Source organism: Haemaphysalis longicornis, unplaced genomic scaffold (assembly GCF_048455015.1).
Source record: "Haemaphysalis longicornis isolate Haplotype H1 unplaced genomic scaffold, Haemaphysalis longicornis Haplotype H1 scaffold_74, whole genome shotgun sequence".
Classification (NCBI taxonomy): Eukaryota; Metazoa; Arthropoda; class Arachnida; order Ixodida; family Ixodidae; genus Haemaphysalis; species Haemaphysalis longicornis.
The window spans coordinates 153,416-225,504 of record NW_027526431.1 but is presented as its reverse complement, the minus strand read 5'-3'; the positions used below and the strand labels follow the sequence as shown (position 1 = coordinate 225,504).

Genomic DNA, 72,089 nt, shown 5'->3' with positions numbered 1-72,089 from the left:
CAACACGCACAAGCCGAGATACAACGCCCCGACGCACCAGAAACTCGAGGAAAGCGGCGTCCGACGTCCAGTTGTCCATTGAATGCTTTGACGTAGTCGCCTTCATCGACACGGGAGCCGACTACTCGGTAATGAGGAGCTAATTCGTGTCGAAGCTGAAGAAAGTTACGACAACATGGCACGGTCCGCATATACGCACAGCAGGAGGCTATCTCGTAACGCCAAGTGGAACGTGCACATCACGCGTCACCGTAGGCGGCACCACGTACCCTGCGGAGTTCGTTATTTTGCCTAACTGCTCCCGTGACGTAATTCTCGGAATGGACTTTTTGACCGACAATCGCTCTATAATTGATCTGCAGAACAAGTCGATAACGTTTTCCTCCGATCACTCCAAGACGCCGCAGTCGAACCCCGATCACCGTGGTGCTGTCAGGATCGCCGACGATCACATCACCTTGCCACCCCGCGCAAGCTTGATGATCGCTGTCTACTGTGAGGATGCTGCTTCTGACATCGACGCTATCGTAGAGAGTGATCTAAGCTTGCTTCTCGACCGCGGTGTCTCCGTCGCAAGAGGCATTGCGCACTTTAAGCAACGCCAATCTCACCGTTTTGTTCACTATTTTCACCGAAGAGTACCCGCATTTAAACAAGGAACCTGCCATTGCGTTCCTCGAAGAAACGCAAGAAGCAAGTGACGTGATCGCGGTCACCGACTTTGAACGCACGCCCAATGACACCTTCAAGCTTCCGCAGCCCTTCGACGTGAATCCGGCGCTACCGCAAGAACAACGGAACAAATTATTGGCTTTGCTGCGTCGCTACAGCGAGTGTTTTTCGTCGACTTCAAAATTACGTCAGACACCCCTAGCGAAGCACCGTATTATAACTGAAGATGGAGCCCGACCTACCCGACAGTCACCATACCGCGTCTCTTCCCACGAACGTGAAGCCATCCGGACTCAAGTCGACGACATGCTCAGCGATGACATACAGCCATCAAAAAGGCCCTGGGCTGCGTCGGTCGTACTCGTAAAGAAAAAAGACGGCACATTAAGGTTCTGCGTTAACTACCGGCGACTAAACAAAATCACCAAAAAGGACGTGTATCCCCTGCCACGAATCGACGACGCCCTTGACCACCTCTGCCATGCCAAGTGCTTCTAATCGATGGGTTTGAACACCGGCTACTGGCAAATTGAAGTGGACGAGAGAGACCGATTGAAAACTGCGTTTATAACCCCGGACGGCCTATACGAGTTCAAGGTGATGCCTTCTGGGCTGTGCAGGGCGCCAGCAACGTTTCAAAGAGTCATGGACACTGTGCTAGCTGGCCTGAAGTGGCACACTTGCCTCGTATACCTCGACGACGTTGTGGTATTCGCCCGGAATTTCGACGAACACCTTGCAAGGTTGGAGTCTGTAGTCGAGGCCATTCGTGCATCGGGGTTAACGCTGAAGCCTGAAAAGAGTCGTTTCGCGTATAAGGAGCTGAAGTTCTTGGGCCACGTCGTCAACGCCGCGGGAACCTCGTGACCTGGCAAAAACTTCGGCCATTGCGAACTTCCCAAGGCCGAAAGACAAGAAGGGCGTGCGAAGATTTCTCGGACTGTGCGCATACTACCGGCGCTTCGTCGCAAACTTCGCCTGCATTACAGAGCCACTCACGCGGTTGACGAAAGATAGCACGCCTTTTAGCTGGAAAAAAGACCAAGAAAAGGCATTCTGCGCGCTGAAAAAACGCCTGCAAAGCCCTCCCGTAAGCGCTCATTTCGACGAAAACGCCGAAACAGAAATGCACACCGACGCCAGCGATAAAGGCTTGGGTGCAGTTCTCGTCCAAAAGCAAAGCGGTAGTGAAAAAGTAATCGCCTTTGCCAGCCGTGGTCTGTCGAAGGAGGAGAGAAATTAGTGAGCCTCTGAAAAAGAGTGCTTCGCAATTATATGGGCCATTTCAAAATTTCGCCCATACGTATATGGTAGACCATTCAAGGTTGTCACAGACCACCATACACTGTGTTGGCTCGTGAATTTGAAGGACCCCTCTGGCCGTCTTGGGTGGTGGAGCTTGCGCCTGCGAGGGTTTGACGTTACAATCGTCTACAAATTCGGCAGGAAACACTCCGATGCCGACTGTCTGTCCCGCGCCCCCGTCGACCCGCCACCACTAGACTCCGGTGAAGACAGCGCGTTCTTTGGAGTCGTTATGGAGAGTGACCTAGCCGCCAGCAGCGTGCCGACCCCGACTTGCGCGTCATGATCGACTATCTCGAAGGACGAAATGTCGCCGTGCGTAGGGCGTTCAAGCGGAACTTGCCAGCATTCAGCCTCAAAAACTCCGTCCTCGTGAAGAAGAATTTCAGCCCGGAACGAGAACGCATTACCTACTTGTCATCCCTGCAGAGCTCTATGACGAAATTTTGGAAGCGTGCGACAACGACCCGTCTTCCGGATATCTCGGCACAGCTTGTACTATTGCAAAAATCAAGGCGAAGTACTTCTGGCCCCGCCTTACATCCGACGTCACCCACTACGTCCGGCGCTGCCATGACAGCCAGTGACGAAAAACGCCACCTACGAGACCCGCCGGCTTTCTGCAACCAATCGCCGTCCCGTCGAGGCCCTTTCAACAGATTGGAATGGACCTTCTAGGCCCGTTCCTTACGTCACAATCACAGAACAAGTGGATTGTCGTGGCGACAGAATACATGACGCGCTACGCAGAGACCCCCGCCTTCCGAGGGGCACTGCACAGGAAGTCGCAAAGTTCTTCATAAGCCAAGTTGTGCTGCGACGTGGAGCCCCGGAAGTCCTAATCGCGGACCGCGGAACGGCCTTTACTGCGGAGCTGATGCAGGGAATATTACGCTACAGCAACACGGATCACAGAAGAACGACGCCGTACCACCCCCAAACGAACGGACTAACAGAACGTCTGAACAAGGCAATTGCAGATATGCTGTCAATGTACGTTGATGTTGAACATAAGAGTTGGGACGAAGTGCTCCCGTATGTCACGTTTGCATACAACACGGCTATCCAGGAGACGACGCAGCTGACGCCGTTCGAGCTTGTCTACGGAAGACGGCCAACTACGAAGCTCGACGCCGTGCTTCCGCACTTAAAAGACGACGACCTCAACACCGACGTCCAAGGATACCTTCAGGGTGCGGAGGAGGCCCGCCAGCTGGCTCGAGTTCGTACAACGCGCGAGCAGCTCGTGGATGCCGCGTGCTACAACCTCCGACGCCGAGACGCCGAGTACCACCCAGGGGACCGTGTTTGGGTTTGGACTCCCATCCGAGGACGCAGACTCAGTGAGAAGCTTCTGCGACAATATTTCGGACCCTACCAAATTCTACGACGTGTCGGCAAACGTACCTACGAGGTGATCCCCGATGGGGATTCCGGAACATCACGATGACGCACGCGGCCCGAAGTTGTCCACGTGGTTCGCTTGAAACCTTACTATGCAACGGGTAATGCCGCGAAACATGTATGGGCTTGCTTATTTATTGTTTGTTTTTACTGCCGGGCCACGCCCGGCTGTGTTATCTGCGTTCCAAGCAAAGCACATCTTTCATTCTTTATTTTTATGCCGCACGGGCTATCACATTCAGATAAGCAAAATGTTTCGCCCTAACTTCGCTAGCCCAGAATAATCGTCTGTGATCTACAATGTTCTGGATGTGAATCGAGGGTTCCAGATCCATTCGCGCCGAAAGATAAAAAGCCTACAGAGCAGACGCCTCGGCATTCGATTCTGCGACGCTCGCCGACGCAAGTCACTTTGTTGACCGCTGCTTTGCCGCCTCTGTATTATTTTGAGCTGTTAGGGGAGCACAAGTTCGCTCCAATAAACTTGTTTCTTTTTCAAGACAACTGCGTCGTCCTTGGCTTCGTGACAATATTTTTCAAGCTTTTCTCTGGTGGAAAGGAAATGAAGAGCAACCGCTGAAAAAACCGATACCGAAGCGAAATTCCGTCTGCGTGTCCACTGGCATCAATCGGTTCATGAGAAACTGTCGCCAAGCCGCGTCACATGCTTACGACAATACTGACAAACGCGTTGTACCAAATAAAAAGAAATTCACTGTAAAGCAACAGCAGAAGATTTTTCGGTTCGCCCTGCAGCTTTTTTGATAGGGACAGGGCTTGCTTCTTCATAACTTTGACTGAATAAAAAGTGTGCTGACCTACCGTCCGCTGGGAAGCGGAAATAATTCGCTGTGCTATTCCTTCTCGAGTTGTCGCACCGCACAGCATCGAAGCACGCGTTGTGTGTTTTTCTCCGTTCCTTTGACATTTTGAGCCCAGTCGCACTCGCACACACCAAACTTTTCACCTTCAAGGCACACTAAAAACTTTTACACGTGCACACAGTGAAAGCGGCAGGGGCAGAAGGACAGTATGGCAGCAGAAGACATAAGACCGAAAGCGCCGCCCGTCGGCTCAACGAATGAAGCGATTAAATAAATAAATTAGCTGCGAAATAAGGGAATAGCCAAGATCACATTTTTTTCTACGTATAATGGAATCCCTTACATATATTTCTGCTTATATGTTGCAAAGATAAAGCTACATATGCAAATGTTGCTGAATTTCTGCTTGGCTACCAGTGTCATGGCGGCACTTTATTTTGCGATACCGAAACTAGCCGAAGTTTCCGGCCCCGGCCTAAATATAAATGTCGTCTGCAACTTTTTTCATCAACAATAATAATCGTGAAAAAGCATCACGGCATCTAAGGTCAGTGGGCACACAAACAGGTCCTCAATATAGCCTTTCGCAAGTGTCACTCACATTCGGTTTTCTTACGAAGCCACTGGTAGGGCTGATAAGTTACCCGGCCAGTAATTCTTTACAAAGTTTAAAATTTGCGTACCTATCCTATGTATAGTAAATTGTAAAACCCACAAAATTATTCTTTGTATCAGGTTCTTGAACGCACGTTGCCGCCTCCCACCATGCTACTTGCAGCCTCACCCGCATAAGCCTTCCAGATCGGCGAGCCTCTTTAGTGTGGCCACCCTTCTCAGCTTCACACCAGCTGACTTCACAACACCACCAGGGGCGGAAAGGGGGGAGGGGGGTTGCTTAGAACGAGTTTAGTCAAATTGTCAATGGTCTTGCGAAAGTATTTAAAAACTATAGATAATTGCCCGACCCTTATCGCCGCGCATAGAATGTCGCAACATAATAGTGTATGTCAACCGCAGAACCTTTGCTACTTGTAAAGTTTGCAGCTGACCAAGACATGTTTTTATCATTGCAGGTGTCACACGGTGTGGCCTATTCGTCGGTGTGAACATCTTAGTTGCACAACACTTTGAAAAGCGGAGGACGACGGCCTGCAGTTTAATCTCAACAGTTGCTGGACTAAACATTGTTCTTGCGTCCATAGTCGAGTGGTTTCGTGCTAGCTTTGGTACCCGCGGATCGTTACTGCTTTACGGAGGAATTCTTATGAATGCCTTTCCATTCGCAATGGCTGTTAGGAGCCCACCGTGGATAACTAAATCGGTGATTGTAAACAGGAAAGCAGCAGGAATTCTTGACAAACAGACTGCAGATGAAGAACGCCCATTCTATATGCCTACTCAGCAAACAGAACTTTGCGGCTTGGGAAAGGATGACGTTGAACGCGCAGTCCATCAGCCTACTGAACAAACAATGGAGCTATGCGGCTTGGGGAAAGATGACGTTGATCGCTCAGTCCATCAGTTTACTCAACAAACAACGGAGATTCGCGGCTTGGGGAAGGATGACGTTAAATTAGAGCTATCTACATTAAAGAACACGAAGGAAAACCCAAACCCAGAGGTGCATGCTGATACCAAAGAGCAAAAAAGTTACGTTTCAGCGAAGTCATGTAATCCTGGAATGAAACCGCAGGAGAAAATGGCGGCATTTGAGGTTGCGAGACATCTTCTGGCATTAAATTTTTGGGTCGATGCCCTGTCTTTCGCGGTTGTCGTTCTTGGAATGGGTCTCTTTGTGCTGATGTCAACTGACTTAGCAAACGACCGAGGCTTATCTCCGTCGGAGGGCGTTTATCTTCTGTACGCCTTCTCTGTGACAGATATCATTTTTAGACCACTGGGAGGACTTCTCATAGATTCTAAGATTATATCACTGGAATCAGTCATGCTGTTGGGATTTTTAATCCAAGGCTTAGCATTTGAGCTTCTCGCGTGGTTTACGGCACAGTATGCCATGCTTCTTGCCTCAATTCTCATGGGTACAACCTGCGGTTCAAGAATGGCTCTCCAGACACCGGCTTTGGTGAAGGATTTCGGCATTCAGAAATTGCCGATCATATTAGGAAGCTTGTCGTTCTGCGTTGGAATCCTGTCAATGCTTCGACCAGCGCTAGTCGGTAAGACATATACCCACTTTTCTTAGTATATGATACTACTATTAGACAATTCTGAATAAACCGAATATCTCGTCACTATACTACAAACTTCTGTGGACGTAAAAGCAAATCAGCGCAAAACGCACCCACAAAACCTTAAGTGAAGCACCGGATTTCAACCTTGGAGAGCTTTGTTCGTTCGCTAATTCTTTGTTCTCTATTTGTGCATGCCCCACAGTGCAGAAAATAACTCAATCGCATGCATCGAGTTGACAGAGTGCGCTGGTGTGTAATTATTTGGCACTAAATAGAGTTAAGTGTTTTCGAGAAAGAGGCGAAAAAACACACCTTCTTGTCCACTTCAAGGTCAACACTGAACATAAAACAACTTACATATCTTGTTTCATAACGCTATAAGCTTTACGATGTGGCACATGGTTGTTAATTAATTTTATCAAACTCATTACACTAAATTATCCTAATTGAATATATTAATGCAACGTCTTTTTCATTTATCTGCGTTCGCAGGAATCTTCAGAGACAAGCTTGGATCGTACAATGGGCTCCTTCATACAATGGCAGCCGTGAATGCTTTGTTATCGGCTGTGTGGCTGCTAAAGGTTTTTCATGTCCAGAAGAAACAATCCCCTTTACATCGTATATCATAGAGGGAGCATAGCTTTACAATAACATAATTGAACATGTATATTCAAAGTACAGTAATACAATAGGATTTGGAAAATGTAGCGCACTTGACACTATTTCGCTGGCCTTCGTAATGGCGGGAGCAATTGTGCGTTTCACTGGCACTGGCCTTCTTACAACATGAGCCAGTTGACGCGGACGCCGGCACTGAGTCTTGATTGTGAATAAGGAAAGCTTAACTTAAACTTGGCTTAGCTAACCCGCCCTATATCTACTGCCTGCAATAATTGCGTGCTTTATATTTATAACAATAAAACTTGGGAAACGTCCATCACGAACACTCAGGGGGCACGCAGTTTTATGTGGTATTGAGTAGCTCGCTCAATCCGTTCTTGAGGCTATGGAACCTGTGATTACCCGTATTACCTGAAATCATATTAATATACCAATAAACTCTAACATTCTTGTACAATTCTTTTATTCGTACGTGTATTTTATTGATACGACGTTCGTGAAAGTTCTGTCCGTCGCACAACTACTGCTGATACGCCACCATTCGGGTACCACAATTTGCTTTCACCGAATGGACAAAGACCCTGTTTTAAAGCAAAGCTTTATACCTCTACCGGCCAACGGCTCCTTCGTGGCGTGCGCGACAAGAAACTCCCAACGCGGCTGGAGAGGTGAAGGCCGGTGAGCACAATGTAGGTGGCGCGGCGAACGGTTACCTAGCGTTTCCCGCGCTCAGGAGCCTGCTCACGGCGACGGAAGCATCGCCGGGACGGTTTTATAGCCAGCTTTAACGACGGTTGTTTTGGGCCTGTTGTGGCGCAGCTTCGCGTCCATTCCGCGCTTACTTCTCACGGCTTGATTAACTTGTTCGACGGCGCTTCCTGGATAACCCAGACCCGATGGAACTAAGTGGTCGAACGGCAAAGATACTTTAAGGACTGGTTTGCATAGCGGGAAATCAAAATGTAGAGACGACATACAGGCATCTGGCCGATAGAGAAACGCTCCCTTTTGTGCACTACTTGCCACGAATGGGACTCCATTTTTTAAATTGGTGAATGCCAATTCTCTTGTGTTTTAACAGGTATTACAAAAGGCGAAAGGAGCAACCGATTTCGATAAATATCCATTATCATTGTTCCCTCGGCTTTCTCACAATTCTGAAACATACAAGACAAACTAGTTTAAATCGGTATAATTGGGAATCACTACGCTCACATGCCGAATTCTTTCGGTGTCTGAGCTTGTGTGGCACGGTGGTGAACCCACGAGCTAGCCCATTATGGTGGCTAGGTTCCGCTGTCTCACCCTTCGAATGACGCCCCTCTCCGTTTTCTTTCTGCCGACCCACGGCCGGGCTACGGCGGCGGCGTCCGCCCCTCTAGACCGGTCGCGGCGAACGCTGCCGCGTTGGGGACGCCACCACCGCGAATTCCAGGTAACGGCTGGCAGAATCTGTGGTTTCACTCTGTATTGAGCCACGTGTGTGAATTAAGGTGAGGTCGCATGGGCACTTGTTGTGGGTGTCGTTTAAAGCTCTGCTTTCCAACCACCTTCACAGCGTAGATTCGATCCAATTTTTTTTTCCTGATCGAGTATGTGCGCGTCATGGGCACAGTGGATACATTTCTCCCTACTCACGATTCCGTTCACTCAGAATGACCATGGCATAGGGTTCAGAGTCACGCACACACAGCCGGAGAGCACACCCTCAAAAATGTGCACTCCACCTCTATATACAGTTGACCCAATCTGCATTGGCTCTTTCGTAAGCGTTGTCTATGAGAGGTCGCAGCCCAAGAACACGATGTCGCAACAGCGATATTCACTTCCCAAGGAGGCACAAACCAGTCGCCTCCGTTCTTATGCAGAACCTTAATTTAGCATGTTGGTATGCTGCGCCCCGCTCCTAAACCGGCCTATATTCAAGATACCAAATCACCTTTATTTTCGCAAACAGTGCAGATAATTGAGCCAAGAGGACATTTTACAGAAATAAATTCTAGTTCTTACAAACATTTTTTGCACTGCTTGGGTCAGACCTCACGCCGTTTATGCTAAAACCTGTGGTTCGAATTATTAGGTCACTAATGCCGGAGAGCGGGGGGCTTTAGCAGTTGCTAAAAACAACAAACAAGTATTCGAATTGAACCACCAGGTGGCGCTTGATGCGCGCAGGAAGGGGCGGGCTTGTGATCACAAAAGCACGGAATCTCTACGCTAGTACGGTTGGCCCTCCCCTAAAACTATGTGATCCTACGTTCCTCTTGAGAACGACACTGGTATCCCACGAACATTCCCGCTGTGGTGTTGTCATGCTCTAAACCCTCACTCTTAAGAGGCGTTGGGCACATGTACCACTCCTATTGTGTACGTAATGCAAAGTCGGGTATATCGCAAACTTATTAGCTTCCAAGGGTGGTGCCGTTGCGTAACTTGTCACACTATAAATTGCGACGACAGCCTGACCATGCTGATTTAAGAAATTTGATGCGTTGTAGGACCCTCACTGAAAAAAAAACAATATAAGGCCTCGGTGAAAAAGACGAAGTTCGTCATGGCCATTTGCTGTGCGTTGTGACCGCGCGCTATACCCACAGTCTGGGATATGCTTGCATGGAGCCTTGGGACGCCGATAGCTCTGCAGTTGCCGACTGAATCCCGACGTATGTGCAGCGCGACAAGTGCACCGGGAATAGGTGATGTCGTATCGACGGTAGGCTTACATTGCGTCCCATGGCTTCGTGCAATCTTCGAGCAATCTCGGACGATACTGAGTTCTAATCAACCCATGCGCTCTCGGAGCCATCGTGACATGACCGGAAAAAGCAAGGGCACGAGTGGAAATCACGAAATGAGGCTTTCATGACATTTAAGTTGTGTCAACATGACCTCTGCATGCACTCCCTGTCATGCCACCTCATTACATGTATAGGGCTACCGAAGGGCGACATATAAACGAATTTAATTTTTTCAATACTAGACTACAGCGTTCTTTGTTCGAAGACAAACCATCAAACACCCATCATGCCTTACATTAAAATCGCTCATTTTCATTTCTTATCAGGTATATGTGAATCCTCCGATGAAAAGCTCATTAATTAGACGTGATGCCACTTGGTGCTGTAAGTCGTAAGGCATATTTAGGTCACAGTAGAACAGCATAAGGCACCCAATTGCAGTGCCTGGCAAGGGCTCAGCTTACTTTATTAAGTGCGAATGCACTTCTTAAGCGAGCCTGAATCGTCCGCCGCCGTCATCCGCATAGCAACAGCTGCGGGTGCGCGCGCTCCTCGTCTTCCTCCTCGTCTTCCCTAGCAACGGGGGGAGATGGGCGCGCGCTACTCTCCTCCTCCTCTCTCCGCTCAGTGACTGCGGTTGTTGGGCGCCTCCTCTCCACTTCGGGCTGGAGGGCTCTCGCTCGCGTAGCGGGCGCTCCGCATTCCGACGCGTGAGGGCGCTCGTGTAGCCCTCGCCGTAACGGCGGGTGCTACTCTCCTCCTCCTCTCTCCGCTCAGTGACTGCGGGTGTTGGGCGCCTCCTCTTCACTTCAAGATCACGATATCCACCGTAATCGCGCAATCAACAACCGTGCATTCGCACTTACACACTCTCCCCTTCGGGGAAGTGCGAGGGAATTTTTTTTATTTAAATTATAAAACAAGCCATTGTCAAAATATAATAATATCTCCAACAAATACGTGAACGCAGTACGGCGTGAAAGCAGGCTCTTGCAGTGCGTCGTAGCACCACCACTTTCATGTCGTGTTTGTGCTAGGGACACCTGTGAAGGGATACCAAAAGGATGATGATCGTCATGATGAAGACGACGATCATTGTGATGATGATGATGGTGGTTATCAGCAAGCGCCCTGTGCCATGTATCTCCTCCTTTCATGCCAAGGTAGGAGAATGCAATTTTCCAATGGAAGAATCGCGGCTAAAAAAGCACAAAATCAGTGATTACCATGGGGGAGTACCGGCTATAAACTCTAAGCCAAAACGGACAAACCTGGTATTCCATTTAGTCCTTTTGGGGACCATGGGTTTAAACTAGCATCCCTCCACCGTTCATCCCTCTACACTCAGTGCCTGTGGAGAAAGGGACGAGCAAAACATTCTGTTCCCTTTCACAAAGGGAAGAAGCATGAGCTGCGAAACTGAGTATGGCCCAAGGAGCGCGCAAAACAAAGCACGCTTGTTTGTAATTTCCAATTCAGCCTACTTCCTAGATAAGTCCTTGAATGAAACTGGTAAGGACTAAAGTTTAATTCTACCGCGCAAACATGCGGCTGTCTGTTTCGCTGCCGCGTCGGAGGCATCTTACCGTCTGTACAACACACCAAAGTACAACATTCAAGTGTTGTACTTTGTGTACAAGTGTGTACATTGTCAACAAGCGTACAACACTCAAAGCGCTCCACCACAGAGGACAGCAGGCAGGTCGCATTGGGCCGTAAGACGTCAACGTTGAAATCTCCCACCATCAAACGGGCACGTCCTCGGCGAGCGCGTGAAGCCTGGCTGCGCGTGCACGCCCCCACTACCCCCTTCACCTCCTATCCGTGCACGCATAAGGAGGCACCGGTGATGTGTGCGTGTTCCGACGGTAAAGACACTGGCCAGAGCGTAGCTCTGGAGTCCCTTCAAAGAGTTTGAGTATGGACGGCGAAAAGACCGGCCAAAACATCACTCCAGGAGCCATTCAAGCACGAAGCGCAGTTAGAGATGCTAGTGGTCTGAAATACAAAAAAGCAATAGGGAAAAAAGACGTTTTTTTTTTTTTTTCAATTCAGGGTCACGTAAAAAAAAGCAAACGGAGCTTCTCCGGAGAAATTCCATGTCATGCGAGCAATCTGCAGTTAGGAACACGCTTTCTGAAGTCAGTGATTTGGCGTGAAATTATGCGCAGATCTTGTGAGCGAAGGCTCGGCCGGAACTATTATGATGCAGCATGATACAATTATATCCTTTTCAGTGTAAACGGAACAATTAATCCGGAACTTTGGTTTTTTCAGTGATTTGAAGCAAAATCCAGCGATTATCAAAGACTTCACTGCTGCATTGTGTTTCCGGTGCCGCCACGTGTGCCTGTCTTGCGGCACAATATGTGACCGGTAAAAAGAGCGAAGGCTCATGGGTACGTCGTCTGCGCCTGCCGCTTCCGGTTCGAGAGCTGTCCTGGCGTCCCGCTCGCTGATGGCTTTCACACGTGTGTGTGTGTGTTTATGTATCACAGAGAGTTTACCTTTCAGAGAAGCCCCTCGTAGGATTAATCATGGTTGTTCATTGAATGCGCGATCCGTCAGCGTTATTTTTTTTTTCAGCGCAAACAGATAACACGCCCACATGCGCGTTAAAGCCGCCGGCGTACGGCAAGTCAGGAGAGCTCTCGAACCGAAGTGGCGGGAGCAGACAGTGTACCCATGAGCCTTTGCGCTTTTTACCGGTCGCCTACTCTCTTTCCCATTCCTCCATGATTGTTCCCGTGGATGAAGCAAAAATTTTTCCCACATTCTTGCTATATGCTGGCGCGCTACAGGGTTGGTTCTGTACTTACGTCACTTGGCTGCGCCTTTGGCGACCCGCGTTACAATCCCATTCGAACTCGAATACGTTCTTATGCATATTTCCATTACTTATTTTCTTTTTAAAGCGACTGTAATTTCGTTTCATTGATGTAGTCGTCAGCAGCTATGGTCGTTTGTCACGTTTGATGTTACTTCCAAGGTTTTCCCCTTTAGAAGAATGTTGAATTTTTTATAGATCTGTGCGGATTCGTCTTTTTTTAAGTTTTCATATTCTTCTGAAAAAAAAAACACGAAAGAAACTGTTTTTTTCTTCGCCTTCTAAATTCCACAAGAACTTCCATCTCTAAGCACAAACACAGCATACCAGGGCAGAGAAAAATTTGTTCTGCTCGATTTTACTGCCGGACAAAATAAGTTGAAACCGAGTCACTAAGAACTTCTTTGTTAAAAAACATTTTGTTTCATAATTTTACCCTTACAGCCCGCATGAAGCTTGTCAAAAAACTATAACGTGAATTAACTTGTTTTCGTGACCTTTTAAGAAAACCGCGCCTTAGATTTATTTTGCCCCTTCGCGGTTTTTCCCAGCTTGGCGGGCGCATATATTTGACGGTTCGAAGTAAATTTGAAACTAGCGTGATCCGTTCTCTACTCATTCATCACTTCCTGTGTTTGGGCGTTTTCCCGAGTTTTCTTTTGCTTAGGGCGCTCACTCAAGGACCCGTCATAGTTTATGTCTAGACTGTTTCTTAGAGCGCGTGCAGCGTCTGGTCAATTGTTCTCTCGTAGAGCCCCGTCTTTGTTCTGGCTCGCACGAATGACCACGTGCTCTTCGAGCCCGTTTTCGCACACGTGCCGTTTCCTGAACAAGCTCGCGTGTGCAGAAAATAGCGCGCCTCGTGAAGTTGGCGAAATCGCCCGCCCTCGTCGTGTCCCTTTGAATGCGTCTAGCGGTAGTTCCCAGAAGCAATTACGTACTACGGCAGCCGCCCCAGGGTCCCCTTAGAGCTGTGCCTGACTGAGTGGGAATGGGCATTGTTTTTATGGTTGTGAGTTGGGCGTTATTTTCATCATTACGTCTGGCCTGTGGCGCTCATGGCTATTAATCGTCGCTATTTCGGTGCCTTATTTGCGCCAAATTAGGGCTGGAAGCTTAGAGCTTTAACGCGTCACATTGCATTATTTGAGTGAGAATACCTAAGCGAATATCCTACGGTATATTTGCTATATTTTTTGCTGTGCTTTTTTTTTCTTCGGAAGCAGTTGTCCTTACATGTTACTAGTCTGTGCGTTCTGGTGCATGAAGTGTCCGCAGCGGAACAAAACGGTGGCCATAGGAAAAAACAGGACACAGATTACAGAAGACAAGTGGATAAGACCTTGTAGTAAAAAAAAAAACATTCAGGGCCCTTTTACTTTGAAGATTGAAGCCATAGGGTGTGCTTACTTTGCCATGGTGGAGTTGTGCTACAGTTAATTATGGTTATTGGGTTCCGTCGCATTTAAAAAAAAAAGAATAGTTGCTCTTCATCCCAGAGCGGTTCCCATTAATCCGACGAGGCGGAACCTGATGCGGCAACGGCGGGGGCTGCAGTTATGTGGCAGCGGCTTTTCGTTGTTCTCGCGCCCATTCATGCTTTTGTGCGCGCCGAAGCACCTTAAATCCCCGCTCTTGCTCCGAGCGAACTTCCCATATAGAGTTAAAAGTGCAACTGATGATAACTGCAATTGTCGTAAGAGGCGTCGGTGGTGGGTAGAGGAGCAGAGAAACGGGTACGAGCAATTCCTCGCTCCCAAAAGGGAAACCCGCGTTCCTAGCCATACATAGCATCGTTGCAAATATTTGGCCGTTAACACATAAACCACGTGTCTCTAACAAAAGAGGATGAGTGAAGCAGGCATTGGTTGTGCAACCACAACGACACACGCTACAATACTAATGAACCAGTTACAGTCCTTCTGGTTTTCCAGAAACAATGGCGACCTTTTGCACGCAATTATCTTATTGTGCACAGCCTGCGTGAGAGTGTTTGTGCGTGCGCTGGCGTACGTGGCTTGGCATTTTCTGAAGTATGAGGGTGTCGTCACTGTTAAAAAATGTCAAATTACGGTGCCGGCTACAGCACCGCAGCGGTTTTACTGTCGCAGCTCCTGCCAACCCTTCGCGCCCACAAGTGCTGTTTGCTTACACATGGACCGCCTCGCGATGACAAAAAAAGAATAGCGCCGCTTGTACAAGGGGCCCAAGGTGAGAGAAACAGCAGAGCTAGCGGACCCTCTCCTTTCGTCGGAGACCCGGATGCTGCACCTCACATAGATTTCCGAGCTCGTCGCTGAATGTTTCGAATGACTGGCAGCCAGGGATCGCAGTGGTGTTTCGTGCCGGGAAGTTTGCTTTCTTTCGGGTAATTTTTGGCTGTAATTTTTGCAACAGAAAAAAAAAATTGAATTTTAGTTCATGCGGGGAATTTCAGGATTCCTGGAGTAAAAAGAGAAAATAGCGTCAGTAAAGTGGACCACCCGCCGCGGTGGCGCAGTGGCTAAGGCGTTGCGCTGCTGAGCACAAGGTCGCGGGTTCGATTCCCGGCCGCGGCGGCCGCTTTTCTGATGGAGGCGAAAAGCAAGAACGCCAGTGTGTACGAGATTTCGGCGCACGATAAAGATCCCCAGGTGGTCAAAATTAATCCGGAGCCCCCCACTACGGCGCGCCTCATCGCCTGCGTTGCGTCGGCGCGTTAAACCCAACAATCAATCAATCAAGTAAAGTGGACCTCGCATCTAACGCAGACGCAGAATAAATTTTCTCGTGGCATGGCGGCGTTAGACAAGTAAGCGCAATAGGATGGCGAAGCGCGCCTCTGAATGTCACCATGGTATTGTGCTCCAGATTCAACTCCAAAGGGATTTGCTGCTAGAGCTTCACAGTTACGCCAAAGAAAATCGCTCTTCACACATAGGAGAACACCCTATTGTGCTAAATGCACCGTTGATTTAATCCGGTGCTACATCGGCATAGTACTGAATCTAAGTCAATACACAGCCTCAGTTACCCAAAAATGTCTTCTTTCATACGGGCAGTTCTAACTTAGATGTTTAGCGTGCAAAGTAAAAATGCTGTTTGGTACAAAACACAAGATGCGCAGTAAAATCCTGCTGAGGGGCAGATGCAGTGGAACTTAGTTCACGCTGAACCGATTCTTCGAACAGCGTCTGTGTGCGGAAGACTACGTAAAGTATAGGTGGCGCTCGCTAACGCTGAAACCCACGTCAAAATATTATCACCTGCAAAAAGAGAATGCAGGGAAATTTGCAGGATAATCTTGAGGAACCTGCAGGTATAGTGCTTAAAAAAGTAAATTTCTTAACCTAGCACCACGAATTTTTCTCCCAAGTACGGAACAACACCGCGGGATCGTTTTGTCAGCCGGCTATCACATCTCTTCCAAAGTGGACCGCTTTAGCACGCGCTAAAAGCCTAAAAGCCGCGGCAACCATCTTCGGAAAATCGGGGCCCGCAGCGCGAACTCGGCGCCTGTGCTGCCCATTTCAGGCGCTAATGCACGTGAACTGGCGGGAAGAACAGCACGCGAGATATCACGCCACGAACGCTCGGAAGAGTGTTCTCAAAGGTCGAACTGGCCGACGCTGGGCTCTCCTCATGACTCGCACGCTCAAGTGCTCACGGTATTTTTTTAAGTGCGAATGCACTTTACAAGCGACCCCAAACCATCCACCGCCGGCGGCGGCGGCGGCGGCGGCGGCGGCGGCGTCCGCAGTGCTCCTCTATATTTAAAAAAGAAACAGCATCCGGCGCCAGGTTTCGATCCGAGGACTTTGCGGCCGCAACGCGACGCTCTACCGACCAAGCCACGGACGCGACGCTGATATCAGTGTTAGTGACGCGCCTTATATCTTTAACGCATTCAAACTACGTCGTCAGCGGCGTGCGTTGGCGACTCGGCGGCGTTATAGCGGCTTGATAACTGCGTGGTGTACACGTGATACTACAAACCCGATGGAAGAGATGGAAGAGAAGGCGGCGAGGCGGTGGGCTGCGGGGGCCGAGCGCAAGCGCCGCAAGCGGGCCGACAACCGTGCATTCGCACTTTCACATTCTCCCCCTCGGGGAAATGCGGGGGAATTTTTTTGTATTTTTTTCGAGCTCCTCACGTGGCGCAAGCACACGTGCAAGCCTGGACGACGCCGGGCGATCCTGACCAGGCGCACACTATCGTGCCCTCGGCTGTGCTTTGTTTTCTGGTAACGCTCCAAGGCGTAACTTCAAGCTCGAACAGCCCTGCTGTTAAAACGTCTCGCCCATGCTGGAAACACGTGATTGCAGACTAATAAATGTCTCAGTGCCCGGGGCGCCAACAACCTCAGCATAAATGGTTTCGCGTTGGCGTCATGTCCGCACGGTTTTGTTATTGCGGCTGTTGCTCCTATTGAGGAAGGGCTTGCGTTCGGGCTAGTTGGTATTCCATAACGTTCACCCATTGAGGGTGCGATGGACGTACCTGAGACGGCCCATCTTGCATGCCTCGTCCTCTGAATGTTTCAGCGTAAGGAGCTCAACGGTGCCCTACACATGTCCATCGTGGTGGCTACGTGCATGCAATCTAAATTAGAGTGCTCCCATGTAGAAACTACGCGCATATCGCGCGTCTCTTACTGACAGAAAAGCAGCGCTATAATGCGCAGGCAACGTTCGTCCGCCCGTTCGAGCACTGCAAACTTTAATCAATGTCTGATCAACTTGTAAAGCAATTCGGAAACGGCGAATAAATCTCGACATTGTGCCTAAATCCAAAAGGAAGAGTACGGACCCACAGTCCACGACATAAAAAACACAAAATGTTTTGTTTGTTTTGTTTTACAGCGGAGCTGCATATAGCCGCGTTTACATGAATGCGACAAGTGGCTCATCGCATCGCATCGCATCAATTTTCTAGAGCATCGCATCCATGTAAACGGGGATAATGCGCTAGGAAAGCGCGTCGCATTAATGCGCCAGACAGGGGTGGATTGATACGCGTAAGTCGACTTTCGAAGTGCATGTAAACGCGAGCGCATCGCATTAGGAATTATGTCGACAAGAAACGTAAGGCCTGCAAACGCAGCTTTGCATTTAAAAACGTCTAAATCGAGTGTAAGACGCCAGAAAATACGAGTCGTGAAAAAAATAACAAGAGCCAGCCGTGCAAGAAGCTTTGGAAGCGCCAGAAACGCTGCTTTACCTTCGATGTGCGACACCGTATGGCGCCACCATCGCACCAGGAGTAATGCGGTACATGTAAACGCTAGCGCATCGCATTACTCGTGATGCGCTAGAAAATGTGACGCGCTGCTATCGCATTCTGTCGCATTCATGTAAACGCGGCTTATGATTCGTTGGTCAGGCTTCTTGTGGCCAGTCGACAAAAACAATCGCATAAATTTTCAACCGGAAAGTGTCGACTTTCTTTGGAACATACGCATGTCAGACACTACCCAGTAGTCTTTTAAGTGCGAATGCACCTTATAAGCGACCCCAAACCATCCACCGCCGGCGGCGGCGGCGGCGGCGGCGGCGGCGTCGGCGTCCGCAGTGCTCCTCTATATTTAAAAAAGAAACAGCATCCGGCGCCAGGTTTCGATCCGAGGACTTTGCGGCCGCAGCGCGACGCTCTACCGACCAAGCCACGGATGCGACGTTGATATCAGCGTGAGTAACGCGCCTTATATCTTTAACGCATTCAAACTACGTCGTCAGCGGCGTGCGTTGGCGACTCAGCGGCGTTATAGCGGCTTGATAACTGCGTGGTGTACACGTGATACTACAAACCCGATGGAAGAGATGGAAGAGAAGGCGGCGAGGCGGTGGGCTGCGGGGGCCGAGCGCAAGCGCCGCAAGCGGGCCGACAACCGTGCATTCGCACTTTCACATTCTCCCCCTCGGGGAAATGCGGGGGAATTTTTTTATAACAAATGCACAAAACAAGCGTGAAAACACCTCTGTAGCCGATAAGGCGCCTCTGAAATATGCGAAGCGCGTAGCGTTCCACGCAGGCGTTTTTCGCTTAAGATTACGGTTACGTAAGCTACCGCGGCCTCGGCTGAGCAAGAAGCAGGGAGTTATGTCGCTAGACCCATTAACAATGCGAATCACGCAACGCTGCACGCATATGTCTCACTTTAAAAACTACCGTTCTATAGTGCCACAGAAAATCTCGGTGTTTACAACAGTGTCGCGCAATACCCTTAACAAAGTCGTTTCACGAAATAAAACTTTGGGTGCAGCGAATTAAATTGCCTCTCTGTCTATCATTGCGATATACTATACCGGTCCAATCCTCTTGTACAAGATCAAATTGGCTTTGCAACTTCAGTGATACCAGAACTTTGCCAGCGAATCCCCTTAAGTGCGCGGATTGGTGTTGTAATTTTGTTGACGATCTTAAACGGTGCAATAATAATGAGTCGTCATACATGTGCCTTTATACACTGGTACAAGTTAATAACGGCAATAGTTCATGCAGTGTATCACTCCGCCGAAGCGACGGTCCCGGATGTCAGCGGTGGCGCGCGTTTCTAAGCAGATTGCGCTTAATGCGTGACATCGCCTTATTTCGCACCTAGGTTTTTGTGGCTGCTGCAGCAATTTATAAGCATATTAAGTCTGAAAAATCACTGAAATGACTCCTTTCGAGTTCAAAACACTCGTAATGAGTCGTGCTGTGCACCGCGCGGAGGGACATCCGGCTGCGGTGATGAGGCGCAGTGGCAACTTTCATTGGCGTTCTTAAACGAACACTAAAGGGTGCAAACAAGTTTTCCTGTATCGGTAAATTACTGTGCCGGGAATCTAAATACACTACTCTCGCTAACGCCGAAAACAGGCGACAACACCCCGTACTCTTTTGAGTACTACAGTTTGTGACGTCACAGACATTGTGAGTGGCGAGAGCTCATTGGAGGAGCATCGATAGATGTTCTCCTCAAATAAACAGTTCCTAAGTGCTTCAGCAAGGGTATTAAATGTAAATCAATACTTTCCCTCGGCTGATCTATCTTAAAGAGCACAGACTGCAGCTCTTATACATTCGGAGCCAGGATCATTCCCTCACGCTTCAAAGTTTGCCAGCATGCTTTTAGTTTCGTTCTGGAAAATCATTGGCGCGCAGTTAGCAAAGTCAATAACGTACTACGCTGAATGCCCCAGCTTCTGAAAGCAATATCCCCGGCAGGACGCGGCAAAAGGAACAAGTTGCACTTCAGATGGTTAAGCGAGCCCCCTGAGCTTTTAATCCGTTCAACGCTCGCGCAGGTTGCTATCGGATAGTATATGTGTATGTCCCCAGTTTCGAACATTATCGGCCGCGATAGGTTAGGGTACTGACTAGCGGGGGTGATACAAATAAAGCGAACTTGTGCTTTCCCGCTCGCTGCGAGCCGCTGTTGATAAATTATCCGTAAATCGCGAATCCGTAAATGTTCGGGCAGCGCGGAGCCCCTGGCACGAAACCTTTTCGAGACAAGTGCGGGGAGCGAGTCAGTACTTCACGCTAGATGGCGTTTCGCGTAAGAATAGAGAATTTGTGATGGACGTGACCGCCAGACGAGGTGAGATGGAAGTTCCCGCGTGAGCGACGCCTAGTCGGCCAGCCGCGCATGGATGATATTTGAAACAGCCTCCTCGTTTCTTCGCTCGCGGTCGGCATGATGGGGCCTGGGTGTCCGGTGTAGGCGGCCCCAGCGGCTGCTGGAGCGGTTAAAAGCACTGCTCGTTCAGACGGGGAGAAGTAATAACACTCCAGTCTAGCCCCCTCGGCAAGACAAACGTTGTCGGCGTCCGCCATGCCTTGCAGACGTAAAAGCTGCCGCTGCCACCATAACAGCACCTAGACCGCACCGGTGCCTCGCTCCTAGTTTGTGACCCAATGGCTACGTCACGAAAAAATGAAAGGGAAGCAGGTTACAGAAATGCCAGATTTGTGTGCTTATTTCTAAGTAAATAACCCATCGTTGCTCGTCGAACAAAAGCCGAAAGAACTACGAAACCGATGATCTTTAAGCTAAAACAAAATTTCATTGAGCTTTTTGTGTCCCTTTATTGTACCCGAGCATAGTCACACTGTCACCCGCTTCCTTTAATTAGGGTGCACTGTCAGAAGATATGGGGAGTCGACTCAAGAGAGCCAACAAACCCCACCGAATCTACAGGGCACAGGTGACAAAGGGGGTGACCGTCTGATGTGCGGCTTTCGCCGACTAGAGCGGCAAGAATGAGCAAGAGCCTTGAACGAACAAACAACACAAAGACTTATATTTAGACAGGCAAGTTACATACACAAGCACGAGGTAACAGATCGATAATGACAGACAACGCAGTTGGAATTCTAATACAAGAAACAGTTCAATTAGACAAATTGATACAAACAGGAGCGTTAACAAATGAAGATTACGAATCGGAGCAGTTAACTAAAAAGAAACGAACAGTTCGATGCTTATGAGAGACAGAGTCCCAGCATATTCACCGACCGGGCCGGACGATGCACCGCTGTCGGAGGCGAGTCGGCTACCTGGGAAGCGTGGCTTCGCTGTAGGCCAGGCCGTCCGAGACGATCACGGTCAATCAAGGCCCGGGAGCACGTTGGAGTCCTCCAGGGCGCGGGTCGCCGATGGTGTGATGTACAAACTGGCAGGTGCAGTTTTCAATCACGAGGTCCAAACGTAGCTGGTGGGTTTAGGTGTGGCTTCTCTTTTTATAGCCGTGCCGGCGCGGAGGGGGAGAGCACAACACACAGCGCGCCCGCCGCCGTCAGCGAATAACTTCACTCTTCTCCCTTCTAGAATCATCGCCGCTCTTTAGCACTGGCAAGGCCACGCGCACCTCCTCGAAAGTACTGGAAGCTTCGACGAAACCCGAGCGGCGGAGGTTTTATTTTTGTTGTTTTCTTGCCGGCGAGCCGGCGGGTGATCATGTTACCGTCTCTTCGTTCGAGAAACCTCCAGCCTTGTCTCGGGCGAATAGAACCGAGTGTAAAAAGAATTAGGCGCTGTACAATAAAATGAAAAACTTTATAAGGTACTTTTAGACGTCGTACGCTCGAGTTTGTGACAGAGCCCCCCAGTTTCAGAATATTATGCAATAATATTCCTAAACTCACAAAGTCGTGCGTACGCGTCGTTCACACTTAGTGAAAAAGAGGCTGTGCCTACTAACAAAAACTCAAGTACAGCCCAATGTTCTTCATAAGAATAATGACAGGTACAGAATTCGCGAAGAGAACAGAGGTTTGGCGCAGATTTTTAAAGAAATACACTTCCTAGGGTCAACTCATAAGTTTAAGAACAATAAAGTTCTAGTGATCGAATTAAGCCAGTGCCCATAATAAATGTCTGGCCAGTAGTCCTTACAAGTACGAATCTCATGAAAATACACCGTGCACTCTAGTGCGAAGGTCCCGTAGGCTCAAATGCAATGAGTGTACGTCAGTACTCAGAAATACATACAATGCACTGCAACAGTGAAACTCATAAAAACCATAACTAATATGCTGTTTACAAACAATAACATGCAACCGCAAAGTTCACGTATGTTACCACTAGTAACGCCAACAATACACGGCATGTGCACTGTATAATAGTGAAAGTAAAATTTACGCAGAACGCAACTAGTACGTGAATATACACTGTACAGCCAGAGTGACAAAATAAGTACAAGTTTCGCGTGCAGTACGACAGAGAAACAATGAATACAACGTTCGAGTCTACAGTACTCGACGTGAAAATACAACTCTGTCTTACACAATTCCACTCATATCCCACGTGAATACCTAAATTTGCATTCTTCATGTTTAACCCGTGTCTATCGGGCGCTTACGCAACTGCGCTCGCGGAATTCTCTTCGGAGAAGGTTCTTTCCAAATGTCGCGCGAATTCGCGACAAACCCTTTCGTGACCGCCGTGATACCGGGCTCGCGAAAATGTTTCACTGCCTGGGCCTTAGTCTGGTGAACGTCGAAGCGCCTAGCGACTTGGCCTTCCCTCGCCTTTCCTCGTGTAGTAACTGACCGGTGCTTCTTGACACCTGCCCGCTGTCTGCAATGCCGGCGCACACGTTTACTCCTAAGCTTGTACCCAAACCTGCACTCTTTGTTTCGGCAGCTCAGCTGTTTGTCGAGTTTCTGAAGGCCTGCTTTCAAACGTTTGTTCTTTCGACGACCTTCGGCGCTTATTTTCCTTCTGTGCGGCTCCATCGCAGGGGCCGCAGACTTTGGGCGCCGGAAATGTGCTGGCTTCGGTTTTGTCGGTGCTCGAGTTGCGACGGGCACGGCTTCGTCTCGATCCGAGGCATCGAATCGGGGTTCTTCTTTCGAAACAGCGGGTGGTTCCTCTCCCACCGCTGAAGTCACAGGATCGTCGCCGACGCTTATGTACGGCGCGTTCCCTCCGCGGAGTGCGGCTCCGCTTCGCACGGGGGTTTCAAACTTGTCCTTAGAGTCAGTCTCTTTGCTCCTCGAGCTGTCAGTTTCGAAAGCGACGCTAGTCTGCCCAGCAAATTCGAAGTCTCGAGCTGGGTCTTCCTGCACAACGAACGTGCAACTACCCGTGTCTTTAGGAAAGACAACGGTTTCCTCGGGCACTCTCCCCGCAATATCGGGTACCCCTTCGTCTAGAGGGTTCGGTCCCGACGTCGGGATGGCATCCACAACCGGGATGTTATCTCCATCCTCAAGCTCCGCATCACCTGTAGGATCATCATCCTTCCAGGTCTGAAGTGGTGCACTTTCGCACAATTCTTTAGGCATTTCCTCCTTGCGGATCTCGGATGAATCCGCCTCTTCCCCTCCGGAGCTATCCTGGCATTCCTTTGCCTTCTCACGGTTAGTATTTTGGCCACTATTCTCATCTCTCGAATTTTCATCATTGAGTTCATCTTTTCGATGGAACTCATTTCGCACAACCTCTGTGCTCCTATTCATGTCTTGAGACACGGCAGCCACAGCTGCCTCTCCAGCCGACTTATCGGGGTGTGGCTCCTCAAAAAGTGGCTCTTCCACCTCAACGGGTGGCGGTTCTTCTGGGGCAGTTAAAGTTATCGGGTCGTCGGGATCTCTGACTCCATCGATGTTGCCGAGGATGAGGTCATACATGGACCTCTCCATGCAAAGGGCGGTTACGCTTCCCGTGTAGTAGGGAGTCTCCACCTCGATCTGAGCTACCGGCAACTCTCGCATTGAGCTATCCATAAAGAACACTGGGTTTGTTTCCCCAGAGAACTCCTGCTCTCGTACTAAGTCCGTTCGCACAATAACTGTGCTGGTGCCGGTGGAGCGCAAAACGGTAATGGTTTTGCCTGACAATTTTCCCTCAGCCACCGGCACTGTCTTCGACCCGAATGCCGTAATGTCACCGCCGACGTGAATTTTCGTGCCCCTTTTACGCTCCTCAGAGCCATCAGTAACATCGTACTGTCTGGATGCCTTGGGAGGTGCGCATTTGCGCAAATCCTGGCGCCTTTCATCGTTGCTGCTCCTGCATATCGCAGCCTTATGTCCAGCCCGCTCGCACTTAAAACACCTGGAAACTATATTTCTCTTAAAGTTGCTCCAGCAGTACTTGGCAATGTGCCCAAACTTGTTACAAGAATAACATTTCAGCGGGGGTTTTTGGCTGGTCCTACTTCGGTCCGCTACCGCGTTTCCGAAATTTACCTCAACATTTTCAAGGTTGGTACTGAGACACAGGCGCCTATTCTCGCCTCTCATGCTCCGATCTGCTGATGAGCAGTCGAGCTTCAAACGTTGAGCATCAACATTTGCTCCTGTTAGCTCCTCTTTGCTTGCTTTCTCCTCTCGTTCCAACCGAAGTTGTCTCCGAAATTGTTTCTCTCTTTTCCTCTCAGCTTCTGTTCGTGCTGCCTGTCTTGCTCTCTTAACTTTCTCGTTTTCTTTTTTTTCTTTCTGAGCAACCCACTTTCGTAGTTCGGCCCCTGACAGACCCAGTTGGCAGCCCAACGCTACAATTTTCTCTAAATCCATGATTGCAAATGTATCGCAATCGAGTTACGATACCCTAGCCTCTAGCTAGGTATATCTACACAGAGAAAGTTTACAAGAGCACCCGCTTATAAAGGTAGTAGCAACCTATGCCAAAAAAGTTCCAGGCTCTTTCTCCTCCCTACCGCTCACATCAGACGTCCTGTCGCGGACGCGCGGGTGACACACACTTTCTCAAGAGTCCCTTCCTTTCTGTTGCAACGTGCATACTGCAAAAGGCCAAGTCCTTCGAAAGAACATACTTGTTTTATGTGCGGTTGTCCTTCAGAAAATCATTCTTGTGCCCACTTAATCTACGGGCTTTCCAGTTGCGCGTGCGCAGCGTTGCACAGCATCACTGTTTTTAAAGCAAAGTTTTCGTGTTCTCACTGAAGGCGTCTGTAACGCGAAAACGTCGAAATGCAGGACCAAACCATGCACCCCTCCGAATAATGACGACGGTGGTTGTACGCGAAGCTCTCTCGTGATGTATTCTTTGGTTAGCCAATCCCACACTGCGAGTATGTGCGACTATGAAGTAGAGACTTCTACCAGGCTGATTTAAAGGCCTGGGCCTGGCCCGGACCCGCTTTATGAAGCCCGATCCCGACCCGCGCCCGAGCGTCCATAAGTTAGTCTGGCCAGGTCCCGACCAGGACCCGTAGTCTCAATCCCAGGCCTGGCCCGGCCTGGTCATTTATTTTGAAGCCTAGGGAGGGCCCACGTGTGCGTGACCAGGCTCGGGCTTAGACGATAACGGTAATTTGTTTATTATACTTGGTTGAGTGTCTTCGTATCGGGCAATCAGACGAAGCATTCAGTCTGCACAGCACGTCATGGACTGAAATGCAAACATGTAGGGTTAAGTACTGCACGTAGTTAACCTTTCACGTCACCCGTCCAATCGGCGCAATAATAGCTCGTATTCTTGCGCCAGACACACCATCACCTTTCATGACCAGATTCTTGACAACATCACGCGGTTCACTCTCGCCAAAGAGTTGGTATGCTGGAATTTTCGGTGCCGCATTTCAATCCACTAGTATGTGGGTGCATTGAAGTGTTGTACGTAGATTGGTTGCTTTGCGGTGCTGATTCTCTAGCCAGCCAGTTCAATTCCCTGCCATGGTAGGCGTCTTTCGAAGGGCGCAATATGCAAAACATAGGTATACATAGACACAAGTGCAGAGCACCAGGTTGTCCAAAATAATGCTTTCCTTGCTACGGCATTCCTTGTTATCGTATCTTTGTATGTTATACCGGATAAAATAAAATCTTGATACAGTAAATATTATTTCGTTAACATTACAGTACAGTGACTGCAAGAGATAGCAAAACAGGGTTTTGAAACAATCCCTACGACTATAACGTCAACGAGAACTTGGCAACAAGCCCACAACATTCATTTTAATGCCCCTTTCTACACTTCACGTCGGGAATAATTACGGCCAGGCCTATGAATTAGAGCCCGACCCCGCCGGGGCCCGGCAAAAAAACGCTTCGGGTGGCCCTGCCTGAGGGTCGGGCTTGGCCCGGGCTTTCTGGTCAGCCCGGGAACGTGCAGTGCTCTACGGGAGGTACGCACCGCTTTTCTAGAATACCTAGGGCCACTCTCGGGTGTGCACTCCGTAGGCCTAACTTGTGGGTTTGGAGTGTACGGCGCGAATCGGCACCTGTTGCTTGGCGTTCGCTTCGACCATGTCGAAATGAAGCAATGGGATAGACGCCGGCTTCATAACGCGAGGGACCCAGCTAGGTTCGATTCCGGGCACGTAAACTGTTTTTTTTCTTTCACTTTATCCACGATCATTCTATTCAACACGGAAATTTGGGCTAGTTGGTGATACGACTTCGACATGATAAAACGCGCACTAGACGGGGACAGAAGAAAAGACAGTGACACGGGACGAGCGCTGTTAGCGCTCTTACCGTGTCACTCGTCCTCGTCCTCGCCCAGTGACACGGGACGACCGCTAACAGCGCTCGTCCCGTGTTACTGTCTTTTAAAGACGATAGTCTTTCTTGGGCTCCTTAAACCCAGAAATTTTGGTCTGTCTGTATGTCTGTATGTCTGTCCGTCTGTCTGTCTGTGACTCGATTCAGCCACCCGGCCAAAGCAAAACAATGCCTGCCCATTAGTCTTATATAGTCACAGCTAAATCTACCCGTCTATGTCCGGTGTAAGGTTCATACTTGTCACATTGTTGAAGAAGAACAAGACATTACGCAAATATGAGACAGCAAATCAATACAGAAGTGATATTTGCAGTGTTACTTTATAAAAAAATCAAACATGCTTGCTTTTGCGAAATTAAATACTTCATCAACTGCAGAAAAAGAATTCACTTCGCCGTCGCCTACTGTCGCCCGCGCCACTATAGCTTCTTGCGCCATTTTAAGAAATCAACCGGCAACAGTTACACAAGGTTCCACTAGACAGGTTCCACGTTCTGCTTGCAACGCACGTGGAGTAGGGAAACGCGGTTCTATAAACGTTGAAGTAGGGCGCCTCGATTAACGCGCGTCTCCGCCGTACTGCAGCGTTCGCATCGAGACACCCGGTTTGGAGCAGTATAACGCGGGAAATTTAAAATGATTTAAGCAAACCTTTGGCGTCTTTACCTTGGTAGGAGTGCGACGCAAGAGGAACAACATGAGAGGTGAGCGGCAAAGCGAAGGGAGGCATTCACTTCGCAATAGCCGATAAAGACTATCGTCTTTTGACGACATTTGCAATGAAAGGAGCAGATACGCGGCCAAGTTTTTTCTGTCCCCGTCTAGTGCACTTTTTACCATGTCGAACACGATGATACGTCATCATCGTCAGAGAAAGTTGGCTTTCCTGCAGGGAGTATTGCCGTACAACGGCATCGGTGAGGACACTGAAGCTTCGCTTTAAAGGCGCTTCCGGTGCCGGAATCAAAGCTGGGTCCCTCACGTTATGAAGCCAGCGTCTATCCGTTTGTTTCAATTCGACGTGGACGAAGCGTTTTGAGGAACTCCGATATCAACCATGGAATCCCTCACGTGAAAGCTTTGCGTTCAACCACCGTCGTCGTTTTGACGGAAGAGTGCCTGATTTTTTTTTTTCAAACAAAACCACTTGATATATGCACTCGGTAGGGGTATAAACATCTAGAGATTTGACAGTAAAATAACCTTTTCCAAAGTGACATTGTTACGCCATACGTATCTTTTTAGTACAGAATACGATATCCCTTTCCTCATCAGAAAAACTACTTATGCAGGAACGTGGCTGTTGGGTTCGAAAGGACATGCAGCCCCTGGCCACCTGCACACTGCACCCCCTTCGAACCCGCGGCGGCGACCAGGTGACGGAAGAGGGACTCTTCGACGAACCACGCTGACCATTGCATCATGTTGGCGTATTGCTTCCGGTCTGAGAGGGACTCGTGCGAGTGCGTTGTGGGCATTCGATACTCTCAGACATTACACAAACCGGCGTAACCGAGAATTCTAGTGCACGGGCATGTGTTCCGCCGGTGGCGTGATCTTTGCACAACCCTGGCAAAGTGCTGCGTGTTGCAGGGCCCTCATGTACATCGAAGTTGCACTCCAGATTACGAAGAAAAGAGGCAGGGACGGCGTCAGATCGTGGGGCGACAAATGAGCACCTTGAGCGAGGCCGTTTTGCACCGGGTAACTGACCGGAGAAAATAAGGGGCGGACGTTCAGACTGCAGCCAATCGGGCGTCTACCGAGGGAAATTGCTGTTCTCTGATTACGCTGCAGAGAATCCATCGTGTTAAGAAGGCTATAAAACTTCGTGTAATTAGGTTGCATATTGAGGAGGAGACGCATTAAACATCCTCTAATCTCAGACGTTGCACTTATCGCAATCTCAGGGGGCCAGCAGCTCAACGAGTTCGTCTTCGTTTCCCACGTTAGCAGCATCCAACTGCTCCGTTACCTGCAAGACGAATGAGAAAGAACAGGGGCAAACTTGAATGAGCACCCCAAATTCTTATGGTTCTGTCTTTGCAAGCGATAATACATCTCCAGTGGTTTTTGAGCGAATCATTAGAATGAGCTTGATACAGGTCAATGCCACCTATATTTGGTGTCATTGGCTTTACTCAGACATTGTAGAAGTTGAGTGCCAATTAGATGCACTCTCGACGGGGGGAAAAGCGTTTTGTTATGGTATTGCATTCGGAAATCGAAAACTCACCGGGTCACAATGAGCGAGCTTCGAGCACCGCCGAATTGTGCGTGGCTGCGCGTGAAATTTCAATGAACCTGTTTTTAGCGGCTATAACGCAAAAAAAGACACCGAAATAAGATTTTTCCCGTGTTTTTATTCGTACCTACATAACCTAGCCTAGTCTCCTTCAGCATAGTCGTGGTTAAGGCAAGGTTGAAACCGTTTAGCTCTTCGCTCCGCAATAGAAAAGTTCAGGTAATAATTTATTGGAGCATCTGGTAAGCAGGCATCCGCTCCTTGTCTCGTCCCAGCAATTTTGATTCTCCTACCGTTGTGCAGGAATGAATGTTACATTCAACGTCGCGTTACCTGTAGTAGAAACTAATCTGTTTTTCTTCCCTGATGAGAAACTCGTTTTCTCTGGCAAGAATGTAGAGGTCGTTTGTATACGCAGATCCTACTGGTTCTTTTAATCATGCAAGAAGACTAAATTAGCCCGAATTGTATTTTGTTTCTGCCATTCCTCTTGTCTACATAAATAGTGTAGTCATTTTGATTACCGTGTGTATCATAGGCGGCGTTAACTGGCCGAATTATACTTCAGTCCCGTCCTGGTCGCAGAGTGGTTAAGGCGCTATGCGGCTCATCTCGAGGATGCTGGCCTCATGTCTAATACGGCGGGTGTTCTTCTCGTAGAGGAGGATCTTTAATACATCAGTGTGTCAAAACGTTGGCGCACGTTCAGTATTTTTAAGGAATCTACAATGACTCGGGGCCCTCTAGCACGACGTTGCTGGTAGCCTAGGCGCAGCGGTGGTGCGCGAAGTGCCCCACATTTTACAGAAAACTGTTTACTATACGGTTTACGCTCATATTTTTAACAGAAATGAGCGACGTCTGAAATTACTTACCTTTTTCAGAAAAATCTTTTTGGTGTCTTCTTTTAAGTAACTCGCGTTCCAGATGAGGGCCCGTTTACTTTAGCACGCCCCGACGGAGCACGGGCACATAATCCCCTACATTCTTTTAAATGCTATAGCTAAAAAACGTGAATTGCGTGTTTCGAAGAAGGTTGACCTAATATTTATTGTCTTGCTCCTAATACCGGTGTAAAGGTTGCTGCTTTGACACTGATTTCGTAAATGTTATTTTCATTGATAAAAACGTAAACCTCGATCAAAAGAACGGTACGAGCTTCCAGAAAAGAAAAAATGGTTCACCGAAGTACTTGATCGTACACATTGACACCGTAATGTTGTCGCTGACGACGTGCACAAATCCGGCCTAATATTGTTGCATTTTGGTTATATAATTTGATCGAAATGCAGCATTTACTCCCAGTATTGAATTCACCTTTGCTAACCCTGTAATACAGCATTTAAAAATTAGAAAGAGTAAACGAAACTATCTGCATTTTTGTTCACGATGTCGTCCTCAAATACGTGGTTGCTATCGATCTTTGGCTTTCATTTACGGCACTGCACGTTAGTAGCCTTATCAATCGTAATTAAGTACTAACATTGTTTATTTTTCTTTCTGGTATTGGTACCTGTTGGCCAATAACCATCAAAAGGCACGACCGTTTGCCAAACGCATCGTGAATAATATTGCAGAGCCGTATTGAGGAGGCAGGCCCTCAGTGTAGAACCGCGTCCTGTGTGCAGCCTGTCGCCAACAGTAGACGCTCTCAGGCTCTCACCTCAACTGGTTATGTCAAAACTAGCAACGTTGTCTTTATTTATCTCTGGTGATAATATTAAAACTAATTTGAAATACGTTATCTCAAGCGATTCCAGGGCGTACTTGCTTCGCAGATACCTACACACCTACACAGAAGGCTATTCCAATGAATATGTCAGCTTTGAACGCTCACGTTAGTGCTTGCCCGAAAACTAACAAGTACGAGCTGAATCGATGAATCGACCTTTAGATCTGGAGGAAACTATCCGTACAGCGCCAATTGTCCCACCACAGAAAACCTTCTTCCACCAACCCTGAAGCCAACGAAACAGCATGAGCTTTCTTTGGATAAAACATTATGGCTTGGATATGAAGGAGCCTCGTTGTAAGAAAGAATTTCCTCTCTCTGCAATTACAGACATCAGCATGGTCTAGTGTACCAGGGTGCGACAATTACTCCCACATATGTCCACCCGTTTCTTACTCTAGCATGGTTCGTACGTTCCATGTAGTATTTCATTTTTTCCTGCCACTTATATATATTTAGTGTGCGTGTATTCCGCTATCTTATTGCGTCCTTTGGACTTCATTCCACCGCCAGTCGGGTCTATCCCACTCATCGCCTGCACCTGCAAGCTCAACTTTGCTCGTTCAGAACAAGTTCAGCTCCCTCCGACTTGGGCTGGCTGCATATTGGTTTTGGGGCCCCTTTCGCAGCTTCTCAATTTCCGCTGCCAATGCAAACTCCAATATTTGCCGTGTGCACGTTTATTTCGGAATGGTCTCTCGCCGTCAAGTGGTGACCTTGAAGATGGAAAAGTGCGCCACCTTCAATGCACCCGGAAAGGATATTGCAGCTGTCTGCCGTGCACCTGCGCAAAGATCTGCTGGGGGCAAATGCCCATTCATGTCACCAATAAGGGCCTTGTCCTTGGAGACGTTGTTCACGATGAGAGCTTTCAACCTCCGCTGCCTCCCCCACGCCTTCTTTACACGCTTCGATGGCACTGGATAAATCTATAAAGCTTTAAAGGCGATGCGATGGTGCCACTCGGGCGTCTTCCTTACTCCAGACGACTTCAAGGTACCTTGTGGTTGGTCTGGCCCTGACACGCGTCCTCCGTGCTGAGCCCCACGTGCATTGTTCTCCAAGCCGCCCCTTTGTTTCAGAGCAGGGGAATCACGCAGCACAGACTTAATTCTTGCATAAAGCAAGCACGCACGGCGTCAAGGTTGTATGTGGTGACGTGAACGTGGCGGTGAGCCACCAAACGCAGGGGTGCCAGGAGAGAAGCTGGCAAAATTACGGGCTCGGTTGGCGGCCACTTGACAGGAGCGCCACTCTATCGCTTGCCTATGTTTGTCTGCAGGGCGTATTCGCCCGTGTGTTTACGAGCTGTGGTTTAGGAGTTCCGTATGGAAAGAGAGTAAACAGTTCACTTATACGCAAAACGAGGTCCCGGGGTTCTCTCCTGCATCCTCCTCGCCCGGCGGGTATTTAAGAAGAGAAGTAGACATGAAGCTTGCCCTTTTTAGGAATTCAGACTGCAGCACCACCGCTGTTTTTGCGCATCGTCTAGGACACGCTCTTAGTTTTCGCCTCATTTTGCATGAGCGATGCTACAAACAGGAAGGAAAAGCCGCGTTTGATTCTCCGAAATATTCACCTTCCTCAGTCTACTTGCTTTCCTCTTTTGTTTATACGTAACAATTGTCGACCATCCGTACAGTACGTTCTTTCGAACAGAACAAACACATAAAACCAACCCTGGTGTCATCACCTCCAAGTGTCCACTGTCCACTGCAATGGTCTAGGCAAACGTCACCGCTCTCCTGGAGTTACTTCATCGTACTCAGTGCAAGAGAAAGAACGGCAGAGGTAACTACAAGTGCAACGTACGGGCCTTGAGTAAGTAGGAAGTGTCACTGATTGAACTTTTCGCAGTGGCATTTTGCGGCATTTTCTTCTCAGTTGCTTCAGTGTCTAATAGGATGACTTAATTCCGACTTCCATCATTGCTTTCTCTATTCTAAAAGGAAGGATTACTCTAAAAGAAAAGGTTTTAAAAGGAACGGTTGGGAGTTGGGAGGAGATTATTTCCAGTGTTTGCTTGGGAGCCATAGCCGGGATAGGGGAGGCAGTTTTTTTTTTTCGAAATGAACCCGATCCAGAAACCGAAAATGAGACAGAAAAAGCTGAAGTGACAAGAAAAACTCGGCAACTTTCCCCTAAAAAAGGGGCCGCTAGAAAATTGTTGAGATAACGCCCTGGAAACGTGTACGCAGATCGCAGTTCGTATCGAAAACGAGCCAGGTTTTGCTGTTTGTCGCATCAAAATTAGCAATATGCATTTGCCCAATGGGAGTTTGCTTTTTGATTGAGTATTCAGACTGTTTCGTGGGTGTTTTCGGAAGCTTTCTTTTTTTTCATTTCGGAGCTGGCCTATTATGAATTCAGACGGCAATTAGGACATCGGCGAGAGATCGGTCCCTGGGTTTCAACGACGAAGGGAACGGAAGAAGTGAACGAAATGAAACAGAGATGTGAAACAATGATTTCGCTTCTCCCGTTGCTACGAAATAACTCGGGTTATATTTCTTTTTTTAGTCCCATATTTACCATTTCAGTACTTACCTAAATACCCGCCGCTTACAACCCCTTGCAAATCCCCCTCCGCTCCTTCCCCGCTCAGAGAGTACGGACCACTTTATCAAGGTGAAGAGTAAGATAGGAGCAGACTTCTCGTGAAGCGTTTCGGAAATTCATGGCAAGGTAATGAAGAGCTTGCTTATTTTTGTTGGTGCCATGAGGTGTGCCCAAGATAATTATCCTAGGGAATAATTCGAAAAAGCAGCTAATGGTTCCAAGAGGACTCACATGCTCTCCATGTATAGTTATACTGTTCTTGGGAACCTGTTGCATACTTTTAATGCCTTTTTCACCAAAACTAAATTGCACAATGATTCAAAGTCAATTTAAATAACGTTTTCGTAAGAGTGCAGCATGAATTTGAAAGTTTCAATTCAATATGAGCTAAATCCAGACTCATCACCCCGATATTGGTCAAATTTAAGGCATAATTTTTAATTATTTGTCGGCATAAACTTCGCCAGATGACATGCAAAATATATCATATAATAGTTTTCATGGCACCGCATTTAGGTCCGGAAATACCTTCCGCTTGTTCCCCAAATTCGCTTTAGGTGAATCTGGCTCATTTCGAAAAAAACGCCTCATGTGTGATCGTCAGTATATTAGAGGGGACATAAACACAAAACACAACTTTATTCCATTTATTCCATTTGAAAGAACCAGCCTTCGGTAACTCACTCAGCGTAATTTCAGCCATGGAAGGAGTTTTCTCGACAACAAAGCAATGAATAGTGAAAAACTGAAATATCTCTCCCTGCCGGGGCGTATTATAGGCAGGAGTTACGTAATGAACGCTACCACTAAATAGGTAGTTATTATTGTGTTAGCTGCACTTTAGAATTCAACTATTACAATCAAGCAGAAATAGGAACCCCGCTGCATGTGTCCCACCGTGTTCTTGGCGGTGCCTTGCGTCGGAAACCGCCAATCGCACAAACAAGATTCTGTAACGCAATAAAAAAATCGCCGGCAAGTGGCTAACCATTCGCTGCTGTCCCATATGTTTTCTTTAATATCTCGATTATTTGTTTGAAGTATGCTATAAAATTGGTATTGTGGGATAGGGAGATGTGGATTCGGTGATGCGCTGCGGCTCTGCCACATTTATTCAGGTGCATAGGCCCGGCCAGAACGAGCGGCCGAGTCCAGGGCTCCCTTTCCTACAGTACCATAATTATCCAGGAAAAGTAATGTTTTTAACCATCCAAACTTGTATTTTGTGTTAATTTGCAATCACTGACTGAAACTCAATAACTAAATCACTTTGAAGCGTAAACATTCTTACATTGGTACTACAGTTTAACCTCGTTATAACGAACACTGATATAGCGAATTCTCGGCTATAGGGAACTAAGTGCGATCTTTTGTTGGTCACGCTTTATTTCAATGGCACTTATTCTTTTATAACCAAACTGAAACTGTGAGGCGCGCGCGATTTTGGATATAACAAAGAAGTATTTGACCAGGAGGCTCAAAAACTGCATGTAAAAACCCTCCGGCATCCAAAACTGCAGAAGTATAAAAGCCCTTTGGTTCATCGACACTGTGGAAAACTCCATCTTGCTCAGTGCTGTGAGTAGCCACCAGATGAAGATCCCATCCTTCATCAAATAAATAAAGACTCAGACCTCTTTTGTCAAGTGAACATTGTTTTGTTGTAATGTCACGTACTTATGTTCCGGCAGATTCAGTGTGAAATGCAAAAAGGAGAAAGGTAAGTGTTACGTGGTTTATAGTGGGTAGGAATCCTCAAAATGCATTTCTGTATCAACTACTATTGCGCGAGACAGATTGTCGATTCGTTACCGCCGCTTTTCACCTGTACTATTATAACGAATATCGGATATAACGAACTAATTTGCTGTTCCGATTGTACCTCGTAATAACGAGGTACCACTGTAGTATAAAGTTAACCTTACCAATCGAGGGCAATAATGCTATGGTTTTCTGTCCTTAAGCCTGAGACCGCTTGGTAAAACTCAGCGGATTTTCGCAATCTGCTCATAAGGATTCTGGACCTTTGGTACAAATGTACCAGTTCCTCGGTTTGCGCAAATTAATTTTCCGTACTGGTGGACTCACTTGTACCACATGACTTTGTGGCCCAATTATTTTGTGCTGATTCCGCTTCGATTTTACGGAGATAGGGGTCATTATAAACCATTATATTTTTGTTGCGTTATTTGTTAACCTATATTATTTGTGTTAGTGCAGTGTTGATGCAGAAACGCTTGCGTTTGCCGTTCATTTTGCCTTTTTCTTCTGTAAAATACTATGTCAGCCCATATTTTTCAGAGAAACAATTAGCGTCCCTGAATGATACTGACCCGGGGCTCCTTAGGTATCGTCCAATTATTCTTTCTCCGCTTTGGCAATTTTATTACTTTCGGGTAATCAGAGTGCACCCCTCGAAGCGCAGTTTTTTACCAAAAGGCTATCGGGGGAGAAAATAGGTCAGTAAACACTTTCCACACTTAATGCTACCAGTATGCTGTCGTTGTGTACGATGAACAGAAATGGTGAACGTGTCTATCTGTAACGTCGAAAAAACTGTTTTGTTGTCCCTATATTTTACGTATCTGGCAAAAAGGCGCACGCTTCTGATTTAAAAAAAAATCTTTTGCTTTAATGTTTTGTGGACAGCACTGAACGTGCGAATGTTTAGATTTGGTTGCCGTAAACGCTACAAACTTGCTTTAAAAGCGAAAACAAAAACAGTATTTTTTAGGCTTAGCGCCGTGCATCATTACTTATACTATAATTTGCTTAACAAAACTTGTTGAGCTAGTTGGTTCATGCTTATTGGAAAGACTAAAAGGGGGCGCTAAGCAGACGAAGACGACGTAAGACACAAACACCACATACAGGCACCTTTTATCATTTGCTCCCTATTCAAATCTCCAGGGTGGTCATCTCAACATGCGGCCATGTTTTTCTTTTCTTTTCTCCAAATCTCTGCTCGCAGAAGATGCGCGTAGCGGTCATTGGGGCAGGTGCGAGTGGCCTCACAGCGCTGAAGGCCTGTCTCGAGGAGGGCCTGGACGCGGTGTGCTTTGAGAAGACGAGCGAGTTGGGCGGACTGTGGACGTACCGGGAGCAGAACGTCGATGGCGTGGCCTCCGTCATGTTCTCGACCACCACCAACACGAGCAAGGAGATGTCGGCCTTCAGCGACTTCCCTCCCCCGCCGCGGTACCCCAACTACATGCACCACAGTCTCGTGTCCAAGTACCTCAACGACTACGCCGACGCCTTCTCTCTGCGGAGGCACGTTCGCTGCTGCCACTCCGTTATGAGGGTAAGCGTGGCTGATGAGCTAAACCCACACCTAGAAGCGCAATTTCTTATTGCGGTGCTGTAGTGGAGCTCGGTAGATTTCGCGTGATACTTGCGACAGATGAGACGTTTGGTCACCTCATAAGTAAGCTGTCATGCTATACAATGAAGCGAAAAACGTAAGCGGATTGCATCTAAAGACTTCTTGTTCAACTTCAGAAATATTGAGGTGAAAATATCGTTTCCCCCACGTGCTCCCACGAGCACTTTATTCTATTGCCATATTGCCATTAAGTGTATTGGTGTCGAAAAAAAATATTGCAAAAAGTTTTTGTTTCAGATATGTTTGGGATTGTTCTAATGTGTCTATATTTTTTGCACTGCCTACTCATAATTGCATCAGGATGGGTAATGAAGTTCTACTGGGCCTAAATTGACTCTACACAGGTTCTTAAAAGACCAGTAAGAGTCTACTGTAAGCGTAAATTAACAATACGCGCTAAGGCTTGACTTTGGGCAACGGGCTTGTCGCCACGTCTCTACTTTTTTTTGCTCTATATTTTCCAGCATTGAGTACAGAAATTACATTTTTCTGTGTTCGTTTTTGTTTACTGCGACTAGCTTGAATTCTCCATTGACTGCTGCCAAGTAGAAGGGCTCCAGGGCCCCTGTCGAGCTGCTTAGGGCAGGTTTTAGGCCACGAGATCATCCAATGTTGCACTCGTGTGTGTTTGTTAAATAATTAAAATTGACTTGATTTAACTTAACCAGCGTCTAGGTGCATCAACCGATGTAATCCAGGCCTATCCTAATCAGCACTACTTCATCCCACTGCGTACCTTCCACTTGTAACGATTCAACCATGCAATGTACTCGTAACCTATAGCCTTCGAGCAGCTTTTTTTTTCAGATATGCCTGGGTGGTTTAAAACATGTAATCGCTATAAATACGCCCACTCCATCAAGTAAATCTCTCGCTCCATATGTGTAATTCCAAATGTGACCCTCTGCCTCTCCAATACACACAGCCGAGTAATGGGCCACTGTATCCCGGGCTAGAAAGTTACAAACCAAAGTTACAAACCAAGTTACGCTGGAGACGGGCTTTTGCAGAAATCCATTGCTACGAAGAACGCAGAGTCAGAAATGGGCTGTATGCGAGTGAGCTGAGCCATTTTTTCAGTTCACCTTTCACTTTGAACAGTCAGGTCTCGGAAAATATTGACAGCACCCTGCGCAATTACCCCACGCAGTTTGGTACAGCTCTTCCAAATATGAGTGTTTGACTGTTTTTCGGCATAAGAAAGGAACCGATTACTTAGATAGGACAAATGGACAAGAGAAAAAGTTATTGCACAATTTTGTGACCAATACTGAAGTTCACTGGAAAGCTTTGAGCATGATCAAAGCGTTGTAATAACCTTGCAGAAGACCAGACACGCGAGGCTAGCTGTAACTGCTACGTGTATACGGTTCACGCCAGTTGTGTACACAGCAAATGAGAACAAGGAGTAACAGGATTGCTCTATGCCCTTTTTTTAGCCTGAGGGCATGTCTCCATGAATGAGAAACGGCGCGCAGATATGCAAGAAGCTTCTAGCGCCCTCCATTTGTCTCCAGAAGAAACACGTGTGCGAAGCGGTGCTTTTTGTTATCGAAGGTTAGGTACCAGAATCTCCGAGATACGGCAAAATGGAGCATGGGAACCATGCGGAGCGTACAGGCGCGACCAAGAAACAAACGCTAAGATTCCAACCGAAGATTGAACTCGGAATCAGGCTTTTGGATAAGGTGCTCAGGTCTTGTCGGGGCGCTTTGAGATGCACACAGGTAGTCGAATGGCGTTCCAGTTTATGTAAATGAATAATCTTTTATTTCTATTTCGATAACAGTACTTCTTTGGTTTTATGGGCGTGGTAACTAACCCAGCTAATCTACAAGCCGGCACTATACCGTGAACAGCCCTGTGAGCGTGTAGAGGAGTTTTCTGTTGCCATTTTACCACCTTTCCTAGGCAACATTTATGCTTAGCACTCGATAGAAATGGCACCCGTCTTTCAGCCTCCTTTCGTTACTACCTTGGAGGCGGCTACTTCGTGCTATCTTTTCAGCGCTTCTCAAACCACATTTTCACGTACTCACTCGAATGTTCCTGAATTTATTTATGTTACCATAGCCATCATCGCATGAATATTGTCGAGCGCGTACGCTGAATTTGCTATAGGGAAGAAACGCTCCTAGCGTGCACCGGGTTAAATTTGCGGAATTTTCAAATCCTAGATCGGAGCTACGCTTGAGCTCCACGTACAGTTTAGCAGGAATGCCCCATTCCATTTTTATGGCTGCACTGTGCAAGCTATCTTTGTTCAAAACATTGGCGAAAGGAGAAAAAATATTTTCTTTTCTCTTTGGCGCAAGCTTGAACTACCGACACAAACCCTTTTTCCTGTGGAGCGTATTTATTTCCTTTCACTCAGAGTGCCGGCATTTGCACTTTTTCCCTTCGACTTACTTAGTATACACTAAAAAAATTTTTCCCATACGAATGCTGAAACGGTCGTCGGTCTGAATTACAGCTCAGCCCTACGCATGACCACGGCGCAACGGGCCGCTGGGATGTGGTGGTGCGGGATGAAGAAAAAGGCAGCACATTCGAACACACTTTCGACGCTGTGATGGTCTGCACGGGGTATGACCACACGCCCCTGGAAACAAAGTTCTTCGGCCTCAGTGACCAATTCAAAGGCCGCGTGCTGCATGCGCGCGACTACAAGCGTCCGGCGGGCTTCCAAGACAGCAGGGTCCTGGTCATCGGGCTCGGAAACTCCGGCTGTGACATTGCTGTGGAACTGAGCGCCGTCGCTGATGCTGTGAGTAGTGCAACTGGTATTTTATTATGGGAACGTACCTAGTTTATTTAGTAAGGTTCACGTATGGGCTAGTTGGTTCCACACGTTAAAGTTACAGCGCAATAAAAACACACAGAAGGACAAGTAACTGGAAACATTTATACATTTTTATCTTGTTTATCTGCTTTAAACTGTTGTGTCACTGTATCTTGCATGTATAAATGCTTCCCGTGTCAATAACGTATCAGTTGGAAGTCAGCTCTGCGTATGTCCCTTACTGGTCCTTGTGTGTGCTTTAGTGCGCTGTAACGTTAACTAGTTTATTTATCAGAGTGATATGAAGCCTTTACTAGCGCTCATCGTATTTGTGCAAACAGCTATAGACTTGTGTAATATTTATTTGCAACACAGCACAATGTATGTCCAAGGGGGAGAGGGGGGCAGGCAAACATAAATATCACTCGTCATTTAATGGTTTATTTTCTTTTCTTATCGCGACAAAGCCGAATGACAACACGGATGTATTAAAACCCACGCAAAGCCGTAGTCATAGAGTCGCAGTAACTACAGCACGTTCAACGCGATGTCGGTAAACAAGACAATGCGTTTTCTGATGGTGATTTTACAGTTATGCGATTGCAGCACACGTTTTGGACTTATCAATATCTGAGGTATACAAAGTTTCTCTAATCATTTGGTCAGGGCACCTGAAAGAACGGGGTCTTTTTAAATTGAACGTCCGCAAGGCCGGTCATGAAAGTGCGAGCCAAGGTTAGGAGACATTACTTCTGCAGTGTTCTTAAGACAGGCTGCAATAATTACTTTAAACTGCTGCATGACAGTACACTTTAAGTTCTTATCCTGAATTGCTTCAAGTTTCTTTCGGTATCTCTGTCATCATCATCACCAGCCCATCAACACCCACTGCAGGGCAAAGGCCTCTCCCATAGATCTCCAATTATCCCGATCCTGTGCTAACTGCGAGCCATCTATCCCCACAAACTTCTTGATCTCATCTGCCCATCCAACTTCCTGCCGCCCCCTGCCACGCTTGCCTTCTATAGGGATCCACTCTGTTACCCTTAATGACTAACGGTTATCTTGCCTTCGCATTACGTGCCCTGCCCACGTCTATTTCTTCTTCTTAATTTCTACTAATATGTCCTTAACACGCGTTTGTTCCCTGACCCACTCGCTCTCTTCTTGTCCACTAATGTTACACGTGTCATCTTCCGTTCCATTGCTCGCTGAGTCGTCCTCAATTTAAGTTGAACCTTCTCAGTGAGCCTCCAAGTTTCTGCCCCGTAGGTGAGTACCGGTAAAATGCAGCTGTCATACACTTTCTCATTCAGGGACAATATTCTTCAGGTTATCTCTGTGCATGCGCGGAATCTCGTGGTAGTTAAGGAATGATGATGATGATGATGATGATGATGATGATGATGATGACGACGATGACGACGACGACGATTGCGACGGCGGCGGCAATCGTCCCGATGAGATGGGAAACTGTAAGGCCATATCTACACTTTCTACACTTCACGAGCAAACGTGAAAAGTACAAACTTAAGGCTTCTCTGATCGACCTAATGCAACTGGACTACCCTTCATCGACAAACCTCGATCCGTCCAAAACTGCCCGCTTGCTCCAAAACAAATGTGCAAGTTCGTATGGCACCATTGCGGATATTCCGCCAAGGTGGTTCTAACTAAGGGATTCCTCGTGCCAGCGGAGATCACACGGGATGAAGAGTGAACTCCGGATTTGTTCAGGTCGTCCCACAAACAGATAGGCAATCCTTGGAGGCCTTCGTGATAATTGACATGGAGGCCTTCATGATCCAGTGAGCCGCCGCGGCAAGCAACTAGACAAGTTCGCTGCATGTGGAGGGGTGGGAGTAGGGTGACACGTTGGATTGTGGTCACAAATCACCTGAGCGCAGGTGTAGAAAAGCGAAACATCAAACTTCTTATCCCCGCCCAGGACCCTGACTGCCTCCCATTTTAATGTCAACCACCCCATACGCATGGTGGTGAACTTATCAGCGTTGTTGCGGTGTAAAAACCATTTTCGGGGCACTGGGAAGAGCACGCACGCCATGCTTCAGCATAGGCCAGGGTTGTCCCGCGAACAAAAAAAATACCGCGATTAGCCACGGCGTCACGGGCGCTCTCACCTCATAAAGTGCGGTATGGAGCGGGTGGTAAACAATGCCGGCAATAACGGACAACAAAATTTGTTATAATTCTTTTACTCGCAAGCTATGTGAGCGGCTCTTATACGTCAGCGCAGTTGCGCGTGGGCCTGGGACAGTGAAATGAATTTGTCAAGCTTCTGTTTTTGCTTGCACTGCGTATGCGTAGAATGGCTCAAGCAAACTCAGGTTTCATCGTTCCTCCTGCCGATACGGCGGTATTTAATTGATAAAGCCTGAAAGAAAGAAACTACCACACGCGGTTTGCAGTGGCCTCACCAACAAACATCACTAAGGTAAATGCAAGATGCTACGTAATTTAACGATGTCCAAGATTTGTATTATAACGGGTTTTGGTTCTGGATTTGGGAAACACCATGCCTGGCATCCGCCGTTATTGTTGGATGGGCATTCTCGATACACGAGTAGTCGCCATACCGAGCTTTTGCCATGTTGCCGGCTGTAAAATGCGTCAGATGAGCCTTACAGATCTTAAACAACAGCGCAAAAGACAAGGACTAAGAAAGAAGCACAGACAAGCGCTGACAAACAACTGAGCGTAATTTATTGCTGCTCGCTTATAAATACGCTTGTCACACATAAAAATACACAAAAAACAGAAGATTTACACAACCATAAGAAAACGCAATCACGTCTTGTCATAACTACAACCACACGTTTACCCATTAAGGTAATTTATCTCTTTTTGCGTGTGGTTGTAGTTATGACAAGACGTGATTGCGTTTTCTTATGGTTGTGTAAATCTTCTGTTTTTTGTGTATTTTTATGTGTGACAAGCGTATTTATAAGCGAGCAGCAATAAATTACGCTCAGTTGTTTGTCAGCGCTTGTCTGTGCTTCTTTCTTAGTCCTTGTCTTTTGCGCTGTTGTTTAAGATAAGAATGAACCAACTGGCCCCAGTCGAGACGCTAACTGAGCCTTACACCACGGCTTGAAATCGTAACAATCACTATCTGAGGCCTACGCAGTGGATGAACGCCCTCAGCGTCGACACTGACGATCAATTGTGATGCACTTTTCCCCATCTTTGGCCTTGCCTGGCTCGTGCCTCTGTCGTAAGAGGCGTGTTCGCACGGTTCGCACCAGGCCAAGTTCGCACCTTGCCCGCAAGCAGTCGGTGCTTATGCAACTCCACGCCAACGAGAACTCGCCAGCGCGTCAATGTCAGTCTCCACATGTTCTGCGAACTGCCTCATGGAGTAATGAGTGTTACAGCGCGAAAATGATGAATTTAGTGCAGAAAACGTTGTCCAAAACAAATAATTCAACTTAAAAAAAAAAGTGCTACCAGTGATTTGACCTTAAGACTTGCTAAACAATACACGTAGTGCTGCAGACCACTCGCTCATAACATGAGCTTTTTTTATGTTTTCCACATGGTATTTATTGCACTACATCTCAGTGTAGGAAATGATATTTACAACACATATTTCTAACTAAAGTACACATGCAAATGTGTTGATTTCAAAACGAACAACAAAATGACGCACAATAACAACTAATACCAGGGGTACCAGTCAGGGCGAGAATCATGTTGGTCACAGACGTCTATGAGATCAATGATCATTTGGCGGAAGTGTGATAAGTCAGCACTGCCACGGGCGGAAGTGTAAAGTATTTAAAGTACAGCCAGTTTACGTTTTTCATTACTTTTTAGCATTTCATTGCAGCTTGGACGACTATTTCTTGTATAGCACTCGTTCAGGAAGCGTCCGCCAGATTCCCACAATATCTCATGTCTAGCGACTGCATTCCTTACACAGAAAAGCATTGGCACACGTGTGGTCGTGCTGCTGACCGCTGTGCTAGTTCCTCCAGCGCAAAAAGTGCTTCCCGAATCTTGGTTTTACGCTGTGCGATAAAATGTTCCGTTGATTTTAATTCCTTAGTGCCTACATTTTCGCTGACTCTTCTCTCACCTTCGATTGGCCTTAGATTTTTCTACTAGCGTACCAGACAGCGATGCGTTGCATGTGCGCTTGTGTGGAGCGACTTGGACTCCGAGCTCGATGCAGCTTACAAACTAGCAAACTAAAGGCGCATTCTACCTGGCACAAACGCGCCGCGGCATCGTCTCAACCGAGCGAACGAATTGCGACGACTCACCAGTGGCCGACCGACTCAACACTGGGCCGACTTATTCAGTCGAGTGTCGGCGAGCCGTGCAGTAGCGCAGTCAAGTCAAGCCATCTTTTTTTGAAGTGATATGAAACGTCATAGAAAATTGGCAAGCAGGATGCAAATAGCAGGACAGCACTTTTCAAGGGATTTTTGTACTGAATAAAGTCATGCAAACTCGGCGAGAGTGGTCGAACCATGGCCTAAAGACTCCAGAGTACAAGCTGCGCTAGTAATTCCGCAGCCTTTACAAATCCCTTCAGTGTCCCTTTAATGTAGGTAGCCTTCCCCTAATGCTGTGTGCAGTAATAAAATACTGTCGTAAAGTCGTGAGAGCATTTGCGGTTTACCTGCATGCGTGCCGCCTTATCGCGCTATTTCCGTAAAGCTGCACACCTTGTAAGTAGCTAAATTTTCTGTTTATTATTGACGATATGGATAAGCCCGACGGACACGCAAATTAGTTAGACCGATATACGCATGTCTAAAGACGTACGCAAATTGAAAAGGCGGATTGAAGAGGTGCTGTCGCACTAAGCAACCATTTCTCTGTAGTGCTGAAGAAGGGTTGGGGGAACAGCGGCGTACACTGGCGAAGGGGTAGAGAAGTTTTCACAGAGGGATGGTGGGCGCGGCCATAAAAACTGCTTTCAAATTGATACTTACGACCTATGAATAATTTTTAGTACGAAGCTACCCACCAACAATCGGCCATTTTACAATTTCAGTGGTGAACAAATTAAAACAACGGTCAAAAATTTTATGTGGGGTACAGAAGCATTACATCATCATCATCATCATCATCATCATCATCATACCCAGCCTGGTTGTGCCTGTTCATTGAAGAATGCCACTCCCATAAATCACCACCTGCTTCTATGTCCACTCTTGGTCCTCAAATTTTCTTACCTCGTGCTTCCATCGAAAAAAAGGGTCTTCCCCTATTTCTTATGCTATCCCTTGGTAGCCATCTTGTTAAAAGAGTTGACCATTTGTTGTCCGGCATTGGTATTACACTGGCGCCAGCCCTACGGCACTTTTTGAACTGGATTTCAACTAGGACATCTACACAAGTTTCCTCCTGAATTCACGCTGCTGTTATCTTTCGCGATGTGATCCCTAGAATTTTCCGTTTCACGGTGCGTCGGCCAGATCTACGAATATTTTAGCGGCCATTAGTAACTAATCAAGGTCCGTCGCGATACAGAACTGTTTTCTTGGTAACATCTGATGTCCGAACACACGCAGAAAAATCAATTTTGAATTTTCGAAGTATATTCCGGAGAAAAGGGTGAAAAATGTTCTTTTCGTTCGTGAACAGTTATTCGTAGTAAAGTTGATGTCTGGCCTAGTTGGTTTCGCATGAATCAAGCTACAGTGCAGTAAAAATCGGAAGAGATCGTGCGGTTCAATGACGACTACATCAGTGTGCGTTCTGTCTCTCTAACGGCGAAGGAACTCGCGTACTTAAACGAAGCTTGTGTTAGCACTGGACGGCAAACGGCGCACGGATTACGGTGTACTCTGTTTGTATCATTTCTGTTTTTATTTTTGTTTATCCTCTTTCAATCTGTGCTATTGCGATATCTTACAGTTATATAAATGTTTCCCGTGTTAATAAACTATCAGTTGAAGTCAGCGTTACGTATGTCCCTTTCTTTTCCTTGCGTGTGTTTTTTACAGTGCTGTCGCTTCAGTCAGATAGTTATTCTTATTCCTCAAAATCTACGGTAACTGCGTCAGGATACGGATAACTTGGATATCGCCATCATACAGATCTCTAACTTCAATTTAAGATTTTTATTTTCTATTCTAAGTACGTGCATTACAGTTTGACGTAAGTTTTCAGTTTTTCTCTATTCTTGTGCGTATCATTTATTCACGAGAACTGAATTCATTCCTTTCGGTGCAACGCTTTAGTCTTTACGTTAATGCGATGTTTACCACCAGAACTTCAATCTCTTAGGGACACCACGGAGATTAAATAATACACGGCGCACACAATAAGAACATTTTGCTACGCATGCAAGTAATAGGATAAAACCATTGAAATAAGATGACTAAACGGCAACAGCAACGCGATCGACGCTGAAATTTCCAGCGAACACTCTGACGGTGACCCCTAGAGTTCACTGAGGAATCGTAAAGGTTCCAAGTGGAGGCATCGGTCGCCGCCATTGAACGCCCAGACCGCGAAACAGAGGCTTAACGCATTAAGCGGCCACCACGTACTGTCTTTATTGCCTCCATAACTTCTAGCGAGCCGGATCAGCACCCATCTTTTCCTGTCTTCAGCGCGAAAAGCACAGAATCGGAAGCAGCTAGGGCAGATGGTGGGCGTGTAGGCCATGGCCTTGGCCTCCACTGTGGGGCAGCGCTGCTGTCCAGGTTAAGAGAAAACGCGCAAAAATATTTTACTCCGTGTTTTATGAGGTACGTGATGTTAGTGGTGCGTAAATACGGGATTTTGCACTGCGAGTGTATCCACGTTCCGTGGGGATTTATGAGGTAACCCTCTACGCCTAGCTGATTTTCTGAGACCATCTAGCAGCACTGCGGGGACGCTTGTTCGCAGAAGTGGTACTACATTGCGCTGTTAGAATATCCTGGCTTTGTGTCATTCGCGATTTTGTTCGCGGCTGTACCGAAGCTCTGGAATTTCGCCTTCATGCGGTAAAGAAATGTATGTTTACAGTGTATGCTTTCCCAACAGTGCCGATGTGTTGTTGTACTTAATCCTGTCGCCTGCCCAACTTCCCGACGCAAAATTTATTACATCTGATAACTATGCACGGAACACAGAAAAGTGGTTTCAAAATGAGCGCAATGCCAAGTAAAACCGTTAACCTCCAACGTACGCACGTGTGTTTTTAAGGTTGTATTTAAGTGTGCACCCCTGTGACCCATTTCTGGAATTTTTTTTAAGCAATACAGGCTATCAAAATACATTGTGCACTTTCCGTAAAGTATGGCGTAAACATGCACAGTTCGTTACGGAAGGTAGCAACTTGGATTAGCTTCTTAGGCCGTTACATGTCTGGCTACACCCGCCACATAGCAGAAAAAAAGTTTCTTTTTTTGGTTCAAAATTAGAAAGAGGATAAACAGTGCAGAGTTATTGATCTGTTCTGTTTTCTTTGATGGCATCCACTGCTTTCTGATGAGTACTGCCAGTGCGGTGGCCTCGTCAGGAGATGTACGAGTCTCCTTTTTCCCCTCTTCGTGGACATAACTACGTGTATGTAAAGGTGTCCGAAATAAATTGTAATTAAAATTGAAAAAAAAGCATGGCAAACTGTACACAGCACTCTGCTGCTCCGCCTTGAATGGATAGAAATTACCCCTAAATGTATTTAAAGGTGTAGCTTTCTTTAAGAATGAAAGTTGGTTCTGACTTGAGATCAGCAAATGCAAATACCTAGTTGGAGTTATCTCAAATCAGCGCAACACATCAATCACAACTGTTTCTGCTGCAGGTTTACGTGAGCACGAGACGGGGCTGCTGGACCATCCCGCGCGTGGGCGACCATGGCGAGCCCTTTGACGTTTCCAATGTGCGGCGTTCCTGGAACTGGCTGTTCAAACATCTACCATACGGTCTAGTCTGCAGCGTGTCTGAACACGGCGCAAACAAGCGTTTCAACCACGCAATGTACAATTTGGGAGCCAGGCACCGCATCCACAGCCAACACGCTACAATCAGTGACCTCCTGCCTTCCAAGATACTGAACGGAACCGTCATCATCAAAGGAAACGTGCACTCCTTCAGCGAGGACAGTGTCTTCTTCGAAGACGACCCCAGCGTTGGCTTTGCTGTCGACGTTGTGATTCTGGCGACCGGTTACACTGCCCACTTTCCTTTCATCGATGGTTCAGTGTTGCCCGTCAGAGACAATCGAGTGCGACTCTACAAGTACGTCTTTCCGTCACACATGCAAAGAGGAACGCTGGCATTCATTGGAGCCGTGCAGCCCGAAGGAAGCCTTTTTCCCATTTCCGAGCTGCAGAGCCGCTGGGCAGCTGGCGTTTTCGCCGGACGATATGACCTCCCAACAATCGCCGCCATGGAAAACTACGTTGATTGCAAGGATCAGCTCACCGAAGGACGTTACATTTCGGGTAGTCGACACGCTAGGCAAGTGGACTGGATTGACTACATGGACGAGGTGGCCGAACTGGTGGGATGCAAACCGCGGCTGGGCCGACTTCTACTCACGGATCCGGCATTGGCCTGGGCATGCGTCTTCGGTCCCTGCCTGCCCTACCAGTACAGGCTCCACGGGACTAGGCATTACCCCAAGGCTAGGCAGCAGATCATGAACTTCTGGGAAAATTGCAAGCTCGGCTTGAAGACGAGAAAGCTTCCGTGGGAGTCGGACGCTGTTTCGGGGTTAGCGGTTCCTGTGCTGGACCCAAAAGTGGCCGTCATGGGTCTCTCGTTTCTCGCGGCTGGGCTCAGAGTGAAGGCACTGAGGCTTCTGCTGCTGAAGTGCCTGACATTTGTCTTGCAATTGGCCAGGCTATTAACTGCACCCATTAGCGCGAAACGCATGGTGTCAGTGAGTCAAACTGTAAAAGGCTACTTGGGCGCTCTGTCCCGGACGCAGACCTTGCATGGAGCGGTGTCTCGAGGCTTGATTTGAAAATAATTTTAGTTTCGAAGTCGTCGATTGCTTAGAACTAACTACAGCACGTGCATTTCTCGCCTCGCAAATGTTCAAGTTAAGTCCAACTTTGTAGCTATAACGGTTCTGCACATGAAGTTGTGGGGAAATTCTGAATACCCTAGGGTTCAGAAAGGTCTGATTTGAGGTTGCCATAGCATGAGCACGGCGCTGCTGCAAGGTCCCATCACCCTTTTTTGTCAATCCCCGCAGTATTTTCTCAATCACTCAACAGACGCGCAAAATAACTAACTGTTGTTTTGAGGGAAGTGACTTGGTGGTAGTAGCAATGCTCATTTCCTTTTTCGAAGGGAAGGCAAGATGACGCAATCCGCTCGAAGGCGGCAGCCTTTGTTTTCCCGCATTTGTTGCCGGGGCGGAAGCGCAGGCCAGAGTTGGGAGTGGCGGGGCCCTATGACCAGACTGGCTCCCAGCGATGGTCACTTTCTGCTGGTGGTGTGGGGTGGCGAATGAGTATTAAGGCAGCTCATAGTTCATTGTGGTGGGGGGACGCGCTGTCGGAGTGATAAGCCCTACTTACAGCTGCGGTATTTTCATACATCCCCATTATACAATTTTCATAAATTGCACTGACAGGCCGTTCTAAACAAAACAAAATGTTTCAATCAAATGTTTCAATCAACATACTATATAATATTTATGCATACTGGAACCTATACCACGATGTGATAAAAAAAATTACCCCTAAAGAAAAATCAGAACAGCGCACTGTTTCTGGAAAACATGTGGGTGTTCTGACAAGTATCGGTGCCTGGGGTGTGTTCCAGGGTCAGCAGTTATTGTATGTTTCGGAAAAAAAAACTTCATCTGGTTCTAACTCCGAATATGCATTTAGGAACGCATTAAGTTCACATCACTTATGCGCTTGACGGCACGCAGCTGTACTCTGTATCTATAAATGAAATTGCGTGGTAATGCTAATACAGCCTACACGGTAATTACTACTGCAGATATTCGTTTTTTTTTCACTTTGAAACGTATCCTCATGCTGGCGGTTAGAACGCTTACGTGCCTAGCGTCACCTCTATTTTTCAATTATTTCAGCAATGTTCGTGTGGTCAGCTCATGCAATGGTCTTGACGTAAAAAATGTGTCATGGTAAATGTATCGCGGCGTAAGTGTGAGGGACGTTTTCTGTCGTAATATTTGCTCTCTATCTCTAAAACTACTTTCTCCGCAAAACCATCCAATAAGCTCTCCAAAACGAGATTTTCTCATAGCCAAGCAGCCACTTTCACCACACGAGATGCAATAAAAAAGAACATTTACACGCCGAAGTTTTTCTCCCGTGATTGCTCCTAGATCCGGAGTGCTTTTTGCCTTTTTTGGGTTAGAACAAACAATACGCCTGCCTAAATGTATGCGTTTGTGTGTCTCCGGGCGTGTGTGCGTGTTGCGGTTATGAACTGATGGCGTCTTCTCAAGTTTATTCTAACTCATTTGGCATACAATGATAGAAATCCGGTGGGACCGGTGTTTCCAAGCAACATCGCTATTACAACATTCATTTGCAATAAAATTTCTGCCTTTGTTAATTCTACGTTGGGAATTTTCTTGTTGTGACAGGTGATACTGCTCCCGAGAATTTTTATGTCAATTCTCATTTGTTCAACTGCTTTCGATTTTTGCCTTGTATTCATGTAATTGTGTAAAAATTTTGTTACAAAATATCTCTGGTACTTTTTCACACCTGTAGGGTGTTTTCGTCAGCGTCTGTGGCAGCAGGTATGTTGAAATTGTGGCTGCCTTTGCGCGTATTTTAACATTTCATTACACTGCCTTGTAAGCTTTCCACGATGGTGACTGGCGATCGGAACATAGCGTAACTCACACTGCGTTCCATTATACCGAGTAGACATCGAAGTAGGTGGTTACGTCATACAGCCATCTTGAGCCCGATTCCAATTTCGGCAAACTGTGCCAAGTACACATCTCATGAAAACACAATGCGGAGACCACAGACATACGGACACCATTGCTGTTTGACAAAAATAACGACGTCAGCGCCATCTTTTTGCAAAGAACTGGTGAAAAAATGATACCAAACAACGAAGCTATAGGCCACTACGTGATCGGCATTTTCTGTTCCCTTGGTGTCCCCACTGAAAAAAATACTAAAACGATTGCTGCGAAAAGTTTGATCCGCACTCTTTTGTTTGTGCTTTACCTTTTCTAATGCATGCGCCATTATTCTGTAGCAAGGAATGGTAATTGAGTGCGGGCGGCTACAGGTTTCCTTGCGTTTTAATTTTTAAAGCAAAGCTTTCTACCTCTACCACAGCCAACGGTTCTTTCGTGGCGGGCGGGACAAGGAACTTCCAACGCGGCTGGAGAGGCGGAGGGCGCTTTTCACTCGCGGAGAACAGTGTAGGTGTCGCAGTTATAGGGCGTTATTACCCAGCGGTCCCCGTGCTCACGCCGGCTGGCGCGTCAGCGAGACAATTGTGTCGGCTCTGCTGTCTGCTTTAGCGACGGTGTTCAGCCTGTTCTGGCGCAGCTTCGCGTCCCTTGTGGGCTTACTTCGCACGGCTTGATTAACTTGTTCTACAGCACCTCCTGGGTAACCCGGACCCGACGCAATTAAGTGGTCGTGCGCCAAAGATATGTTCGGGATTGGTTTGCAGGGCGGGAAAACAAAATGTAGAGAACACTTACAGACATCTGGCCGCTAGAGAAACGCCATCTTTTCCGCACTGCTTGTCACGAATGGGACTCTGTTTTTTAAATTGATGAATGCATATTCAATTGTGTTTTAATAGGTATTACAAAAGGCGAAAGGAGCAAGTGGTTCTGATAAATAGCGATTATAAAGGTTCTATCAACTTTTTCGCAATTCTCAACCTTACGAAACTATTTAGTTTAAATTTATATAAATGGGAATCACTAAGCTCACATGACGGAGTGTTTCGGTGTCTGCGCCTGTGTCGTTGCGGGGTGTTGTAGCCCCGAGCTAGCACATCAAGATGGCTAGGTTCCGCTGTCTCACCCTTCGAAACACGCTCCTCCCTGTTTTATTTCTTCCGACGCATGGCTGGGCTACAGCGGTGGCGTCCGCGGCTCGAGCCTGGCCGTGGCCGATGCTGCTGCGTTCGGGATGGCGCCCCCGTGAATCCAAGATAACAGCTGTCATAACCTCTGGTTTCACTCTTTCTAGAGCCATGTGTGTGAATTCAAGTGACGTCGCATGCGGAATTTTTGTAGGGGGGGGGGGGGGGGCGGGGTCATTCACAGCTTTGCTTTCTAACCACCTTCACAGCGTGTATTGGGGCCAATTTTTTTGTGATGCATTTTGATGCATGCTCCCATTACTATTATTTGGACCCGTGCTGCTGGGGAATGAAGCCGCTTATGCCGCAGCCCGCAATATGCGCAACGGGGCATCACCAGCATCGGAATCATCAAACGTGGAAAACATCACCAGCCCCCCAGGCCACTTAGAAGCCATTCTCCACTACTTCAGGCAACTCCGCTAAAATAGCCTCCACCATAGCCCTCTCTAACTGTGACCCCTAGAAACCGATACCTACTACAGCTATGCACGAATTCACCACATTGCTTCTACGCTGTACCCTCACACATTTTTACCATTCACCCAGTCACTGAATGACCGAACTTCATGCCACCACCAGACCGACAACACAAAATAACCCCACTCGTTCGCGTGAGAAGTGGGAGAGACTGCTGGTCAGCTGCAACTGCGAAGATCAAGCTATGCTGGTCTACCGCCACGTGACGGCGGTGTCCTCTCGCGGCTTTCGGACATAAGAGGCTGAGAACGCCCCCTTCTTCTACCCTTTTGCACTTTACCAAACGATTATTCCTCATGCAAACAGCAGAGTGCACGCCAGTCAAACGGAATTGAGCGCGCGCCGAGGTCTTCCGGTTTAGTGACGGTTTTTGCCGTTGCAAGCCCTGTCTGCGTTTACACCAACCTGGCAAAGTAAAGATTTGGTGCGGCAGCAGCACTGCTATAGGTAGGCCTTATTCTAAGGAGCGGCAAAGGGAAAGAAACGGCAATTTTCACACCCATGTCATCAGGTGTTAGTACTTCTGCAACAATGTCAGTGGACATTCACTTCCGCTTTAACGAGATGGCGAGTCAATTTTTAAGTGACAAATCGGTAGTTACAGGTATAGGTTAACATTATGGCATCTCTGGCGCACACATGGCCCACCCAAACGTCGACAGATGGCGCACAAAGTTGCCGACGGCTGAAATAGAAGCAACAAAGGCAAACAATACTCCCAATGACGCCGATTCTGAGGTGTAGCTCATGTAAACAAAGGAAATTGGATATATTTGGTCTGTATCGTATTTAACAAGGGCCCATGGAATGCAAGCTGAACAGGAATCCCTAATAGTCCACTGCTACCAACCCCCTCAAGTGTAAAGGTGGACCCAATGACCGTGGTTTTTCATCGACTTGGCACGTGGCGCAGGCATGTACAGCCTCCCAAATTTTTAATAACATAGTGGGAGCGACGATCGATCGGCATGCCAGCGCCTTATCACGGTGTTCTCCGGCAAAATAGGCGAGGGTACGCGCACGCGCATAAAACTGTCTGTTGTGGGACCGTCGTCTGCTCCGCTTTTCTTCTCAGAGCAACACACCCCCTCTTTTTCTTATCTTGCAAGGCCGTTTCACTACCGACAAAGGTAGCTGAGCAGGGTGGGCCACAAAATGGCATTCAGATGCAGTGGCAGGGGGTGCACTACTCCTAAGGAAACAGCGTAGCAGACGACACTCATGCAGCAAATAGCCCTATGCGCGTGCGCGTACTCTCGACTATTTCGCTGCTGAACACCGTGATAAGGCGCTGATATGTCGGTCGGTCATCGCTGCCGCTATATTATTATGATTTTGGGAGGCTGTACAGAGGTCAGCGGGAGAAATGTAAGCATCATAATTACCCAAGAAGTAATTAGGTTAGTAGAAAAATACCTTTCGAGTATATGGCTTCTGTGCTCGGCGATGCGAACGCCACTGTGTTTCGAGTCGAAGTAAACAAGCCATGAAAAAGACGTCAAGGCACGGGGCTGATGATAATAATGACAGGAAATCTTCCCTATTCCTCCTTATGCTTTCGTAATCACTAGATTATAATTACAGTTCTTTATTGTATTTCCTCGCAAAATGTTTTTTTTTTAATTTAACGTTACGTATGTGCGTTTTGCTACTTTAAAACTTTATAGTATATATTTAATAATGTATGTTTCTTTCATCAAACAACTGCTAGCCTTTGCTAAGCTATCGGCTACGATGTTTTCTTCTGTGGTCCTAGCTGCTGTGCTGGTCAATAAAGTTACAGCAAATCGGAAAATGATTCCGGTACGGTACGCGGTACCCGCTGCCGGACCGTACCGGGAAGGCTCGTTTTAAGAGTTATAGCAGACCGTAACTTCCGGACATGCTACCGTGACTGGGAGTGACTTGGGTTGTACGTCGTTTGTCAATTCTTCTTGAGTCTGTGGTGTTTCCTGCGCTGAAATATTATATTCCAGTTCTCCAGAGCGCTAAACGCAGTATCAAAAAATATCCAACGCCCCTATGGAGATTCAAACCACTGATCTCCACTTAGTTGCTGGATGGCGCTTCGCCGCTGTCGCGGCCGGGCGCGCGCACGGCCACCGGAAGTTCAACGGCTCGTCCCGGAAGTCGGGCGTCTGCTATGCTTTTCAAGCGCTGATAAGCGTCCCCATTGGCGGATTTTGGCATTTTGTTCTCACTTTATTGCATTTTGGCTATACACATTGCGTTCAGATCGCAACATATGCTATACCGAAATATGCGACGTTAATATGAATACATACGGCTGGCTGCCTCTAGCTTTTTGTTGTATTTGAGAGTCCCTCGCACTGCTACCACCTGTTCCTCACTCGCCGATTTTTATACGGGCCCCATGTTGCCGCTAATTCTAGTTATGTAGCCGGATCGCCTTTACTTAACCTAAAAGAAGCTATCGTACATGTGTCCGGACGACGGTGTGGTCTCGACCCACGGCAGTTCGGTCGGGACCGTGTTTCGCTTGGTGCTTGAGCGGTCAGAATCGCGCGGATTTCACTTCTTGCAAGCTCATTTTTCTTAAACGACCTTATATTTACAATCTGTTCGACTAAGCGTGAGCCAAGCGTACGTCTACCAAACTCTTCCAAAGCGGCCGTCCGCTTTGGAACGACGGACACGGTTCGTCTTGGTACCGTCCGGCCAAGTCACTCCGGTTTACGGTAGGGTTCTGCGCGTGCGCGGTGATGTCCAGAAGGAAGAAGTTACCGTACCGGAACCGTTTTTCCGATCTGCTATAACTCTCTATTTTCTTGTTCATTCAGCACCTATTGAAACGTATCCTAAATGAAGGTGCATTTTCAAGACACCCCATTCCTCTGGGGCGATTAATTAAAGACTATATTTAAACTTTGAAAATTGTGTTTTGATCTTTTACAATTAAAAAGGATGTATGTACAGAATAAACGTTTTTACGCCGTTGTTGCCTTAAGATAGTGTCATATAAGTGGACTAGAGGTGTTGGAAAGTCATTTGGCCCTTCTTTTTCAGGCCGAACCCCCTAATTTGTAGCTCTAAACTCTTTTTGTGTGGCGAAAAGGGTGTTCACCGACTGCAAAACCCTTGGTTTTCAGTAGGGTGTTGAGAGGGTGTGAAATATGCGTTCTGTGCCAAAAAAAAAAAAGCACAGCGGAGCTGCGTTATCTACCTAGTTTCTTCCGGTGTTGCTAAGTTTTGCTAGTTTCTGCTAGGCTTTGCTAGGTTTTGTGATGTTCTTGCTAGGCCAGGCTAAGTGCTGAGGGGTAAGGCTAAGTTTAGCTGGATTTTACAAGGCTGCTCCAGTGTGTCCCCCACGCGGACAGCGGATCCAAGGGCGAAACAAGCTACGTCGACCCCCAGATCCGCTGTTTGTCCATCCTTGCATCGCTAGTGCAAGATGCGCAATTTTTTTTTTGCGTTTTAGTATCCCAAAAAGACTACAGTCAAATCTCGGTACAACGAACACCACATTAACGAACTTTTCAGCTTAACCAGCGTTTCAGAAATCCCACGCCGACTGCTCACAGTTTTAATGTGAAATTATTTCACTACTACGTACTTCAGAACAGCGAACTTTTCAAAATAACGATCGTTTTATTTAGTTCCGTGCCATGTTAACAACGCCTCAGTGCTATGAACTCATATTTTCAAAGCCGGTGAATCTTAGATTTCCGTTAAATAATCGCGGCAACAGAAGCCGTATGCTAGCAGACGACACGGCAAAGCGCAGCGCAGAAGACGACGTCTTGCAACTTGCTCCGGAGAATGCGTGAGCCGATGGGAGAGAGAGAAAAATAAGGGGAGGAGAATAAAAAAAATGAAGCATGCGTGGCCTCCTCCGTGCAGAAAGCCGCGGCCGCGCTATTCGCGCCCCACCCCAAGTTTTTCTACACTCCGCCGCGGCTCGGGTGGCTCGCTGGTCTTCACGTACATCAGCGGAGCTTACAACAGATAACATCCTCCAGGGCGTGAGCGTTCAGGATGAAGGAGGCAGCGAGGACGGCATAAACGACGATGCCTCCGAAGGTGCCGCGGCAGTATAGACTGCGACGAGAACGAGAGGACTGCGGATATGTTGGGCAGCGTACGAAAACTCCGCACATTTCCGGGGAAAAACCGCACGGCCCCTGAGTAAGTCCACAGGAATATTGAAGAGTTGGAGTCCTTCGGGCTAGGAAGCTTGTGCTGCACGCACCAGAAGAAAATTGCCAACTACTTTAAATAAACGTGCATTGTTTCCTGATCACTTGTGCATTTGTTTGTGAAAAATGACTTAAAGGATGCACTGCTGTACAGGTAGGTTGTTTAGGCCCTGAAATAATAATTTTTGTCTTAACTTTGCGATTTTCGCTACAACGACCTTTCAGAATAACGAGCAATTTTCCGCGGTCCCTTGAAATTCGTTATATCTAGATTTCACTGTAGTACATTTCAAATGGTATAGTAAGAGGCACGTATACGCATGAGCCCCTTTGGCTCTCACTCGAACAGGCTCGCAACCGGCTTGACTATTATAATGTGCGGTGGTGCCCCTTTTACAGGTGGCGCTGTTTTTTTTTTTTTTGCTATCGCCACTGAACATTGCTCAAGCCTAAACAGCTCCACTGGTAATATTTTAAGTCGATTCATATTGTTTTAAATATCATGAGCTACCAAACAACCCTCCGCTTGCACAAAAATTTCAGTCGGCTCATGCAAACGGGTATAAAATACCTCAGAAGTTAGAGGTCTTTTGCATCCTTTTTCTTAGTCGGCAGTATTTCACACCATTTTTCTTAGCTTTCAGCACCCACATTGGTAGCTTTACACCCTCGTGGTAAAGAAGGTGTTGAAATAATGAACACCCTTCTTGGTGGGTGTGCAAATGATGTGGATAATATTACCGTATTCACTAGGATTCTATGACTTATTCACATCATAACTTCCTTATGATTAAAAAGGTTTTGCGAATCCGCATGCTGAATTGTATATGATCACATTAGGAGGCACAATTTCAAAATTAGTGATAAGTTATCTTATTTTCGCGACAAGCCCACCGAATCAATGGAAGGATTCTCCTCTGCTGGCAATAAAAGCATGAAGAGCAGGTGTATTTCTACGTAAGTATGTACTCGCGCTCCCCATGCATCCCGTTGGTTTTCTTGCTCATTCATTGGAGGCCCAAGTGTGACTTGTGCGTGTTGACTGCATGTGTATGTCATGCTGCGTGATCAGCCCATCCATGTTGTCACGCGTAGCTACGCTGCCTACACCCTTATTTTACGATGTTAAGCAAGCTTACATTCTTTTTAGGGCGTTCACGTGAACACAACATTTTCATCCTTACACCATTTCGTAGCCAAAGGTGCGCCATGGGGCAATATTTTTACACCCTTTTCGGCCAAAAAGGGTGTCACCAGAGTACACCAATGCGCAGGATGCCATCCACAATGGCGACGGATATTCAACGCCGTAATAACATGTGTCAGGGATGTTGCAGATGGCCGGGGATCCAAGCCGGAGGGACAAGGGCTAGTGGGCCTTCGCTTTTCAGTCATGAATCCCCTTCTAAGGGTCCCCACTCGACCAGGAACGCCTGCACCGATTAAAAAAAGCGGCGGGTGCACAGCGGTACCCGATTTTAAACGCGTACCTTCCGCATGCGGGGTCAGTGCTGTACCTCTGAGCCATCGCTGCGGCGATAAAAGTTACGACCCGTCTCCAAAGCACTAGATAACCTGAACTGGGGGTACTTGTACCAATTTTACTGCTTGATACCAAAGCACCTCTCACATTTTGCAATCCTGGGACAGAAATGACAAAGTGGACCGGTTTACAGTCATTGCATCACCCGTGGGGGTGGTGTCGACCTATAGTTTATTCTGGTGGGTGTCCAGCGCAAAAACCCAGGCTTGAAGGCAGCTCACACATATACCGCCGGGGTGGAGTGCTATCAAGCTGTTTATCTCCTGCTCTAACAGGAGGCCCCTGCAGCATTTTTTGATGGCTGCAAACACTCGGCCTGAAGGGGACAAAGAAAACTTTCACTCTACTCCCCTAGGCTGCTTATGGTGGAGATATAAACGTTTATTCCCGCGTCTGAGGCCAGGTGAGGTACGGGGGCCCCATTGTACCTTTTAAAGAAACCGATGGGTGTCCTCGAGTCCGGGTTCCGGATCTGGTACTTCCTCTTTTAGAGGGTGTTATTTCACCACTCGACATTCGATTTCGTCCCACACAAGATCCGAGAGGTGGCTAGGAAGTCCCTTGTTTTTATTTAACCAATAGGTGCCCGCTGCCACTAAGCCACACGAAAGTAGATGGTTCCCTCTAAAAACACAATGGCCGGTAATCTCGTCAACCACCCATGAAGGGATAGGCCCAAGGTACTCTCACCACCATATAATGCATCCTTGTATGTGTTTATTCAGGAGCTATAAAAGTAAAAACTAAACACTTTTCAACTGTCCACAATACCAATCTTGGTGAAGAGCCTCTTGCCTAGCGACCATACCAGTATTTTCATTTACCCCTTGACAAAATTCATTATAGCTTTCTACGGCTAACCTCGCTCAGGAAGAATCACGCCAGCTGACCTAACGGCCCGAATACTTGGCGGTACGCTGGGAGACGAGACTTCCTGTATGAGATATTTTACAACGACAACATTAGGATCACTTGCGCCGAAGTTCGGGACACCATATTTTCCTGCAAAAGAACAAGATATTTGTTTAATCTAGCAGAAAATCAGAAAACATTTTGACGAGCAAGTGCAGTTATCTTGCCGTAGACAAGAAAATAATAATAAACGTACTTTGCAAAGCTTTAGTATGCTTTTCAGAGAAATCGGACCTATTTCTGTGCATTGTAGTAACCGGGAGAATGACGTGTGGAATTGCCCAGGTTTGGTCACTGCAGTAGCGTACATATTTCAACATCTCCCTTCAAAGCTGCATCACATACCGGGCGACAATTGTACATTCGTGACGCCTCCTCCTTCATAATCTTACTGTTCCTGTCTATATAAGGTCTAAACATGCATATTTTCTGTCCTCCCTAAAACGAAGGCGGTTTTGAGAATTCGAAATAATATATTCCTCTAATACAGGGGTACAATTCGTACCACACATATTTTTAATGCCACCGAAAAGCGCGATACCTTTCAAGACGTGCGCAGTAAACTAATAACTCGTGTTTAAAATACCCGCGAATAGCGTACCCCTGTATACCGTGTTAGATCGATCCGCGAACCGTAAATTTTGTATACCCGGTCACGCTGCATAATAATTTTCTGAAGGTAGGGCTTTTTAGTGTCATCGCATTTTTCTAAGGAAATACATGTCCTTCGAAGCCAGAACGTGTTTTCATCGCCTATTCTGTCCACCCTGTACGCTGCAATAGACCAATACATTTGTTGTCAATGCTTCTAGACAAAGATTTGTGTTTGCGTAACTCTGCGCAAATAGGCAGGTTAAGAAGTGCAACAAAAGGCTTTCAAACGGATTCTTGATTTGTTTATTTTTATAGCACTATGTTTCGTTTTCGCTTATGAAATGGGCTCAAGCGTCAAATTTCCCGTTTTGATTCATGATTGAATCACTCAATGATGCTAAGTATAAAGCGGCTATTCTTTTATCAGATCGCAAAAATAAACAACACTGGCGCGTCTACTCACGCATGAAGTTTTGTAGGAGTTTCTAGCACGAATTTATCACATAAAAGTGACGAGGGGGGAGAGGGGCGCATAGGACTGGTTTCGACGCAAGCACCGGAGGCACATCCAAAAAGAAGCCACTGAACACGCATCTAAGACGGGGTTTTACGAGTTCAAGAATGACCGTTTGTGAAGAAATGTATTTAAAAACACTTGTCTTCACGCTATTCTTCATCGCATCTTGGCGTATAACCTTTACTGTCAAAGCAAGACAAGCTCCCGGAAACAGAGGAGATCCCCAAGACAACCTCTTCAGCGTAGATGTTCTTTGCGGCCAGAGCATCGGTGGTTACAAAGGGCTCTTCAATTTGACGCCAACGTTACCGATGCGAAAATGGTGCGGAAAATGGAGTCAGTATTTTGCGTTGCTGGACGAAAGCATTCTGTGCGGAGAAACAATATCCATTATTGCGCCGTCCAGTTTGCTTTCTGACCAATCCTTTGTCAAGAATTTGAAGCCACGAATGAATAATTTCCCCCTTCTGACGTGGATCACACCAGCTGTACTTGGCGAAAGCGCCCCACTTTCTCCGGGAACCCAAAGCTACTACTTGATGTGTGAGGTTCCAGGTAACGTGCGGCACAAGACCTTACGACCACATCCCAAGAATTCCGCGTTCAGGTGTAAGAGAGTCAACAGCCAAGACGTGACAAGGACAATATCAATGGACGGCGAATCCGAAATACCATATCGAGCATCTTTCTCTGCTCTGAGAAATACTACCTGCAAGGTGGCCGGGTTTCCCGACTCTTGGACAAATAATGGCACATGCACCACAAGGTTGAAAGACGCTCTAAACATACTGAACTCTAGCTGCGAATTCATCGAAATTCATTATGATGACTGGGAACGTAGAATCATCGAGCTCAGTATCGACGCAGTCGAGTCGCCAATGGTTTACAACATTGAGCGCGCACAACACTTCAGCTACACCCGCATAACGGATATCAACAAGGCGACTTTCTACGTAAAGACGCGAATGGCCTGGCGAGTGAACGTCGTCTCCTGGAAGGCTATCAAAAGCATCTTCACTGTGACTTTAGCTTCTGGGGGAGCGTCTTTCTTTTGCCTGTTCTTTATTAACCGCTGTGGTGGCAAGAATGGACTGAAGGATGTCGGACGGGTATTTGTCGGCATGTTCTCAATAACACTCAATTTCTCCCCATCTTACCCACATTACGTCCGCAGCCGGCTTTCCGGGAGAATACTACTGGCGTTCTGGGCTTTCGGCGCATTCCTTCTTTCCAGCTACTTTCAGAGTCTACTGACGACAAGCGTGGGCATCGGCCAGAAGTCTGACTCGGACGATACGCCAGAAAAACTAGGCCCCAAGCTTCGGGCCCGAAAAGTGCTCGTGTGCGCCGACCTGGGATCATACGTCGGGAAGATGCTGTCTCAATGCACTGCCCCAAGCCAGTTCATGCAGGACTTGCGTTCTGCAATCGACTACACAACGCCCAGCGGGGAATTCATTGATCCCCCTGACTTTTGTCTCGGCAAGGTGACTGAAGGAACCCACGTTTACGTAACTTATTCTAGGCTAGAAGAATGCCGAGCGGGCTTCAGGGAACAATTCCAGCACGGTAAGCCAAGATTTGACACGCAACTTGCTACCGTTATAGCCACCAGAACAAGCCCGATTCGACGCCTCTTCGGCTCTCTCGTAGGCAGGCTCGTCGAAACAGGTTGGCTAGAGGGTGTTTGTGATCTTCCAGTCTACTCAGAGTTCTGCTACCTAGACCGGAAAGAGCCACCTGTCATGTTTCGTCTTGACAGTAAGCTGCTCGCTCTTCTGTGCTTGGCCGGGTTTCTTGCAGCATCTCTTGTGCTGTGCCTTGAAATCCTGCTTGCAAAATCTCGCCGCTGAACCAGATTATAAGCACATGAAAGGTCTAAAGTGTTGCTCTTTCCTTTCCTTACGTGCAGAAGCCACAAATGTGTGCCACTTTTAACTTTCTCGTCGAAGAATGGTAAGCATTCAGTTCTTGACATAGCGCTGCTTGCTCTCTTGACAACTGTGCTGTAAAAGAGCTTCTTCAACGTGCCCTGCAGATTTTAAAGCACATAGTTCAATGAAAGAGTATAACCGAAGATCATAGTGTACTTGCTGAAGATTGGAAAAGCAGAGGATTGCGGCTTCCGTTACCGTTATTGTGCTGCAAGTTGTATGTGGTCTACAGCGAATAAAATGATGTGTCTTAATCGGTATCGCATAATCAAATTATTCGTCATAGCAAGTACTAACATAAGATGTAAAACTATGGCACTCTTTATGGAGGAAAAATATAAAACCCCATAACCCATTTCACGCATATCCCAGGCTATATTGTGTTTTCTTCAATAGGTTGTGCAATGATGTTCAGTGATGTTTGACATAGATATTAAATAACGCCTGATGGACTTACTGGTTCTGTATAGCAGTCCCTTCTTGTTAGCTCTAAAACAACTAACTGGGGAGTTCCCGCCACCGGTTTAGCACCCTTGGGACCTTCTCCTGTATATCCTACCCGATGTTAACAAACTTGTGCATTTATAAATAATTTCTGATTCGAACAATTTGAGAAACCTTCACCCCAAACAATTTAGCCTTGCAGCTTCAAGATGTTCCAAGCTCGGCAAACATCGCGTGCGCGGATTGTTGGCGCAAAAACAAAACAAAGAAGGGTGCACGTCTTCGCCTGCTCCCTTTTAAACTACCTCGTCTGATATTTTGAGGTTCGATACAGGTGTGCCTTCTCTTTTTCCCTCACAAGAGTTGTACGAGAAGAACGATATTAATTTCGCGTCGAGTGCTCCGGCTGGAAGATAAAACACGCCCACAAAAGATTCCAACTCAACGGGTACCATAAGCATGATCGAATTAAGTGGAGTTCCAATTAGCGGGCGGGAGCTGGAATGAATGGACATCGCGCCACACTGCGTAGGCAGAACACAAAGAAGCCATATCTGGACTCGTTATCGCGGATTAGGGGCTACTACACGTTTGTGGCAGGTGATTTCGCAATCTATGTTCATAATGTTGACATAATGTTCAAAACAATAACGTAGAGCGCAAGCTACGCTGTTCTTTTTCACTTTCGTCGTTGTTCATCTGTAGTAAATGTGCGTTGGTTTGGACGTTGCATCACATTGTAATCACTCTGGGCCAACTTCTTCGGTGACGAGCGGTGGAAACCAGGGATCCCAGTTCGAATTAACTGTTCGTTCGATTTAACCGAGTTAGACTTAACGAGCTTTTACTGTATCTGCATTTCTGGTGTAACCCAATTCTAGGAATGCTATCGTGGTTTGCTCGTCCTTTTGATTCGTGCCGTAAGGGAAAATGTGGGTGACACTGTTACGTAGAACCTCTGTCTACTCTAAACGAAATACGGAGAAAAAATATTACCCGCTGCTCTTTCCGCAACAATAGTTGCACGCCTTTAAACTTTGGTTCTCATGATTATTCCTGCAGTTATAATACGCTTTCCTGTATGCCGTGCACCAAATTGTTGCTCGTGTAATTATTTCTGCTCAGAAACTTGGCACGGAACAGTGCACCCTACATGGAGTGGGCTGGCATAGATAGTATGAGGTTGGATTGCCTGTATTTACAGCCTATACTTAACATACAAGCAGTACCGGAGTAAAATAGCCACTGCTTGCAGCACTGGTGAGTTGATTTATCTAGCAGGCCTCGTGCCAAAGAAACCTCGCCGTTCTTTATATTTGTCCACTTGGGATAAAGATTAAGTCGTGTAATTCGATTGAGTCGTGAAACTCGTGCTCAAAAAAAGCTCAAGGTGCAAGTTCTAAAACGGAACGTTGCAATATACTCTCAGGAGCGATCATAACAGATATATATTTTTCACGCATAACTGAGTGCAATCCGCGTTTACGTTCACAGTTTCACTCAATAATGGCAGCCTGCTGCTTACTTACAAAGCCCACCTTGTGATGACTGAGCCACAAGTTCTACAAAAGTTGGTTTATGGAGGAATGAGGTATAAAGTTGTTCCTGCACTGAGTGCGCTGTTATGAGCTGCGGTGTTTTCTTTTTTTTACTCGTGGGAGTATCCACTTCTCTACACTTCCCTCCGCTTTACCGGCTATTTACAGCTCAGTATATGGCCCTAACGCTAAAAATGGCTACAAAATGTTCTGCTTGTCTGCAACGGGAGAATGGGCACAGTACCCCGAACCCGGGTTGCTTCCGCAACTTTCCGGCGTTCCGTGAATCGTAAGACCATTTCTTTTAAGTGCGAATGCACTTCTTAAGCGAGCCTGAAGCGTCCGCCGCCGTCCGCATTCCGCCGCCGTCCGCATAGCAACAGCTGCGGGAGCGCGCGCTCCTCGTCTTCCTTGGCAACGGGGGGAGATGGGCGCGCGCTGCCTGGCCGTTGACATGGCACATACCCACGTGGGGGATTGGCCAGGAATCGGGCGTGAGAAGGGCTAATGCACCCGCTTAAAGGAGTACTGACACGAAATTTCAAAGCTGATATCCGCTCTAGCAATCACGTACAACGACAACACAAATAGGTGTCTGTGCATGGCACATACCCACGTGGGGGATTGGCCAGGAATCGGGCGTGAGAAGGGCTAATGCACCCGCTTAAAGGAGTACTGACACGAAATTTCAAAGCTGAGATCCGCTCTAGCAATCAAGTACAACGACATTCTTTGTAGTTGTGTGTGTGTGTGTGTGTGTGTGTGTGTGTGTGTGTGTGTGTGTGTGTGTGTGTGTGTGTGTGTGTGTGATCTCTCTTTCGCGAACATTACCGAACCGCGCAAATTCAACTCGTGCATTCGCACTTTCACATTCTTCCCCTCGGGGAAATGCGGGGAATTTTTTAATCATAGGGTAACGCTTTTCTGAGCTAAAACGCAGCAATAATGTACTGTGTCTTCCTGGGCTTAATGAACAGTGCCACGAAAGCGCGAGGAAACCCTGACGTCCCAGTCACCAAGTTTGTGCCCGCTATACGCTTACCTCTCGCCGCAAGGAAAATGGCCAGGTGCTTAAGAGACGCGCTTAGACAGCAGCAGCGACGACCGTGAGGCCAAGATGTCTACTTCCGCGAGGCAGACGACGAATTTGCATGAGTGGTGCGTACAGAGTGGTCAGGTACTCGCATATATACAGTCAAAACTGACTATAACGAACCCGGATAGAGCGAATTATGCTATATATCGAAAAAAAATAAATCAGGTACGGAAATACACGCGACACATATTCCTTATTAAGAACTTTACATCTGATATATCGAACTCGGCGTCCCTAGAATAGCCGTCAAAATGCATGGTCTCGGAGGGGCGATTCAGATGTTGATTGTCCGCGACCACTGAGCAAAGGCCGCGACTTAGACATTGCGCCTCGTATGGAGTGACATGATGCCCGATACTTTCCGTAACTCTTTTCCGTTGCGTGGAACTCACGACGGAACCCGCCCAGTCTGTGAGTCCGGACCAAGACGGCAGCTCGCCAACCTTCCCGATGCTGTGCCGAAAAGAGTGTCCTTCGAAGATTTCCTGAGTGTCGACGACGACGTTGCCGTCACTGTAAGCCCATCGGACGCGGGCACCGTCAGCAGCACCGTCGTAATGCTGATGAAAAGCTCTGAGGAGGCAGGCGATGTCGCGAGTGAAAGCTGTCCGACGCTTATTGAGGTGCTGTCGGCAGTAGATGTCCTCCTCCAATATTTCTTCCTTATTGAAGGACACGGACTCAGATTTGGTCCAAACAATTTCTCGTATAAAGAATGCTGTGTGTGCTAGTTGACGCTGCCAAAACGAAAGGGAAAACAAAAATCACCGCTTTTTTCGAAGTGGGCAGTTAAGTCGTTAGGGCGGAAAGTAGCTTTATTATTTGCAATAAATCGATGGTTTCCTCTATGATAATGACATACTTTAGTTTGTTCGTTTCTGCATGCGGGGTAGGCAAGGGGATTCCCGCGTATTGCTAACTCGTAACAATAAACTCCTTATAAGCGGGTTCGGCTATATCGAACTACTGGATATATCGAACTAATCTTGGCGCATATTGCAGTTCGCTATAACCGGGTTTGACTGTATTTCTGCTTTCCCGGATGCTGCAGAATTCAGAGATACAGTTGTCTTAGTCTAAGAAAGTCAACCTGCTTTCGTCCAAAATGTCGTTTGAAGATACGCCCCATTTGTGGTTTGTGACGTCCTCATTCGAATAATACTTTTGTGGGATTGCAACGTATCTGTTTTTTTACTCTTTCCCAATATATTTGACGCATGCTTCATTCCTGATATTGCAGCCAAGCCCAAGCTCTTTATGCAGAAAATCTACAGCCGAAGCCTGAGTGTCCCGTTTGTAAAATCGGCGAAGTCACGTCGGATGCCACCACACTGGAGAAGGGAAGCAATCAACGTAAAACGCCTGGAAGCTGTTGACGTTTGCCCGGAAAGGGTGGCATAAATACTCTACGCACGCCCCTCAAGGTCAACGCGGACGTGCGGCTGAGAATTCTTGCCGCTCGTTCGATAAACTTGTCGTCTATTTCTAGCCTTCCAGGAAGTACAGTCGCCATAATACATTTATCAACACCACAGAAAGATGTACTTCGTGGTTTTCCCACCGCACGTGATGCCAATTGTAAACTGGACGTCCATCAAACGTTTTCATTGTTACTTGACGCATGCTGGCCAAGAATTGTGATATCGCTCTAGTGAAAAGCACACAATTTTCTTTTGGAATCTGTAGAGAACGCGAATAATTACCACAAAAACCTTCCGTGGAGTATCAAAATTATACGCGTGGGATAGTAATATTTTACGTTTAAAAGTTTTGAAGGATAGCACAATGTTTAATGTGAGGCGTCATGCATTGCAAGTACGCAACATGAGGTCCCAAGGTTGGTTCCGCAGGCGGGATTCCTCCGCTACTAAGAAATAAAGTAACCATTGTACAAAACTATACATTGGTAAAGAATAGCAACCCATAAAGACATCATAATTTATATAAAACTGAAACCGATATAATAAAATGACACGAATGCAAAGAAGTGCTGAGTCTAATAACAATTTGGCGAGACATATCGTACTCGGTAAAAACACCAGCTAAATCTCTACGTTCACCATAAAAGCTAGCGCGGTGCAATCGTAAGAAGTGGCAAAATCTTAAAATAACGATTCATTAGGGTACAGATATAAAAAAAGTAAAAACATTCCGACCGGAGCGGAACCCACCAATAATATATTTGTCTGAATTTTTTATTACTGTACCTACGCAAATCTATTTACACTGCGACCGAGAATGGGAGCTTTTTAAGCAAGGTGGTAGGATGTTCTAAAATCTCATTAGAAAAATGCAGTAGCATGTGTTCCAAAATCTGCTTTTATTTTGGGCTTTATGAAAGGCTATTAAGAAACGCAAAATAGGTGTTCTTTTTGTGGTTACCCTATAAATGCGGCGGAAACAAATCGATTAACAGGTCCTTTTTTATTACTCTTACGAACACTATGCTGAGGCTATGCTTCTAAAATTTTTAAGGGGGCAGATAATGAAGTGGAATAGGGGGTGGGGATGGCGGTGAATGCCAGTGCTATAAGATAATGATATGCATAAACCGTTTCTGAATCTTTTTAACCGGTTATCATGAACACCGTAGGAGCTACCCCATCGTGAAATGCAGGTGTTGAAGGATATACGCATAGTCTGATAAAAGCAGGTTCCGTGCGCCCGAAAAATGGCCACCTGCAAAACGTTTTTATAAAACGTTTTCAAATTACATTCAGAAGGAAACGACATGGGAATGATATTTTTGTGTGTGACTGTGATAATATCAAGAAAAGAAGCCTTCTTATTAAACAAAATTGTTTGAAAGTGTATGCGCAAAGACGGGATGGTGCCAATTGTTTTTGTACAAAAAGAAAAAAACACGTTTTTGTGACGTATTTGGTAACTTTATTGGTTATACACCGTTGCTGGACACAGATCAGGTTTGGTTGTAAATAAGAGGTAACCGTATCGATATCCGGATTACGTGATAAAATAGTTTTGTCATCAGCCTAAAGTATACAATAGAAATAAAAAAACGCGGAAAGGCAGGTGAACATCGTGTGCCAAAAATACCAGGGGACTTAAAATTGAACATTGTAGGACACGCCATTTGATATTGCCGCTCCTGAATTACGATTGGTAAACTGGGTGATTTCATATCTATAATCGTTGGAACTGGAGCCGTTATACCATGTTTACAATTATATGAACAATATACTGTGACCGATAGAGTCGAAAGCATCTGAGAACTTCATTAGTACGATCTCGAATTGTTACCATTGCCAACGCAAGATTTCTTTTTCAGTGAAAGTGCAATGTGGAATACGTCAAAACACTTGTTTGAAAACCATATTGGTTGGAAGTGATAATTTTGAACTTTCGGAAACTCTTAGACAGTCTCACCTCCGTTTTTTCTCTAAACTAGTGTAAAACCGAAGAATTAAAATTCGCCTATATATGTTCGGCTTATTAGGGTCATTATTTTTGGCAGCAAGGATAACATTAGCACTTTTTACTTGCTCTGAAAAAATGCCCATGTTAAATACGCAGCTAAAACGTTCTTCGTTACTAGAATATCACATTAGTAAAACACCCTCAACGTACCCACTGTGCTTACCCGGCTTAAGGAGGAAGCTGCATTTCTTCCACTGGCATTGTACACCTCCTCCCCTTCGGTTTCTCCCGGATAAGCGTTTTTGTACTCAAGCAACCCGCGCGGGCTTAAAAACTAATGCACTCCCTTTGGTGTTATCAGAGAGATTTTCCCTCGTAATCTCACGCTTCCCAATTCTGTAGATATCTAAGGTCTTCTTGGCCGCCATCTTCTTTTTTCGAGCGAACGCAGGGCTAACTACGGCACCGCCGCGAAACACTGCGTAATCTGATCCATGTGGTCTGCTGCTTTAGACACTGTGCAAGTGTATTTGCAGAGGCGTGTGCCATATGTTTACTTGTGCTAAGTACTCTAAATACGCTGCAATGGCAACAAGATCAAGTGTTATCGACTGAGGGGCTTAAAGAACAAAGCGCACTAGGAAAGCTAACGCCTTTGCTGCCCTGAAGCGTCCAAGTGGTGAAGGATGGTTACAGGCGGCACATGCTTCCGTGAAATGTTTTCGTGAAAGTCTTTTTGGGCTACTTGAACGGGAAAAGTTTGGTCTGTCTGTGCTGCGCCATAGTCAACAGATGCTGCGCCATAGTGTTATCTCACAGCCAAATTTAAACGTCTATATCTGAAGTTAACTTTCATACTTGTCAACATTGTTGAACTAGAGAAAGACATTACGCAAATATAAAGCAGCAAATCAATACATGAGTGATATTTGCAGTGTTCCGTTATTACAAAACTTACGGATGCTTGGTTTTTTTCGATAGCAAATAAAATACTACATCAACTGCAGAAGACCGTCGCCTGCTGTTGTCCGCGCTAACTTGCGGAATTAAAAAAAAATCAAACGGCAGCTGCAACGAATGGTTCCCTTAGATAGGTTCCGCATTCCTGTTGGAACGCTCCCGGAGTAGGGCAACGTGCCTCTATAAAGATTGTAGCCGTGTGCCTCGATTCACACGCGTCTCCACCGTATGGCAGCGCTGGCATAGAGGCACCCGACTTGGAGCAGTGTAGCACGGCAAATTTAACCTCTAGCGTGCTATCTTGGAACGAACGAGACGGGAGAGGAACAGCATGAGACGTGCGCTTGAAAGAGAAGGGATGCATTTACTTGCCAGGGGCGCCAGTCGACTATCGTCTTGCGTCGACACTTGCCACGCAGGGAGCAAGATCGGCGGCCAATTATTTAGAAAATACAATGGCGATGACTAGTGCACAGACTATAAGCGGCTGTTAAAGCAAGGTATATCGGTTTGTCAGCTCTTCATACCCATAAGCTCACAATGCGTTTTTCCATTTAGCAAATACCCTGCAAAATGGCACTATTTGCACGGTTTCATTTTTCTGCATAATGCATGGATCTTCTGCAGCGTTTGTAAAGAAAAGTCATGCCGTAGGTAACACTGAATCGTATGTTAATTGTAAGCAGTGTAATTGATGGCTGTAACATCCCACCCCTTTTCTGACAAAATATGATTGTTTTAAATAAAGTAGCAACATTCGTTTGTAAAAAGCTGTCAAAAGCCGGAATAACTGCTTCAAACCAAGGTCTAAGTTAACGCAACGCATGCGGGGTTTTCGCGCTGCAAACCAGGTTTTTTGGTGAAAGAATGTAGTTTTATCAGGGGTTCACAACTGAAGAGGCACGTTTAGCGAATATTAATACAATAAACGGTGTTTACGAGACGGCATTTGCATTTGGAGGCCCTGCTTACCCCTTAAGAAGCAAGAGGTAGTCTTAAATCGTTCGTGGGCATCTCCCGGTAGGCTTGCGGCGAAGCACCTGTACGTTGTGAAAGCATTCACAAAAAAGCAAACGGAAGGCGCAGAGATTGCACCCTTCCCTCGCTTCTTTTCAGCAGACTTCTTTTAGGTGATTCTGTTTGACCTCGCGCGCGCAGCAAGAAAATGTCCTCGCTGCGTGATCTCGCGGTGGAACAGGGGCCAGCGGAAAGGAAATGCCAGGGGCGTGGAGCAGGACGCACTCTAGGAATATTTGGCGATAATTCAAACACTAAAATCGAAAACCGTCACCAGCACCTCTCGGTCCTTCGCGCTCATCTGATCCATTGTGAAGCTCGTGTTTTTAGGGTCATTATACTTGATTCGAAGTGAATGCTATCTAGCAAGATGCGCAGCGTAAAGAGCTCACAACACCCTAACAATCGATCCTGTGAGACTTAGTACCGTCCTCGCATACTTGTTATCGTTCTCGATAACAAGTATGCAAACGAAGAGACCTCTTTCCAATATTGCGAACACCCAATTAATTTGTTCTTTCTAGCAGAAAAACAAATGCACCGCGAAAAAATACGTGGAAACGTGAAAGCGCGCGCAAGAAATGTTGCGCCTGCGTTCAAGCTTGGCATGGCACTGGGAAGTCAATTTTGCCTGCCCCTCTCCTTTTTACGCGCAACCAACTGTTCAATCCTTGTGTCTATTCTTAGCACGGTGGGGCCGTATTACTGTAGTATGTTTTAATTTATTTCAAACTTAAAATTTTTTTGTATGCTCGCAATTTGCGTATATACTACATTTCAACCAGTGCCACCAAGCAGGAGCACACCCAAAACTCGAGCGCACTGGCGAGCGGTGGACCATACCCTATTTTTCTTATTCCCCGATGGCGGCTCTGGGCTTTGCTGTTCAGTGTCGCCCTATGTTCACTGCACGGTAACAAGCATAGTGCCCGCAGTAACAGTAACAGCACGCTCTAGTACTTCTACATTTACGTGTACTTTCGTAACTTTTATGATTACCCCCCCATTCTTACTTCTATAAAATGAATATGCATTAGATTTAAGCAAAAATAGCTCGCGCTGCGAGATCATAAGCCGTGCATAACCTGCATTTGCTTTTGCCGGCCTCACCCAATCGCACAGCTGGGAATATGACGTGATATGTTCTCTTGCGGGACAGGAGCTGGCGAGTCACACGGCCATTACCTTTCCCGGGATCACATAGCTTATCTGAGCGAAGTTTACATTGAAATCGGTGTCAGTATGATTATAAAGAGGCAATATTTCGAATGAACAAACTTGTGTTTTGCCTGCATGTCCCCTTTAACGTTGTGATTCAATAGAAGCTCAGGGGGGAAAAGGAATATAAACTTCAGCAGCGCATCGACAGCACTACAAATGTCCTTCGCGATTTTGATTTCCAGGCCCCATGTAAAAACTCTAAGTGAGTTCTAATACCTAATTGTCCTATTATTATAGCGCAACCAACTTGTGAACTCTTCTCATTGAAGCCTAAATACAGTCTACTTTTTGCGAACAATCTATTACGGTTCTAGGCTTACACTTTGATCTAGACGTCTAGGCTACTACACGGGTGACTAAAACAATAAGTACAATTAATCCACTTAGTCTCCGCATTAACAAACACTTCCCGAAACGCCCGTCTGGCCTCAAGGAACATTACCTTCAACACCCCACTAACACATTCTTCACGGCCATCTTTACCAAATATTGCTAGAGAGCACCAACAAACTCTTGAAATATTTAATAAAGAAAGTCTGCGACTCATTTCCAGCCTACCCACTTAACTAGAATTGCTCACCTCCAACACTTCACTAACTTTATTACGTTGGCACGCCGTGATTCAGACCTCAAACGAAGGTCCACTTGAAAACGCGGGCGGGGCATTCTTGTAGCAGTATGCTACAATACCTCGCATTAGTCAGACATACCCTACACATCAGCATCACAAACGACTCTATAATTAAGTGATCCTAACCCAGTTCCTCAACTTCAGAAACACTCTTGCCACTCTTACCGGCTCAGTATCCACAGACGTCTAAAGCAATATCGAGCAAAACTGCGACGTCTTACAGCCCCCCACTTAAAGCCAATAACGCTCATTCATTGCCACAAGAAACCACCATCGAGAGGCAGAAGTAATGGTATCATGCTCTCACTTAGTCACATTGCTCATAACATATCCATCTACACGTACAAACACGAGCACTCACATTGTTCGTAACAGTACAGTCATGTGTCGTTAATATGGACCCCGC

The 72,089-nt window shown here is 46.9% G+C and overlaps 2 protein-coding genes across 2 annotated transcripts in view; both read left to right on the top strand.

The window, feature by feature from the left end:
- LOC144148046 (monocarboxylate transporter 9-like) overlaps positions 1–7,547 on the top strand; it is a 23,467-nt gene extending 15,920 nt beyond the window's left edge. The window contains exons 3-4 of the mRNA XM_077679645.1: positions 5,279–6,382; positions 6,890–7,547. Coding sequence (XP_077535771.1) covers positions 5,279–6,382; positions 6,890–7,029 — 1,244 coding nt within the window. The 3' untranslated portion in view covers positions 7,030–7,547. The remainder of the gene's footprint in view (positions 1–5,278; positions 6,383–6,889) is intronic.
- Positions 7,548–31,822: 24,275 nt separating this feature from the next.
- On the top strand, positions 31,823–49,882 carry LOC144148050 (flavin-containing monooxygenase 5-like). Its single transcript, XM_077679648.1, has 4 exons — positions 31,823–32,326; positions 36,036–36,368; positions 38,923–39,216; positions 47,006–49,882. Exons 2-4 carry the CDS (start codon positions 36,039–36,041, stop codon positions 48,170–48,172), a joined length of 1,791 nt encoding a protein of 596 aa, XP_077535774.1. The 5' UTR covers positions 31,823–32,326; positions 36,036–36,038; the 3' UTR covers positions 48,173–49,882.
- Positions 49,883–72,089: the final 22,207 nt, after the last annotated feature.

Excerpts from the sequence above, each read along its gene's own strand:
- LOC144148050 (XM_077679648.1), top strand. The coding sequence starts at position 36,039 with ATGCGCGTAGCGGTCATTGGGGCAGGTGCGAGTGGCCTCACAGCGCTG. Across the intron at positions 36,369-38,922 it reads GCTGCCACTCCGTTATGAGG|CTCAGCCCTACGCATGACCA; the intron begins GTAAGCGTGGCT and ends TCTGAATTACAG. Across the intron at positions 39,217-47,005 it reads TGAGCGCCGTCGCTGATGCT|GTTTACGTGAGCACGAGACG; the intron begins GTGAGTAGTGCA and ends TTTCTGCTGCAG.